Source organism: Dromiciops gliroides, chromosome 6 (assembly GCF_019393635.1).
Source record: "Dromiciops gliroides isolate mDroGli1 chromosome 6, mDroGli1.pri, whole genome shotgun sequence".
NCBI lineage: Eukaryota > Metazoa > Chordata > Mammalia > Microbiotheria > Microbiotheriidae > Dromiciops > Dromiciops gliroides.
This window is the reverse complement of record NC_057866.1, coordinates 94,915,869-94,981,232: the sequence shown is the minus strand read 5'-3', so window position 1 is coordinate 94,981,232 and position 65,364 is coordinate 94,915,869. Positions and strand designations below refer to the sequence as shown.

General features: G+C 41.5%; 1 protein-coding gene across 2 annotated transcripts; it reads right to left on the bottom strand.

The window, feature by feature from the left end:
• Nucleotides 1–4,917: 4,917 nt before the first annotated feature.
• Nucleotides 4,918–34,110, bottom strand: TNIP2 (TNFAIP3 interacting protein 2). Of its 2 annotated transcripts, none has more exons than XM_043971301.1 (6): nt 32,841–34,110; nt 21,107–21,409; nt 13,097–13,186; nt 8,940–9,206; nt 7,094–7,213; nt 4,918–6,058 (listed from the first exon to the last, which is right to left on the bottom strand). In XM_043971301.1, the coding sequence occupies exons 1-6, from the start codon at nt 33,264–33,266 to the stop codon at nt 5,771–5,773; spliced, it is 1,494 nt and encodes a 497-aa protein (XP_043827236.1). In that variant the 5' UTR covers nt 33,267–34,110; the 3' UTR covers nt 4,918–5,770. The 2 variants fall into 2 exon arrangements, with proteins under 2 accessions (XP_043827236.1, XP_043827237.1); XM_043971302.1 differs by having other exon boundaries at nt 13,097–13,132.
• Between the last annotated feature and the right edge of the window lie 31,254 nt (nt 34,111–65,364).

Here is a 65,364-nt window from a genome sequence, read left to right as displayed (position 1 = left end):
CTCTGGTGGCTTTCCCTGCCTCTTCTTCATCCCTTCATTCTTATTTAGTTACACTCACGTGGTTACAATTAGTATGTACTCTATTCTTCTGGTTCTGCTTTGCATTATTTCATAAAGGTTTTTCCAGATGCTTTTGCTTGCTCATATTTTCTGTTCGTAACTGCATTATAGTATTCCATTACATTCATGTTCCACAATTTATTTAACCCTTCCCTAATGTTAGACATCTAGATTGCTTCCAGTTAAATGACATAACTACCCCCCAAAAAAGTCTTTAAACAGATTTTCCTTTGTTTTCAAAAACTCTTTCAGGGTTTTATTTTAAGAACCTAAGAATTAAGAAGAGTGTATCCTTTCATGCCATACCATAATTTCTAACCCCCAAGAATCTTGGGATAATTAGGTGTAGTAGATAGAACACCAGGCCTGGAGTCAGAAAAGACTCATCTTCATGAGTTCAAATCTGACCTCAGACATTTACTAGCTGTGTGGCTCTGGGCAAGTCACTTAAGCCTATTTGCCTCAGTTTCCTCATCTGTAAAATGAGCCGGAGAAGAAAATGGCAAACTTCTCCAGTATCTTTGCCAAGAAAACCCCAAATGGGGTCACAAAAATCAGAAATGACTGAAAATGACTGAACAACAAGAAGAAGATCCTAGGACTAAAATTTACTGCGTATTTTATGTATATGTTGTCTCCCCTGATAGAATAATCTTCCAGAGAAAGGACAATTTCATTTCTTTCTTGGTATCCCCCAAATCTAGCATACATTATATATTTAATAAATGCATGTTGAGTAAAGAATTATGTGTTGAAGCTTCTGTGAATCTAATGGAAAGAGTATATGAGACTCCATCTTCTCTATCTTTAGACCCTGTTGCCATGAAATTCGGAGACTCTCTCTTCCAGTTCCTTTTAGGGATAAACTTAGCTTTCAATCCAAAGAAAAGAAGTGCCAGAGAGACCTGGCTTCTAGACCTGGCTCTGTCACCAAGAGTTATACAACTTTGAGGAAGCTACAGACTTGTTCCCAGCTTGTTTCTTTTTTTTTTTCTTTTTCTTTTTTCTTTTTTGTAAAATAAATGAGTTGGGCACACAGAAGAGCAATTTGGAACTACACATGGAGAGTTACTAAAGTGTTCAGACCTTTTGGCCAGGCACCCTACTGCTGGGTTTATATCCCAAGAAGTCAGTGACAAATGGGAAAAAATCCTCTACCAAAATGTTCATAGCAGCATTATTTATAATAATAAAACCCCCCATAAAAAAAAACAAAAAACCCTAGAAACAAATCATGTGCCAATCAACAAACATTTATAAATTGCCTCCTTAGCACTGGGTACTGGGACAGTTGCTGGGGATACAAAAACAAAATCACAGTAATCCCTGTTGTCAGAGGAGACAACATAAGGGAGTATATTAGTAGTTGTTGGGTAGGGTAGCCATCAGCAAAGACTTCATATAGGAGATAGTAAGTACTCAGTGATTGGAGGATAGATGAACCCATCGTGGTCTATATATGTAAAATGGATATATGATATTCATTATGATACATTGTTATATGTTTTGCTACCCATATAAATATTACCTATTGTATCCTAATGTCACATAGTATTAATTTATTATTAAATTATATGTTACATATGTTGTAATGAATTAATGGAATGGAATGGAATTGGAAACTATATCACTATTATAGAATAGAATAGAATAGAATTTTATTGTTATAAGCTACAATACATATGAAGAATCCAGGGAAACAGCGGAAAACCTGTATGAATAGATGCAAAATGGAGATAGCAGAACCAAAAGACTACATCAGAATTCAGGTCACCTATGATAGATGATGATGATTGAAACATACATCCTTTCTGTTAACAAACAGCAAACTATAAACCTGGAAAGTTATGTATGGCCAGTAACAATCACTATGTTCTAGATGGTTTCTCTTTACCTTTTTTTTTTTTTAAATAGAACATCTCTATGGGGGGGGCAGTGAATGTTTCATTCATTCTTAAGTACTGAGGTTATAGTCAGGTCAACAAGCATTGATTAAGCACCTGCTTTGTTCCAGGTACCCTGTTAAGTGCTGATCACAGAGCATCATCAAGTAAGCAACATGAGGTTGATCAAGACTGCTTGCCTGATACTTTCTATCTGCTCATTTTATTATTATTATTATTATTATTATTATTATTATTAGACACTTGACACTTACTAGCTGTATGACCCTGGGCAAGTCACTTAACCCTCATTGCCCCCCCCCCAAAAAAAAGGATTCCCCCACCAAGGGGAATAATAATAAAAGTAATAAAAGCTAAGATTTATATAGTGCTTATGTGCTGGACATTGTAGTAAGTTCTTTATAATTATCTCATTTGATCCTCAAAGAAGAAATGGCAGTAAAAAGAGGTTAAGTGACTTGCCCAAGGTCACACAGCTAGTAAATATCTGAGGCTGGATTTGAACTCACTCAGGTATTCCTGACTCCAGGCCCAGAGCTCTTATCCACTATGCCACCCAATCTTCAGACTAGGAAGAAAAGAACTGTGTAATTTAAGATTCTAAATGTGGATTCTAATGTGTTCCCCCAGTTTGGGGGAAACTGACTAAAAATCACTGATAAAACGAGTTTAGGTTTTTAAGGGTTTATTGGAAAATACAAAGAAAAAGATTGAGAACAGAATTCTAACAGCCTGGCATTCCTATCTTTCCTCAAATTTCCTGTGAAGTCCCCTGCCGCCACCACCATCAAGTCCGGAAGCCAAAAAGGCCAGCGCTCTCTGCGCAGGCTCCCTTTCCTCCTTCCTGTCTCCTCCCAGACCATAGGAGGCTCCTCCAGTTGATTGGCTGGTAGACTTGATAGACAGCACCCATGAGCAAACGTCATTTCCTGACGCCAAGGAAAAGCCACAATGCCTCTGAGGCATTTTCCTCATGGTGGAGCTCTCCACAGCAAGTCTCCAGTAGGTGGCGTCATTCCAATCATTACAGAACATACGTGGATTAAGAGTCAAAAACCCAAGACAAGCAAGGAAGTAATGAGAGTATGAACTAACTACCTTCAGTGTGTTCTGAGCCTAGATGGGACCACATCCTAAGGTACTTAAATAACTGGTAGATGGAATCACTAAGCTACTGCCACTGATCCCTGGCAAATCCTGACAGATAAAAAGTGCCACAGAACTAAGATGGGCAAACATTCCCAATATGTTTTTAAAAGGAGACATGGGACGGAAGACAGCAGAGTCTGCAAACCATATAGACCAGTAAGCTTGACTTCATTTCTAGAACATACTTTGAAAGGAATGTGTAACGATTGGAATGACGCCACCTGCTGGAGACTTACTGTAGAAGAGTTCTGCCCATGAAGCGAAGGTCTTTGAGGGCAAGACCGGGCGTCAGGAAGTGACGCGGGCTAGTGGGAGGAGGAAGGAAGAGACTGGCGCTCTTTCCTCTGGACTCTGGTGGAGAGTGGAGCTAGAAATGTGCTCTCCCTTTAATAGATAGGAATCTAGGCCTTTTTCTCTCTCTTTACCAAATTCTTATTCTCCTTAATAAATGCTTAAAAGTCTAACTCTTGCTAAAGCTTATAATTTATTGGCGACCACTCATTAGATATTTTAGACAGTTTAGCTAGAATTTTAGCCCTTAACAAATGGTTAGTGAGGATTTAGAGCAGAAAACATTGATCACTAAGAGCCAGCATGGGTTCACCAAAAACAAGTCCAAACCAGAATAACTCTATTTCATTTTTGAAAGGGCCATCAAACTAGTATACTGACTGATGAAATAAAGCAGAATAGTTGGTCAAAAATTCTGTAAAGCTAGAATCACTGGATTTGGTTGTCATTTCAATAAGCATGTACTGCTATGTGCAACCTAATGTAGTAAGCAGAAGGAATACAAACTTAGGAAAACAGCATAGCATTGAAAAGAATGTCTTATAATGCCTTTGTAGATAAGATGGCAAAAGCAACCAAATCAACCACCATTTACTGAGGCCTTACTACATGCTAAGTACAGGGATATGATATATGTGATTCGAGATGAAACATCAGCTAGATGATAATTAGGTAGATTCAGAATGTATTGAATGACTGAGGTCAAAGAGCGGTGATAAACAGATTCATATCATTCTAGAGGAAGGTCTCTGATAGAACACCCTAGGAATCTGTCCTTGGCCTTGTAGGGGAAAAATAGGAACCACAATTATTCTGCAACAACTTGATGAACTAATCTCCTAACAGTAGAAAATCTCCAGTTGCTATTGAAGAGGAAATGAAATCTAAAAAACTATGCAAGGTCAAGGTAGAGGATGGTCTCATCCACTGGTGCAAAAACTCCTTGCTGACCTTAGATAAGAGACCTTTCCATTTTGTCTAAAAGCACTTCTTTCACAATTAGAAAAATATTTGCTTATTTCCTACCCTGGAACAGGGAATGTTTTCTTATAAGAAATCCTGCCATTTATATTCCAAACACTCCCCCTTTCTCCCTTGACTGATCCCCCTTTTTCTCTCCAATTAAATCTTTGACTTTCCAATTCTAAGTTGCTATATAGAATGCTGCTGGTTAGCTGTACACTCCAATTGGGCCTGGAAGCTTATAAAAGCCAAATCTGTACCCTAGGCAGTTGAAGCTGCTATTCAGCAAGTGTAGTATTCCTTAACATGATGATACATTTCTTTCCTTTCAGTTTGGCCTCCTAGCTTTGACTCACAGTCATTGGACTTGTCAATAATAGGTACACTTTGTCCAAGAAGGTCTTGTTACTCTTGGTCACAACAATTCCCCAAGAGCCTTTTGTTATTCGATCTTTTTAAAATCAGTTTTAGATGAAGAAACACATGAAAACATCAATAGTCACATCAATATATTTTATTATAAAAATAAGTGAATATAAAATACGTTTTTCATATAAATTTCTGAATCCCTAAGGGAAAAATTGCAACTTGCCAATACAAGGTACATCAGTGCAAAAACAGAAAGGGATTGCTGCTTCCAGAAACCTACTCCCTGCCCATCACATAAGAAAGATAGGGCCATGATATTCAGAGCCCACTTCTTGAGCCAAATTTGGGTCTTCTGACACACTGTAGCATGTGAAGACTCTGGCATAGCATCAGTGAGGGTCTTGTCATATATCTGATAGACCAGGACCCATGTGCTCCCCTCTGAGACCATTGGGAAGAACACCCAGGAATGCTTGTTCCTCCCAAAGATGGGCAAGTTTGACTCAAACTGTCCCACACCAGTCATCTCTACACCTCAGTTGTCCAAGCCGAATAAGAGTTTGGACCATCTTTAACTGAACTGAAAGCAGGTGTAAATGACTCAGTCAGAATTCTGACTATTAGAAATTAGTGCTTTCTTCAACAGAAAGATAACTTTGTGGTTTATTCTTCCCAACGCATCCTTGAAGGGATGGAACCTTACGCAGTTGGTTACCAGGCACCTGGTCACCTGCATACTGCCATCCCACCCTTTCTGGTGAGACCTGACAGCTGATTCCTCTTCTCCACTCCAGTCTGCTAGGCAGTAGGCTTTGAGTTGGAATGTGACAGAACTCAAATGAGATCCAAAGGAGATCCACCCTCTGGATGACCGACTGTCCACTGGCAGATCAGTTCTCCCATTTTTGTTCCCACATCTTTAGTGAATCATACTCCTTTAGGGACCAGACTGCCCAGTTGAGTGACTGGAGAGTTTCTGCAGCTGGTTCATCCTGGTACTGGTGCCTTTTGCCCCACTTCTTCAGGTGATTTGGTCACTGACAGCATTCAGACACGTGCCTAAGAAATTCCTCACCCTCCTCATCATGAAAGAACCTCATGCAGTGAGGGCAGTGAAGCTCCCCTTGACCTTGACCTCTCAGGTCAGGGCTAGAGATTCCTCTGTCTGCTTGAAGCTCAAGCTGTTCAGCCTGTGGGGTAGACCTCCTTGTGCTTGGTGGCTCTGTCCTGAGGAAGGCCTCTGCAGCGTCTGTCTCTAGGCGTTGGGTGTGGTTTTTGTGACCCGTGTAAATCCTACAGTGGCCTGTTGTCTCTCTCAACTCCTGTGGGGAAATACAGAGTTAAAGAGTTTGACCCTTCCCTGACATGAGTTTCTTATATTTTCCCATTTTAAAGCATTTTCACATGGAAGCCAGATATACATTTTTTTTAAATGGGGCAATGGGGGTTAAGTGACTTGCCTAGGGTCACACAGCTAGTAAGTGTCAAGTGTCTGAGGCTGGATTTGAACCCAGGTACTCCTGAATCCAGGGCCAGTGCTTTAACCACTGCGCCACCTAGCTGCCCTCATCAGATATACATTCTTATATTCAATTCATCTCACCTCAGGTAAACAAATATTTATTAAGCACCTTTAGCATAAATGATACTATGCTTGGTGCAGGAAAAAAGATGAAAAAAGACAAGCCCTACTCTCAGAAGGGAGACCACACATATATAAATAGGTATATACAAGGGAGAATGTGATAATAATATTATTATATTATATATTATATTATATAGGTATCACTTACGTCGTGTTTTAAGATTTATAAAGCCCTTTAAATAATTTATTCCATTTAATCCTCCCAACCATCCTGGGAGATAGGTGCTATAATTACCACCATTTTACAGTTGAGGAAACTGAGGGCAGACAGAGATGAAGTGACTTGCCCAGGGTCACCCCACTAAGTGTCTCAGGTCACATTTGAACTCGTGTCTTCCTGACTCCTGGGACAGTGCCAGGCTTGGAGTCAGGAGGACCCCTCTTCCTACTTAGAGGCAGTGCCTGGCACATAGTAGGTGCTTAAAAAGTTTTTGTTTGTTGATTAACCTTTAAAAAGAAATTCACAAGGGGCAGCTAGGTGGCACAGTGGATAAAGCACCACCAGCCCTGGATTCAGGAAGACCTGAGTTCAAATCCGACCTCAGACACTTAACACTCACTAGCTGTGTGACCTCAGGCAAGTCACTTAACCCCCATTGCCCCACAAAAAAGAAAGAAAGAAAGAAAGAAAGAAAGAAAGAAAGAAAGAAAGAAAGAAAGAAAGACAGAAATTCACAATAAAAATCTTTCTGATTTTATTTCAGTGCTTTACCTGTCTCCTGGATATCTGGTGCTGCAGGGTGGCAACTTTTTCCTTAAGTTCTTGTATCTTGCTTTGTGCCCGCTCCCGATCAGCTCTTTCTGATGTAAAATCATCCTTGTAAACGAGCACCTGAAAAGAGAGAAAACGTAAGTGCTTCCCATCATAGGCATGAAAAGCACTTTACCAATGACAGTAAAGCACAAACGTAAAACGAAAGGTCACTGGCCTAAACACTTGTTTAAAGGAAAACCCAACAGACCTGGAATCCCAGGGAGAGAATTCAAATACCAGCCAGCCCTAATCCATACTAACTGTTTGACCTTATGCAAATCACCCTCCCTTCCCACCATTCCATCCCTGCAGCTTCTCCTGACAGGATCCCAAGCACACAACTTCAAGGTGGTTAATTTGGAATCAAAATAAAGTCAGAGGAGCGAGTGACTGAAGCGGCTCGTGCAGACTGACCCTGCGATCTCTACCTCTTCTCTGGAGATCGAGCAAGTTAGCCACAAACGAATGTGACCCAGTCACCTCCAGGGTCAAGATCATCCCTTCTGAGGCTCAGGTTCCTCGGCCACAAGATGAGGAAGCAAAATCTCTCCTCCCCTTCTAAATTCTAGAGAGCTCTCTGCACTGAGTCCCTCCACGTCCCCTCTTCACACTCTCTTCTTAAACCCTCTGCCTTCTGACCTCAGCACTCAACTGACACTCTTCTCTCCAGGGTGAGAACAGCTGTTCAATGCCAAACCCCTATCCTTCTCTCACTCTCTGCAGCATCTCTCACGGTTGGATTGCTCTCTCCTCCTGTACGCTCTCCCCTCTCTAGATTTTTGTGACGCTCTACTCTTGCTTCTCCTCTTGGCTGAGGGTTCCTTCTCTGTTCACTTTGCTGGATTTTCATCCATGTCAGGCTCCTTCACTGTGGGTATGCCCAAGGCTCTGCCCTATTGTTTTTTCTCTACACTCTCATTTGGGGAGCTAACCCATCAGCTTCCATGGATTTAATTATAATCTCTATGCAGATTATATACACACATATACATACATACATACATGCATACATACACAGAGATATATGCATTTTAGTCTTTCTTCTGAATTGCCTCTTGGACATTTAGAACAAGATGTTCCAAAGGCACCTCAAATTTAACATGTCCAAAATAGACTTCATTTCCTTTTCTCCCCCAATCGTCTTTCTTCAGAACTTTCCTACTGTTGTTGAGGGCACCCCCATCCTTCTAAGAATCCAGGTTCACAACTCCAGTAGCAATTTTCAACGCCTCACTGGTACCCACTTCACCTATTCAATTAGTTGTCAAATCTATCATTTTTCTATTGCCATGATCTGTTCTGTATATACCTATATATATGCATATTGTCTCCCCTTGTAGAATGTAAGCTCCTTGAGGGGAAGAACTATTTCATCTCTGTCTTTGTATCTGCAGGGCCTACAATAATACCTGGTGCATAGCAGGCTTAATAAATGTTTGTCCACTGATCTCTAAGGTTCCATCCGGCACTAAATCTTATGGCTCTAAGAAAATCCAATGCTTCCCGCTCTAGAAACAGGTTCCCAGCTAAAAGTTTGTGCCACTTAAAAAAAAAAAACTCTTTCCCTATCATTTGATGCTTAAATTAAGTTTAGTGTTACCATGAAAATTTTTTTAGTGACATAGTCACTTCAAAATCAAACTGGATTGATCATAATAAAATCACAGTATGAATCTGTTTTGTTGAAGCAAAGAGGGTACCCGTTGATCAGGGGCTAGCAGAACAAGCTGTGGCTTATCAGTGAAAAGGATTTCTCATGCTGCATCAGATTTCTATGAACCCAAGTGACTATGCCATCACTGACCTGCTGCTCCAACATCTGTATCCGCTCACTGTCTCCATCTTTTGTCTTCTTCATATCTTCCAGCTCCCGTTTTACTTTCAGGCAGTCGGCCATTTTTTCTTCCAAAAGTTTGTTTAGCCGGAAAATCTCCTTCTGCATGAGCTCTGGGCTCATGGGCAAACCCTGCTCAGGGAGGACTTTCAGTTCCTTCAGCTGCAGATGGAGACCCTTCACATACTCATCCCTACTAGCGTCATACTTCTGCCACTTAGCATTCAGATCTTCTACCTGAGAAAGAAGAGTCAGAAGTCGGCTTGGTGAAGACAGGACAAGTATTTTCTTTCCCCAAAAGACCTCAGGGTCTAACTAACCCCCACCACCACCACTATAAATAAGACTCACTATAACCACCACCAAGATTCACCCTTCTGCTTCTGTGCCATATGAAAGAGCTAGAGATTCAACTCGTCTACTTTTTTTTTAAACAACAAATGGACTTTCTCAGTTGTGTTAGGGAGGTGCTTTTTTTTTTTATTTGGTAAATGGAAGGAAGTATAGATGTATAAGGAAGTATAAACTATATAGTTGATGTGTAAATGTATATTATATATATATATATCTCACTTACACTAAAAGTTTTTGTACAACAAAAAGCAATATAATTAAGATAAAGTTACACTGAGGAAAAAGATACATAACAAATGAAGGATATTTTTTAAAAATCTAAAATATATAAGGAACTGTTAATAAGTCACAGCAATAATCCCCAAACCACACCAGATAAACAAAGGATATAAATAGATGATTTTGAAGAGAGAAAACATGGATTGCTAATTATCATCAGAAAAAACTCAACTACACTAATAATGAGAAAGTCAATCTACAACAACCTGGAGGGCCCACCACACTTCCATCAAATTGGCAAAACAACAAAAGCAACAAAATTCAACAAGACTGGAGTGAACAAGAAAGAAGTACACCTAAACCAAAAAACCTGTAAAACCTTTGGGGGAGCAATCTGGCAGTATGCAATACAAGTTTTAAAAGAAATCATGCCCTTTGTACTGATAATTCTATAGTTGAGAATATATATGTGTATATTATATATTTTAAGTGTTATCAAAAAATGCAAAAATCTATTTAAAGATTTTTCATGGCAGCATTAAATGTAATTAAAGCATCAAATTATAAGGAAAGAGTTTTTTGTTGTTTTTTAAAGGGAGGTATTTGAAAGTAATGGAGACAGAGGGCCAGGGTTCAATCTGCAACTTACTGTGCCACCTTGGGAAAGTCATACCCTTTCTCTGGACCTCAGTTTCCTCCTCTGTAAAATGAGGGTGTTGGACTTGATCATTTCTCTCTGGATTTCCTTATGGCTCTAAATTCCATGTTAGTTTTACTTGCTTTTTACAGTCCCTGATACGACAGGGTCATACATGCGCAAATGAGGAAGACATTGCACTGAGAACCACACTGTCCACCCAGGGTTTTAAGGCCAGCTTTGAACCCTGGTCCTCTGACTCCATCACTCTCATGGTATCTCATTCCCCCCCCCTCCACCATCCCATCATTCAATACTTAAGTTATTTACAGGGTCTTCTTTTTAACCAATTACATCTAGTGCTAGTTAACTGGTTCTTTTAACCAGTGACTTCATGAAGTAGAATCTACTATGTTAAGTGTCTGTTGCATACATATGGTACCATTTCCAGAACTATCTGTCCTCCTGCAACTTAAGCCTAGACAAAAACAAAAAACAAAAATAAAAAAAACGCTAGGGTAGGAATCCAGACACATCAACCTGAATTCCAGTTATGAATTGCCACTAACTTGTAATGTGATCTTGGGCAAATCCCTGCTCTCTGGGCAATTCATTTCTATAAGCATTTTTCAAACTACTACTATGTGCAGGGGGAAGTATGGTTGGCCTGGGGACACAAAGATAAATGGAGGGAAAGGACAAGCTTAAGGACAAGATAATTGTGCTATAAGGGACAACGAGAGAAGGTCCAAGTAAAGTGCTCCAGGAATGTGAGGAGGAAAGGTCACTTTCCCATGGGGAGGAGGAGGGGGATGGGGAGAGAGGGAAGAAGCCAAGGAAAACTTCATGGAAAAGGTGGCATCTGAATTGAGCCTTGAAAGAAGAAGGCTTGGACAGATGGAAATGGGGGAAAGGGGCAGCCATTGCTAGAATAGGGGAGAGCAAAAGCAAAACATGGAATTGGGAGAGAACAGAATGAGGCTGAATAAATGAAGAAGGTCATGAGTGTAGACTTTATTTGGAAGGCAATGGGATCTCAGTTCCTCCTCTGTAAAAGGAGGGGTTTGGCCTAGAACAGCATTTCGTTGCCTTCTAATTCTAAAATATCCACTTGGTGATTGGAAGGATGACCACAATGCAATCGGCAACCTTCTGAAAACCACAAAGGAGGCTTTGAGAAATTCCAGCATGGCGTGTTTTCTTCCCCAGTGTCTTAAATTTAATTTAAAACACACACACACACACACACACACACACACACACACACACAAACTATATTACTTCCTTATAGTGACCATTAAACTTCCCCAATTTTTTTCTTTCTTCCTCCTTTCCCCTCCTTCCCCCGAAATGAAGCAAGGCCATGAGTGTTCTATCCCTTCTTGTAGCCAAGAAGATCAGGGCTTTAGGCTACTGAAAATAATTCCTGTGGAATTGCTGGAGATAGCCTGGTGTACCAGAAAGAGCCTTGGACTTTTAATTAGATTCGCATCCCAACTCCAACACTTTCATTTAATAAGCAAGTGCAGAGGCAGCTAGGAGGTGCAGTGGATAAAGCACCAGCCCTGGATTCAGGAGGACCTGAGTTAAAATCTGACCTCAGACACTTGACACTTACTAGCTGTGTGACCCTGGGCAAGTCACTTAACCCTCATTACCCCACAAAAAACCAAAAACAATAAGCAAGTGCCCACTATGTGCCAGACCCTGGCAATACAAAGTAAACATAAAAGAAAATAGTCCCTACTTATTGTAATATAGTAACTTTTGTTGTAATAGTATTTCTATTCTAATGGAAGCTAGGTGGAAAGGTAGTGCTGTAAAGTCAGGAAGTCCTCAGTTCAAATCTGACCTCAGACACTTACTAGCTGTGTGACCCTGGACAAGTCATTTAACCTGTGCCTGCCTCACCTTTAAAACAAGGATAGTAACATCAATCTGCCAGGGCTGTTGTGAGGATAAAATGAGATAATATTTCTGAAATGCTTTCTAAACTTTAAAGTGCTACACAGATGCTAACTATGATGATGATGATCATATACACATAAGGCAATACAAAATATATACAAGTAAATACAAAGTAATCTCAGTTGTCCTGATGTATATCTTGCCATTGGACCCAGATGGCTCTGGAGGAGTGAGGTTGGTGACCTTACGCAGCCCTCCCTCAGTTAAATCCAATCCAGTGCAAGTCATGACATCACCTCTCAATGTCATGGTCCTCTTTGAGAATGAAGGACAAACAACAACAACAATTTCTGGTAGAGCTGTGAAGGGCACTAGCCAATGAAGGTAAAATCAGGATAAGGACTTTTAGATAGGGTGGCACAAAAGCTGGGGACTTAATTGGAAGTGAGCAACAGACGTGTAGCAAAGAACAAAAAGTAACCCGGTTTGAGTGTAACATTGAGAAAATGAGGTGAAGGAATGTGACATCAGAATGGAAAGGTGAGCTGGATCCACTAGCTGTTCTATCTCAGTTTCCTCACCTGTTAAATGGGAATCAGATCTGTCCCAGCTACCTCACAGGATTCTCGTTAAGACTGTGCTTTGTAAAATATTAAATGCCACTAAAACAGTCATTATTAATCTGGTGTTCAAGGGGCAGATACCCATAGTAGCCCTAATGATATCAGCTATTCTTGGTAGCTGGGAGTGATGAGCCAAAAATAAAACTGCCATCTCTTTAAGGTTTGGGAAGCATTTTTCTTAACAATTTTATTGAGAAAGTAATGGAAATATTCTAATCCCTACTTTCTAAATGAGGAAACAGGCTCAGAGAGTTGAAGTTTTCTGAGTCACGGAGCAGTGAGGTGTCAGACCGAGGATTTCCACCCAGGCTTCTGGACTCCAAGGACAAGGTTCTTTCTGCCACCCCCTCCTCCCACAAATGTGAAATAGGGAGAGACATACTCACATGAACCACTTTTTGTTTCAGGAGCCTATTTTCTTCCTGTAATTTACAAATAATGGTGTGAACTGAGATGTCACCTTCAGGAAATTGTAGCTATGGAGGAAGAAAAAAAACACTTTATTATGACACTCTTCCCCCTGCCATGAGACACAGATTCAACAGCCACTAAGTAATGGCCATTTCCCAGCATTGTTTGAAAGCAATTTTTCATGTGCATATAGTTACTTCAAAATCAAAATGGATCGATCATATTAAAGAAACAGTATCAAAACGAATCTCCTTCGTGGTAGCAAAGAGGGTGCCCATTGACTGGGGACTAGCAGAACAAACTATGGCTCATCAATGAAATGGACAACCATTCTGCTATAAGAAATGACAATAAGAAGAATTTAGAGACACTTGGAGAGATTTGCCTGAACTTTTGGAGAGTAACATAAAAGCAAGAGAGCAAACACAACTCCCAAAATGATGTAAAGTCTATCAGCAAACACTTCCTAAGCACCTGCTGTGTGTGGGGGTCCTGCACTGAGGGCTGGGCTACAAAGAAAGTCCTGGCTCTGGAGGATCTTCAGTCTAAAGGGAGAGGCAGCAAGTGAACAATTGTCTCCACACAAGCTATAGACAGGATAAATATGGGATACCCTCAGAGGGAAGACACTATGATGAAACAAAGGCAAACAAAAATTTAAAAACATTAAAACTCAGATCAATGCATGAGCAATCTCGACTGATAATGACATAGACCTCAACTCTCTTCAGCAGAAAGGTGGTGGACCACAGGCCTCGAATGAGCCATACATAGACTGTCATTAGCCATGATCAGTGACTAGGTCTGTTTTGCTTGCTTGTACTTTTTTGTCTCGAGACATTTGAGAGAAGAGGAAGAGGTAACTAGGAAATAACTTTGATGTTGTGAGGTCAAGGTGAGCCCCAGGTGTCAATGTGATAACTAGGTACTTCATGACATCAACATTCTGTGAGGACATTCCCTTTGCAAACTCTACCCCCTACAGCATTGGGCAGTGGAATAATTAGTCCTAAAAGTTAGATACCATTTTGTGGATTAGAGCTTAAGAAAAAGAGTTCAAAGAATAATCAATAATCCATTCAAATTTCCATAGGCTTTAACACTGACATAGCACGTTCCCAGTGGTTGAGAGATAGATGGTGCAAATGTGATTATTCACATTTTACAAAAGAGGAAACTGAGGCTCTGAGAGAGGAAGTGACTTGCCCAGGAACACACACCTAGTAAGTGTCAGAATTAGAATTGGATGCAAGGTATTCTAACTCCTTGGCAGCTAGGTGGCTCAGGTGAGAGAGAGCTAGGCCTGGAGTCAGAAAAACACAAGTTCAAATCCAGCCTCAGACACTTGCTAGCTGTGTAACCCTGGGCAAATCATTTAACCTTTATATTGCTTTAATCCACTGGAGAAGGAAATGGCAAACCACTCCAGAATCTTTACCAAGAAAACCCATATAGGGTCAATATGAGTCAGACATGACTGAATAGCAACAACAACATTCTAATTCTAAGACCGATGTTCTTCTAAATCACAGCTGCCTCAGAGTGGTATCAGCACGGGGTTGGCACCTGTCCCCCTTGTCTTAAAAGTTGAAACTTTTCTTAGAACATTTGCATCTAAACATTCTAAAAACAATCTTACCAGAGGTCTTTCTAAAGACTCTTTTTGGAAAGGCAACCTCGTACCTAGGGGCAGTCAATAGAACATTGGGCCTCGAATAAAGAAGACTGGAGTTCAAATTCAGCCTCAAATACTTACTGAGCTGTATGACCCTGAACAAATCACTCAAACACCATTTGCCTCATCTGTGAAATCAGAATACTAGCATCTACCTCCCAGGATTTTTGTGAAGATCAAATGAGATATGTTTGTAAAGTGCTTAGTAGAGTGCTTGGCACATAGTAGGTGCTATATAAAATGTTATTATTATTATTATTATTATTACTATATAGTGTAAGGATCACTGGCAAAAAAGTCAGGATACCTAATTTCTAATAAGCAGGTGTTGTAACCTCCAGCAAGTTACATAACAGCTTGGGAGCAGCTAGGTGTTGCGGTGGATAAAGCACCAGCCCTAGATTCAGGAGGACCTGAGTTCAAATTTGGCCTCAGACACTTGACACTTACTAGCTGTGTGACCCTGGGCAAGTCACTTAACCCTCATTGCCCCACCTACCCCCCCCCAAAAAAAGTTACATACCAGCTTGGCTGAAGATGGACTATGTGAAAGGGAATAGTATGAGATGGGGCTGGGCAGGTCAGTTCAAGTTAGATTCTACAGGGGCTTTAATGAATGAAAAGAGTCAGGAGTTCATACTTTATTTGCAAGAATGGGACCTTAGTTTTCCCCTCTACAAATGAACAGGTTAGTTACTAGATAATCTTTAAAATCCCTTCAATTTCCAAGACTGTAACATGACCTAGAACAAACCCCTTCTTTTCAGATCTGTTTCCCATCTGTAGAATGAGGGAGTTGAACTCCATGATAGCTAAAGTCCCTTCCAACAGTAACATCCTATGATCCAACACTATAAGGAATATCAAAAGATCTTGTTACACAAATGTATATATTATGTAGCTTATGAAAACCAATAAATCCATACCCCTGTGGCAGGATTAGGAGATTAATTCTTGTATGCATATCCTAAACAAAGCTTGAAATACAGCTACTAGAAATGTTTACACGCTAATTAAAAATTAGGAAACTAGTCATTTAGACTAGGGAATTTAACAACAACAGTCATAACAATGGACATTTCTATAGCACTCCACACTTTTACAAAGCACTTTAAACACATTCTCTTGTCCGATTCTCACTCGGGTGGTACAAGTATATTATGATTTCCATTTTAGAGATTTGGGAGCTGAGTCCCAAAGATGTGAACTGTCTTGCCTTTGGTGACGCAGCTAGGAAGGCACTTAGGACTTACTTCTAAATGTACTTTTTGACTGCAAATTCAGTGTTCTGTTATGCCAGTCTCAAAAAAATTCTCAACTCTGTTCAGAAGATGGAGTACAGAGGACTCGGGTGAGGTACAATTCTGATTGCTTGGCTTGGAAGGGCAAGATTAGGTAGATATCTTCTACTTGACCTTAGGTGGCAGAATTGAAAGCCAGAAGGGGAGGATACAGATTGGCAGATTTCTGTTTGAGGTAAAGAAAAACTCCTCAACAAGCCGAGCCACTCAAAGTTGGGATGAAAAAGGGTTCTCTATCACTGCACGTCTTCCAGAGGAGGCTAACTTACCACCTATCGGAGAGGCAGTGGGGGACAGTGCAAAGAATACTGGATTTGGGCTTGTGAGACCAAGATCCGACTCATGGCTCCACCACTTACTACACTTAGGATCTTGGGCAACAAACTTAACCTCTCTGGGCTTCAGCTTTTTTCTTCCATTAAGTGAGGGAGAGGAGCCAGATGAACTCTAAGGAGCCTTCCAACAGCCTTACACTGCATAGTGTAATCCTATTAAGGAACTGGTGGAATCAAATGCCTTCAAGGTCTCTTCTGGCTGTGAAATTATGTGATTCATTTTCTCTATCAATCTACACTTATCCCGAATTCCCCTCAAACAACACAGGAATCACATCTCACTACCGGTCTCCCATGGGGAGTCCCCAAAGCAACCTAATTACATGACTAGAAACTTGGCCCAGACTTAGATTCAGTAATGTAAAGCTTTGCTGTCCCCGACTGCCAGACAAACACCCTGAATATCCCAACTCTCCCACATGAAAATCCACTTTCTACCTCAGGTCAGTCAAGACATGCTTGGGACTTTTAAAAAAAGGGGGTGGGGGATTCTGCAATGCTTCCCCAAAAAGTCAAGGGCAGGGGGAGGGAAGCCCCACCATCACCAAACCAGTAGCTTCTTTCTTAGTTTCAGAAATGGGCTCTAAAAGACACACGCTGTTCCTCCTGGAGACTCCCCTTGGCTAGGTCTGGTACCAGACAAAGACCCAGAGAACTTCCTCTACACACTATCCCTGGGGTGAGCACCAGGAAAATTCCTGTAACATCAAGCTGTTTTCTCAGAAAGACTCCCCTCTCCCCCAAGCCCTCAGCCCCATGTAAACCACTCATCCCAGAATCACATTTAAGCTAGAAGGGATCTCAGAGATCATCTCTTCTACAAGCCTCACTTTATAGGTGGAGAAACTGAGGCCCCAAGTCGGGGAGGGATTTGCCAAGGTCACCCAGCTGGTTGAAATCAGAACTGGGACGAGAGTCCATATTGCTTGACTCCTCAGTCCACTGCTCTGCCCACTACCCAAAGGGAGAAAATGGGGACAGCTAGATGGTGCAGTGGATAAAGCACCGGCCCTGGAGTCAGGAGGACCTGAGTTCAAATCTAGCCTCAGACACTTAACACTTACTAGCTGTGTGATCCTGGGCAAGTCACTTAATCCCAGTTGCCTCATCCAAAAAAAAAAAGATTAATAATATATTGGGGGCAGCTAGATGGTGCAGTGGATAGAGCACCGGCCCTGGATTCAAGAGGACCTGAGTTCAAATCTGGCCTCAGACACTTGACATTTACTAGCTATGTGACCCTGGGCAAGTCACTTAACCCCCATTGCTCCGCAAAAGAGCAAAAAACAAAACAAAACAAAGGGAGAAAATGTTGCAAAATTCTCTGCCTCCAGCTCCCCAAATACCATCATCCTTCTTGAATTTCCTGTTCTATTCAAGCACACCCATCAATGTCACCCAGGCTGAATGAGGGCCCTGTGCCAGGGCAGAAAGTACACTGGTTTTCTCTGGAGTCAGAGGAGCTCGGCCTTGAACCCTGGCTTCTTCCTCATTACTCAACTAACCTTGGGTAACATTTAACCTGTCTCTTCCTCCTCTGTCAAGTAGGGGAGCCAGATTAGATGATGTCCAGGGACCTCTTGGTGTTAAGTAGCCTGCCCAGGGCTACGGAGTTAGTATAAGCGGTAAAGCTAATAAGTAGGTTTCTAAATCATGTCCTGCAAATCTAAAGATAGCCATTTGCCTGCTGCCCCATGCTGTCTCTCCTTCCAACTCTAATTCCTTTGGTCACATGTCTGGTGGTATCCTTGATGCCTGTTGCTTCTATCTGTCTCTTCACAATTCCCAGATAAATCCTCATTCCCTGGGCTATTTACGGGGACTATTTACCTGGGCTAAGTCACTCCTGTCCCTGTAGATCTCTGTCCTTGCCTCTCATTTCTTTCCCTTCTAATCCACCCTATATAAGGTACCACATCATTCTGGCTCCGGTTATAATCACATTACTCCACTACTCACAAAACTTTAGGGGCTCTGCATTGATCAACAAATAAAGGAAATGTCTTAGTTTAGCACTCAAAGCCCTCTAGTCAGGCTCCAATCTGGCTTCCCACTTTTTTTCACAATTTTTTCCTCCATCATGTACACTATAGTCTAGTCAAACTAGACAATCTTCCATGCTTTGGATGAGTTCCACGCTTTCAGGCTATTTTCATACTGTTCCTTATGCCAAGAATGGCCTTTACCTCTTATTTCTGCCTGTGAACTTTCTGCCTATACTTCAAGGCCTCACTCAAAAGTCACCTCTTCCATGAAGTCTTCCCTGATCCCTGAAGCCTGAAGTGATTTCTTCCTCATTTGATCTCATGGCATTTGCATACTCTAGGCACTTCTCATACTCTAATTTGTCATGCACATACCTTATCACCTTCTATAAAGCATGGACTATCCACACGGGAAGAACCAAGTGGATAAAGAACATCTCATCCCTTTTGGGACATACAGTTGTATAGACAACTGATAGAACTTACCGAATGGCATATACATATAGAGGTATATATATATATATATATATATATATATGGGTGTGTGTGGGTGTACATATAAATTTATATGGGGGCAGCTAGGTAGCGTAGTGGATAAAGCACCGGCCCTGGATTCAGGAGTACCTGAGTTCAAATCCAGCCTCAGACACTTGACACTTACTAGCTGTGTGACCCTGGGCAAGTCACTTAACCCCAATTGCCTTACAAAACAAACAAAAAAACTCATTGTCTAATTGCAGTGTGTATACATGTATTGTTCAGTCATTCAGTTGTATCCAACTCTTCATAGCCCCATGTACCTTAGCACACCAATATTGTCCATGGGGTTTTCTTGGCAAAAATACTGAAGTGGTTTGTCATTTCCTTCTCCAGTGGATTAAGGCAAACATAGGTTAAATGGCTTGCCCAGGGTCACACAGCTAGAGAGTGGCGGAGGATGGATTTGAACTCAGGGCTTTCTGACTCCAGCACTCTATCCACTGAGCCATCTAGCTGCCCCCATATAGATGTACATGTGCACAAGTATGTGTACATGTGCAGATATACACACACATTTGTGTGTATATATGTATATATACACATGTATATTTGTATGTATATGTACAATAATATACAGAGCACGTGTGTATATGCATAAACACACATGAGCACACACACTGCAATTAGACAATGAATTGTTACCAGAATAGAACAGGAGGATAAGCTATATTGTCTTTGGGAAACTGTTAAGTTCTTTTAATGACCTTAGGATTCTCCCAGAAACAACAACTTAACATTTTGTTAATAATGACATTCTCCTGGTGATAGCCTGTGGCTTTGGGTCATAGAACATAACAGTCTTTGAAGAACTGAAACTTAAAAAAAAATCTTAGAAGTTTGAATTCAGTAGGTGCTTTGTCCCTCTCTGTGCTTATAGATGGTATATCCTCTCCCACAGTCTATGGGTGAGGTGATATATAATGAAGAGAGTGTTGGACTTGGACTCAGGGAGACTTGGGTTCAAATCCTGCTTTGGACAGTTTACTAGCTATGTGACCCTGGACAAGTCATTTAACCTCATGTGTTTCCCTAGATGTGATAGTCTCTGATTCTACAATCCTATGAGTTCTTCCTATTATTTCCTAAACTGTGGTCTAAAACAAGTGATTATCTTAAAGTACCATTCCCCAAAAGGCTTCCTACACAACGTAGAAATCGAGTGTCCAAACCTTTGGTCTCTGTGGGATCTGAGTTTCACCAGTTCCTAGAAGAACTGGCTGGTCTGGGTTTACCTCTAATTTCTGTTTTGAATCTTTAGTCATTCTAGAAAGGATAAATAGGATCTCTCACTCTTGGAGCCCTGCCCACCCCCCCAAAAAAGTTTTTTTTTTTTATTAAGGAGGAAGGATAGGAAGGGAAACTTCTCATGTGAATGTGCCTTCAGTAATTACTCTGAAGGCCCAAGGGCTTTTATGAAGTTACAGATTTGTCCCCCTCCATACTGGGAAGCAGTAGGGTAAAGGGGATAAGAGAGCTGGATTCACAGTCAGGAAGCCCTGTGTTCAAATACAACCTCAGAGGCTAACTAGCTGTGTGACCCTGGGCAAGTCTTTTCCTCACATGTAAGATGAAATTTACCTCATAAGGGTGGTGCAGAGATCAAAGGAGATGATAAAACAGTTTGCAAATCTAAAAGTACTATGTAAACATCAGCTATTATTAGTCATGGTATTATCATCTCCCCCAAACACTTTTCTACAATTGCCCAGCTACTGGGATATATGGTAAGGTCTGAACTTTAGTTCCAAATTGATCCCCTTCTTCCTCTCAAAAAAACAAAACCAAAACCCCAAACTCCAAACTTCAGTGAATTGGCCAAGTCAGCATCTAAACCAGATGAACCAATACAGGACTCCCAAGTGAGTGTGTGTGTGTGTGTGTGTGTGTGTGTGTGTGTGTGGAGGGGTGGGGGTGGGGGGTGGAGGAGAAAAGGGTGAGAGACCTTAGAATACTATAAATAATAACAGAAATGTTCTGATTCCTCTAGTGTTTCAAGGTTAACAGAATGATGTACTCAGAATAACAGGTGAGATGGTCTGTGCACCAGGATTATTCCCATTTTACAGATGAGGAGAGTGAGGTAGATACATCATTGCATCTAACCCCTTCGTTTTACAGATAAACTGAGTGTCAGAAGTGTACTATGTACCTTATTTGATCTTTCCAAGGTGGGTTTCTCCTCCCTGTGCCCTCCAGATCTCTGCTTCTCGTCCAGACATTTGACGAGGTGCTGACACATCTCGGCGGTGGCGGCCAGAGTCCTCCGCAGCTGATGGGTCTCGTCGGTCAAGGACCGGCAGAGCACCTCGCTGGTAGCCTGAGCCTTCTCCTTCTCCGCCAAGCTCCTCTGCAGCAGCAGGATTTCGCGCTCGCGTTCATGCTGGGGCTCCCTCAGCAGCCGCTGCAGTTCCCTCTCTTTCTCTTCCAGCTGCTGATTCAGTTTCTGAACTTCCTAATTGAGAGTTAACAGAGTGCGTTTGATTAAAGGGCACGACAAAGAAACAGCCAACTGGAAGTCCCCTAGAGTTCGAGAATGTCACCAATCCAGCTGTAGGAATGCGCCATCATTAGGGGACAAACGCGCTCCTAGCCAAGCTCCGGTTTGTTGTTGTTGTTTTTCAACTAAGCATTAACCAGGGAGTTTTTTGGCCTGCAACTTTTAAAATTCTGAAATCCCATTTTACATTTTGTTTTCATGAGATAGGGCATAATTGTGCATTTCGTGTCACCAAAGAATTTTGCATAATAGTCACACTACTTGACAAATGACTAAGTGCTGGGATGTGAACGTGTTGTGATGGGGGAGTAGGGGAAGAAATTCTCCACCCTCCCCCTCAATCATTCTTAAAAGACAAAAAAAAATGTGAAGAGATGAAACTTTATCAATCCATAAATTGGACTGCAGCCCTCCCAACTCCCTCAGCCCATGCTTGCCAGTGTTACGGCCCTGCATTTCCACCTCTTCCTATTACTTACAGCAAGGAGAAACAGCAGAGATAGAAAATCTGAACCTCTTGATCACAGTGGAAGCGATTGGAATGTTTACTAAGGAAGGGGAGTATTTGTTTTAAACTGTCACCCAAATACCTTATTTCACTTGTTACCCCAAGACACTAGACCGGGATTCCAGTCGTGGCCCTTCCACCAATTCACTGTCTGACCTTAGTTAAATTACTTTCCCCTCTCTGAGGCTCAGTTTCCTCATCCATGTGTTGACCAGGTTGAGCAAGATTATTTCTAAGGTTCCTTCCTATTCTAAAAATTTCAATTTTGTGATAAGCACTGCTAAGGAGAAAAGAGAATGGACTAGATGATAACAGGAACAAAAGATCCCTTTTCTATAGTCCTTTAAGAGTTACAAACCACTTTCCTCACAGTCAGGTAGGTAATCGTTTCTTAAATTGAATTGAAATGAATTCCAGCCAAATTGGCCCATTTGCCAAATGATTTTGAGTCTCCAACCTCCATACTTTTGCCCAGGCTCACAGCATGTGCCCCATCACTGGATTGCTCTCTGGCCTCACCCCTGCTTCTGAAATACATGGTTCCTTCAGGAACCAACTTAGGCACTACCTCTTTCACAAGGCCTTTACTTTTTCTTTTCTTTTCTTTTTCTTCTTCCTTCCTTCTCTCTCCTCTCTCTCTTTTTCTCACAACCAGGGTTAAGTGATTTGCCCAGAGCCACAGAGCTACTAAATGTCTGAGGCTCAATTACAACTCAAGTCTCCTGACTCCAGGGCCAGTACTCTATCCATGTCACCACCTAACTGCCCCAAGGCCTTTACTTATAATCTCAGTTATCAGTCCTCTCCCCCTCCCACTCTTTGAAATTACTTTGTATACATTTTTAATTTGCTTTACTCCTCCTCCAGTAGAATGGAAGCTCTTTGAGGGGTAGACACTATCTTCAATTTTATTCTTATGTCCCCAGCATATAGCACCTTGTAGGTACTCAATAAATGCATTGCAAAGGAACCTTAGAATTCCCTCTTATAGAATCATGGGCTCAGAGATGACAGGGACCTTGGAGAGCATGGAGCCCAATACTCCATCCATTGCAGAAATCCTCATTAGAATATCCCCAACAGACTGTTTCCTGAATGTTTCCAGGAACAGGGAGCTTGTTTTCTTTGGCTGCTGCCTCATTTTCAGAAAGCTCTTTGTTATATTAAGCTGAAATCTGCCCCAGGAAAAGTCTACTTTTCATTCTTTAGTGCATGGCACACAAGAGATAATTAATTAATGCTTGTTGACCGACAAGACGGCCTTCAGTATTTGAAGGCAGTTCTCAGCTTGGCATTATAGAAAGAGCACTAGATTAGGAGTAGGGGTGGGGAAGCCATGTCAGAGGACCTACACTCCTTGAATCCTATTCTCTCTCTCTCTCTCCAACGTCACTCCCCAGGCTTTCATTTGTTACTTATCAGTGACAGGGTTGGACTAGAAGAGCATGAAGATGCTATTCCTGCATTGGCCTTCAATGAGCTTCTGATCATATTTCCTTCCTCTCTCAAGTCTTCTCTTCTCCAGTGTCAAAATTCCCAGTTCTAGCCACCATTGCTCATGTGGCAGAGTGTGCACAACATGGTCTTCTCGCCTTCCTGGCTGCCTTCCTCAGAACATCCTAGTTTATCAATGTCCTTCCTAAAAGCCATCCATCTCTTATGTGAATAAGACAAAGGACAGCTGAACAGACACATACAAGCACATTATGTATGTACATAGAGTTTGATGTAAAAAAAATACATTCAGTTCAACAGGGAGCTAGTCAGAGGTAGAGAAGGGGGAGTAGTAAGAGAGAGTTCCTTAATGACTTCACTAAAATGGCCAAGCTTCTCTGGGCCTCAGTTTTCTCATCTGTTTGGCAAGATAACTTCTAAGTCCCTATCAGTTCTAAATCTGCAGAACTTGCATTACCTACGTACCATGCAGTACCTAGTGAGGGAAGTGCTTTTTAAGCCTTAAGATGCTAGAGAAAGCTGGGCTACACTGCCTTTTGAAACAGCCACCTTGGATTTTTGCCTGGATGGGGGAGGGAGGGAGAGCCTCAGTTCTTCTGCATCTGGGCCATTTCCTCCATTCTTTGCTTCTTTCTGGTTGGGGAAACTTTGATGTGACTGATGGTGTAACCCAGGACTTTGTGTATTGAAAAGGGGAAAAAAAAATCACTTTGAAAATTGGTTTGTCAGCATCACGAGTTCCTCATTAGCAACTTTTAAACACTAATAGGCTTGAATAAGCATGACTGGAAAGGGTGAGGTTTGGGATGGGTCTTTCAGTTCTTCAGAAGAGAAGAGGGGAAGTCCTTCTTTTAGATGAGGTTCGATATGATCTGTTCAGTTATGATTGCCACACAGGTAACCAACCTGTGTGTGCCTATGTACCCCACCCTGTTCAGGTGCCAAAAAGCTGCCCCATTATGGTCACTGTTGCTTCAATACATCTAGTTTCTTCTTCTTCTTCTTCTTCTTCTTCGGCAATGGGGGTTAAGTGACTTGCCCAGGGTCACATAGCTAGTAAATGTCAAGTGTCTGAGGCCAGATTTGAACTCAGGTCCTCCTGAATCCAGGGCCAGTGCTCTATCCACTGCACCACCTAGCTGCCCTGATCTAGTTACTTCTTTTGGATAATGCTGTGCCTGAAGCCTGTTTAGGACTACACATGGGCTTACCCACTGGGAGGAAAAAATACCAAACCGAAGAAAGATGACAGGATTATATGGAACATATAATATTTATTCCAGGGATGGGAAAGGATCAAATGATACTTGACAAGTCAAGGTCTCACTGGAATGACTATCACTGTGCCCCAAATGTGGGAAGATGAAGACAGATGACAAAACAGAAAGAGAGGTATCATCACCTAGAGCTGAGAAGTCAGAGGGCCTAGGTCTCAACCTCAGCTCTGCTCTGTGCTCCCTGCATGGTCATGAACCACATCCTCACTTTGAAATGATTTTTTTTCTCTATAAAATTAAGGGATTGGGATGTGGTTGGGACTGTGTCAAACCAGATCATCTTGAAAATCTCTGGTTTGGGATCCTAAAGCAGGGCTTTTAACTTGATATCTGTGATCTTGTTTATATATAAACATAGATGTGTGTACATGCACATACAGTTGGGCAATCACTTTTCTGTATAATTGTTTTTCTTTGTCATCTTATGCATTTTATTTTATGCATTTAAAAACATGATTCTGAGAAGAGGCCCATAGGCTTCAACAGACGGCCAACAGAGTCCAAGACATGTAAAGAGGTTAAAAAACCCAGGCCTAGGAGATAAGGTAATATAGGTTAAGTGAAAAAGAAGGGTGGTCAAAAGAAAAAAATTGGAAGGCCCCTGAGGACACTGACCTTCTCTGTCTTTACATCCTGCCCCAACACTGAACTGGGTGCATTGTATACAGAAGGTGCTCAATACATGTCTTGTTGGATGAATTTTGTTAAATGAAAGAATGGTAACTTGGCACTTGGCAGATCCAGATTTTAATCCCAGTTCTACTGCATACAAATCATGTGACAGTGGAAAGCCACTAATCCAATTTGAGTCTCAGTTTACTCATCTGCAAAATACAGATAACTTTTGTACTACCATCCTCACAGAGCTGTGGCAAAAAGCCCCTGGGTAAGTGTCTTACCCAAGGTCACACAGCTAGTAAGGGTCAGAGGGGAAATCTGAACCCAAGTCTTGGCTGGCAAAAAAAAAGTTTGCTATTTTTCCCAAGACTCCCCAAAGCATAAATGGCTATGGAACTGTGAGCTACCATGGTGATCAGTTCTCCACTAAAGTCCCCATCATGGCACAGAAGTGTCCCTGGGTTCATGAAGGGCTATGCCAGCAGTGGGTAAGATCTAAAAGGTACTACTAGACTGTAAAGACTTCACAATCAACCAATAAACAATGATTAAGTGCCTACTATGTGCCAGACACTGCGCTAAGCACAGGGGATACAAAAAGAGGCAAAAGGCAGCTCCTGCCTTCAAGAAGCTTACAATCTAATGAGGGAAACAACATGCAAATATACAAAACAAGCTATATACACAAAGGAGAAACAGGAACACACTAGAATGATGAGGTTAGGGAAGGCTTCCAATAGAAGAAAAGCTCTTTGCAGCCCTCAAAAGCACTCCATTATCAGTGTGAGCCATTTATCACTGCCAGAAGGCTGGCCTGTGAGGGATATAATTGTCCCACCAGGTCTGCCCTGAAAACTATTGATTAAATCATGATGGGGTTGCAATCTGCATTAAGGGAATAAATATCTGCTCAGATGACATCATGTGGGCAGTTTAGGCTATGGAGGACAGATGTTTGGAAATCCATTTCTTCACCATAATCAATTACAGCTTAACCTTTCTCACTAAAACCATAGTTTTCAATTTCTCTGCAGGTTTGCTGACAGAGGGGGTGTTCCCCTTTTTAAAGAGAATCAGTTTTGTTCCAAGCAGGATATAAGGCGAGATGACTTTTTTGTTGACGATAGCCCTAAATAGCATTCTATTCACATTCCATTAGCATTCTATTATTCTATTCTATTCTATTCTGTTCTATGCTATGCTGTGCTATTCTATTATTAACATAGAGTCTGTGAACTTGTATTTTTAAAAATATATTTTTATAATTGCATTTCAATATAATTGGTTCCCTTTGGAATTATCCATGTTTTACTTTCTGTATTGAAAGATACAATTTTGAGAAGAGGGCCACAGGCTTCATCAGACTGCCAGCTAGGTTTGTAACACAAGAAGGGTGAAGAATGTGTGGACAAAACCAATATAACTATAGGAGCAAATAAGCAGGAAAATAGAAGTGGAAAGGCACAAGACACAGACATGTTTTAAGAACTAATTAGCCTTTTCCCATTCTGAAATTTTCAAGATTTCAGCTTCAAATATTGTGGCCTTGCCCGTGATGTAGAGTAGAACATTGTAGAGGGGAATGAGCCTGAATGTGGAGTTGGAAGATGTTGTGTCGAGTGTCAATTTTGCCCCTCACAAGTCAAGCTAGAAAGGCTTGAACTACAAGCCTGAAGTAAGACTTCGAGTCCACCGTCCTAGGACATCTGACCCTACTGAAGAGAGCTTTGTAGGGCTCTTCCCCTTTTTAAAAATAAGAGCCAGATGAGAAAATTGGGGATCAAAGGGGTCATTTGAGACTCACTGAAGATCATGTAGCTGGGACTAGAATTCCTATTTCCTGATGTGGTCCAATGGTCTTTCCTACTCTACTTTAAATCTTAGCAAGTTGTTTCCCTCCCCAAATTTCGTCTGTTAAAATGAGAGTTTGACTTATTAAATGCTTCCTCTAAGATCCCATGATTTGATATGCCAGTTTTCATTTGGTATTTAGGTTTTGGGGCTCCCTAACTAGTAAACCGGTGTGATGCTGAGAAAGTTCCACTTCTCTGATCTGCAGTTTCCTTCTCTAGAAAATGGGGCTAATCATACTTACACTCCTATCTAATATGACTGTTGTGAGGAAAACATTGTTCTATTTATTTAGAGCAATATGAATTATTTATATACATGCACACAGAGGTAAGTGTCCACAGAATTGCTAGACAACGTTTTTCTCCTGGTTCAGGCCCCTGACAATGAAAGACGTGAAGTGACCTAGAGAAAAGGAACAAAGTTCTCTGTACCACCTTACTTATGACAGAAGGCAGGAATAGAGGAAACAGCCCATTTGACAAGATTTGGGGAGAGGGGGGATATTGCAGCTCCCATTTATATAAACACTTTTCTAAAGTAAGTGTGATTTCACACTAGGGATAAATCCTATGAGTGCAATGACTGGAGAAAGACCTTCACCCAGAAAGGTCTTTCATTACATGTTAAAAGAAAACATGCTAGAGAGAAGTCTTAGGAATGTAATGAATGTGGGAAGGCATTCCTAGAAATCACAGAATTAACTTACAGAATTTGTGATGGGGAGAAACCTCATTATTAAAATCTTAGAAACCATTAAAAATAAAATAAAATAAATAAAGTGTGATTTTCCCCATTTAAGAGATGAGGAAACTGAGACTCAGAGATAAAGTAATTTGCCCAGGATCACACAGGTAGTGTGATAGCTGGGTTATGAGCTAGAGCAAAGGACCAGTGAGTCCCATGCCATATCTCTAGCTTCTCAATCCAAGACTCAGGCTGGCAGTTCTTGGCATATCAATTGCATTTGATCAATGCTTGGTGATTGATGGACTCCTAATGACTCTGCAAAAACTGGAGGGAAAAAACTAAAGCACATGGAGGGAGTTGGATATGTGTATTAACTTCATGAATAGCGCAATGTGTGCACACCAAAGACTATCCATCTTCCTGGGTACCATGCCACAGTGGCTTTCAGCGTATGATCTGGGGGTTCCCAGGTTATCACATTTCACAGACCCACAGAATCTTAGAGCTACAATCTTAGATTTCAAAGACCATTTGGTGTAACTCCCTCCCTTTAGCAGAAGGCTGACTTCCGGTAGTATTTGTGGTGACAGTGAGGTGTTGTGGAAAGTGTACAGGAGGAAAGATTGACAGAACACCTACCAGAGAGGCAAGAGAGGGGATTCCGCCTGCGTGGGTTCAGAGGCTGGTCTATATGGTACAGAGCAGTGGTTCTTAATGCGGAGTATGGGAGGCTTTTAAAAAAATATACATATACATATATTTTGATGTTATTTCAGTATGATTGGTTTCCTTTGTAATCCTACGTATTTTATTTTATTCATTTAAAAACATGATTCTAAGAAGGGGGTCCGTAGGCTTCATCAGACTGCTGGCGGGAACTATGACACAGAAGAGGTTAAGAACTCCTGATGTAGAAGTTCGCCTAACAATTCAAAGATTTCCCTGAACTAGCAGCATCATTCATTTGCCATTTGATTGTGGGAAAATCATTCAACCTTATCTGGACTCAGTATCTTCATATAATAAAATGGAAGACCTATCCCACAGGACTGTTTTGAGGGCCAAATGAGATTAACACATATAGAAGCACACTGTATTAAGTGTTATGCAAAAAAAATCAAAGTATTATCATTTTTATTAAAGCCTTGTCATGTTGAGGAGCTCACTTTAAGGAGCTCGATTCTGGCAGGTCCCAACAAAGGAGGGAAAAGCTGCAGGATCTGCCTGGTGACTACCTGATGTCTATTATATAAGGACCAGCCTTACTCATCAACAGATTGGCTGCTGTCAGGGAGGGGATATGGAGGGAAGGAGGATGAATTTGTTCAGTCAGGGTAGCTTTCTAGGACCTGGGTAGGGATCAGTCAATCAATAAGTACATGTTGTTCATTTGTTTCAATCATGTCCAACACTTCATGACCCCATTTGGGGTTTTCTTAACAAAGATTTCTTTTCCAGCTTATTTTACAAATGAGGAAACTGAGGCAAACAAGGTTAGACAGCTAGTAACACATTTTAAGCACATGCTCTGTTATCAGGCACTTAGGAACACAAGTACAAGGAATGAAAATCTCTCCTTGCAAGATGTTGTAATGGGGGAGGCAGCTAGGTAGCACAGTGAATAGAGCATTGGCCCTGAAGTTTCGAGGACCTGAGTTCAAATCTCACCTCAGACACTTACTAGCTATGTGACCCTAGGCAAGTCATTTAGCCCCAATTGCCTTAAACATCTGGGGCCATCTCCAGTTGTCCTGATCTATATCTTGCCACAGGACTTGGATGGTTCTAGAAGATAAGAGTGAGACTGGTGACCTTTCAAAGCCCTCCCTCACTTAAATCCAATTCATTGCCAGTTATGATATGGTCCTCTTTGAGAATGAACGACAAACAACAACAACAACCAGTACATATATACAACATTTATAAAGCCAATAGGTAGCTCAGTGGACAGAATGCTGACTGGGCCTGGAGTTAGGAAGATTCCTCTTCCTGAGTTCAAATTCAGCCTCAGACACTTCTTATCTGTGTGACCCTGAGCAAGTCACTTAACCCTGTTTGCCTCAGTTTCTTGTCTTTGCTAAGAAAAACCTAAAAGGTGTCATAAAGAGTTGGCCATGACTGAAAAATGACTAAACAAAAATAAAGCTAATAAATACAAATTCATAGATATCATTAAGTACAAGAAAGCTTGGCAGGAACGGTGCTAGTAGTTTGGAGAATCAGGAAGGGCTTAATGGGAAAAGATAATGCCTGCGTTACATCCAAAAGGACCCTGTGAGGCAGAGGGAAGGAGGTTGTGTCTTCCAGACATGGGAGACAGCCGGGGCAAAAATACAGAAGTGAGAGATGCAGCAGCATCTGGTGTCCAGAGCAGAGGTCAGTTTAGCTGGATTGCAGACCGCAAGACAAAGAGTAATGTCCAATTCAAGATAGGTTGAGACCTGGTTGCATAAGACTTTAAATACTAAATAGAGGAGTTAGTTTTTGTCCTAGAGTCGATGGAGTGGGCTGAGTAGGGGAGTCATATGATCAGATATGCCCTTAGGGAAAATTTCCAGGCAGCCAAGAGAAGAATGGACCAGAGCAGTGAGAAACCTGAAGAAGGGAGACCAATTAAGAGGCTGTTGCAATAATCTAAGTGGCAGGTGATGAGGGCCTCAACTCAAGGGGTTGGATGAGTGGAGAGAAGAATCACATGCCAGGGATGTTGTGAAGAGCAAGATTTGGCAACTGACTATATTTTACAGAGTGAGGGAGAGTGAGGAGTCCAGAAAAATGGAGAGGGAGCATCCACGCTGACAAAATTACCCATCCTTGGAGGGCTGAAGAAGGATGGGAATTTTTCTTCATTGTTTCAAGCTTGAGCATCTGCTTGACACTTCAATGAAAACTAGAAATCATGGGATTCAATCCTCTCAAAAGTGTCAAACTTTGCCCCATTCATTGGAGAATCAAAGAAAATCTCAGGATACAAGAGCTAGAAAGCATGTGAGAAGAGGAAAATGAGGGCCAGACAGTGGACATGACTTGCCCAAGGTCATCCAGCTGTTAGGGGCACATACAGACTAGAGCCCCGGGTGCCATAAGAACTTGGATCTTAGACAATGGCCAGTCTTTACCCCAGGGGACTAATGCTAAAAACCTATCTCCTTCCTATTGGTAGTGAAGGGCTGAACTACACGTGCAGGATAAACCACTGGCTCTGAGACAGGGTCCATGTGTCAGTCTCTTTTCCTCCACTATACTAATGTGTTACAAAAATAAGTTTTATGGGAGTAGGGAAAATTGGGAAGTGAATGATTTTTTTTTTTAAAGCAGCAAGAAAGCTTAAAAAAAAACACCCAACAACCTTGGTCTTTTAACATCCCAGTTCAGGACTCTTGTTTTGAAAAGTTTATCTTTTTAAAACTTTTGGTGCCAAATTTGAGACCTTCTTCACTATGTTACTCCAGGCTTAAATCAAATCTCCCTCAGTAACTCAAGTTTTCTTTTTTTTTTGGGGGGGGGGAAGGGGAAGGGGTACAAAACAATGGAAAAGACCTGCCTTTAGTGCAATTTCAGTCTACAGGGGACTTCACAGTTTCCTAGAAAACAAATAAGTGACAGAATCAGCATCAAGATTCTGTAAATTTCATTGTGCCCCCTTGTACTTTGGGGGGAAAGTGAAGATAAATGATAAGAACTTTCCAACAGGCAGCTGAGCATCCTAGAATCTACATCTCTAGTGAACACAATTGAGAGTCAGCTCTATGTGCCTCTTGGGTTTCCCCATCTGCTAAATGAGGGGGTTGGGCCAGAATAGATAATCTCCAAGGTACCTCCCAGTTAAAACATTCAGTGGCCCCAAGTCCCTTCTAGAGCAGGGAGAAACCTTGGAGATTATCTAGTCTGGTCCTACACCCTCACTTAACAGATGGGGAAACCCAAGAGAAGCAGCAGGGCCACTAACTTGCAACTGAATTTACTAGAGAAGGGGCTTCCAACAATATGTGTGCCAAGCTCTTTCTAGTACTGATAATCCAAGGGATACACACTCCAGATTCCAATGTTAAGCTTTCATTGTTTCAATGCAATCAGGATTTCCCCCCCCCCCCCTATCCCCCCCCCCCCCGAAAAGACTAGAGAAAAACACCTAGACATAGGAATATATGTTTCTTGCTGGAAGACATCTTAAAGGTCAACAAGTCTAAAGTATTCATTTTACAAATGAATACTAAGGCACAGAAAAGTGAAGTGACTTGGCCAGGGTCACACAACTAGTAGTTCAACCTTTTTTTATTTTTATTTTTAAACAATGGTAAAAGTAGGGCCCGTGTTGATAGCAAAGTGTGCAAAGTGATTTGGGAATCTGCCACTAAACTTATTAAGAGATGGCATCAATTAATTTCTCTGGCCTTACTTAGCACAAAATCCATTTTTAATAAATGCTCATTGATTGAGGGGGGGGGCTTAGTTTTCTTCCCTATAAAATGAAGGCGTCGGACCAGATTACCTACCTACTAAATCCCTGTCAGCTCTGACAGACTCAGCAATCTAGATCTTGAAGGTCCCAAAGACGGTCCAACGAAAACCTGAACAGGAATCCCCTCCACAAAGTCCTCTGCTTCAGTAGAACATCTCTAGCGGTGGGGAGCTCTCTACTTGTCCAACTTTAGTGGTTCCTTCCAACTTGGGACTACTTAACTGCCCCTATGAAACCCCAGAATCTCGGAGGGTACCTAGTCCAATCCATATCTTAGCAGGAACGCCATCTATGGCGTTCCTGCCTCTTCACACCTCCTGTGATGGAGACCTTACTACCTTAGGAAGCGGCGCACTCAATCAACAGGCACTGCACTTTGCACAAGCTCTAATTGTTCCCCATCAATGAGCTGTGGCTCTCAGGCGCCCCGGGAAAGTCAGACAGAGTGGGGGAGGGGGGCACGGAGGGGGAGTAGCGGGAGGGTCGAGGGGGGGGAGGGGAACTTACGGGAAGGAGTCTCCTTACCTGTCCCAGTCCGTCCTCCCGGGCGCGAGCGCTGCTCTCCTGCTCACGGAGCTGCTCCTTGAGGCGGCCCACCTGCTCCACCAGCCCGTCCACGAGGGACGGCGCGGGCCCGGGGCCGGGCCCCAGGCCGGGCCCGGAGCTCTCGTAAGCGGCCAGACTGGCCCGCAGGCGCGCCACCAGGGCGTCTCGGGAGGCCAGCTGGCCCCGCAGGAAGCTCAGCTGCTGCACGGCCTCGTGGTAGAGGCCGCAGAGCGCGGCTGCACGCGGAGCCTGCTCCCGGAGCCTCCGGTTCTCGCGCTGCAGCCGCTCCACCGCCTCCTCCAGCTGCTCGGCCGGGGGCGCCTCCCCGCCGCCTGGCCCGGCCCGGGAGCCCTCCGTGCCGGCCCCGGGCCTGGCCCCGGCATCTTCCGTGCGGAGGGAAGACATGGCGGCAGGGAGCCGGCCTGAGCTCGGAGCTCAGGAGAGGCCCGGGCCCCGGAGTCCCCTGGAGGCCAAGAGACCGCTCCGGGCTGACAGTCCCTGCAGGGGGGCGGGCTCAGCCTCAGCGGGAGGCCGGGAAGAAGCTCTGGGCCCGGAATCCCGGCAAGAGGCCAAGCGGAGGCTCCGGGAGGAGGAGAGTCCTGGCAGGGAGCCGGACCAAGCAGGGGCGCGGGGCTCCGCGCTCAGGGTCCGTCCCGGGAGCCGGCCTCAGGGTCCGCGGGGGGCCAGGCAGAGGCTCTGGGAGGAAGGTCTTTGCAGGAAGCCCGGCTCAGGTCCCCCCGAGGCTCCGGTAGGAGAAGTCCTTGCAGGGAGGCGGGCTCAGGGTCCGCGGGAGGCCTTCGGGGGGCTCCGGGCTGGCAGCTGGGTCAGTGTCCGCTGGAGGGTCGGGGGTCCCAGGCCTAAAGGCTGAATGAGGATGCCAAGGAGCGGGGTTGCGGGGCAGACTGGAGCCCCGCTGGCCTTGAGCTGCGGCCGGAGGAGGGAGCTCCTGGGGGGCTCAGAGGAGGGGCGGGGGCCCGGGAGTTCAAGATGCTTTTAAGCAGAGTGTAGGAAGTTGGGGCCAGGACTAGGCAAAGCCGAAGGGAGGAGGCTGGGGAGGGCCAGGCAGCGCTGGGCGGGGCGGGCCCCGGCTCAAGAGCATACGCCAACGGGAATTTCCTGCTGGGGCTCTCCCCGACCATTCCCTGGGACTTTTCCTCCTGCGCGGGAGCCTGGCCTACCCTTCGCCGTTTTTCCGGGGCAGGGACCAGCGGGGTAGGGTGGCTGCCTAGGCCAGTGCAGTATATGGCCCTGCGCGGGCACGAAAGGAAGGCGAGCGAGGCGCGGGCTGCTGTCCCCGGTAGCTGCGCTTGCTCAGGGTCTGACTACACTTCCCACCAGCCTGGGAGCTCTTGAGGGCTAGGGCCGGGCTATTCCCTTGGGTTCCCCGACTCTGCCTCCTGGCATTTAGAACTGGAAGGCCCTTGGAGATCAGCTAGGCCATTTTGGAGAAGAAACTGAAACTCTAAAGTAGGGGAAGTGACTTGCCCAAAGTCATACCAGTAAGTAGATTACTGAAATTCAGACTACGATCCTCGTGCTCTTTTCATCGAACCAAAGTATCCCTTGCCATATAGTCCAGCCCCTCCGTTGGAAAGACGGATCTGTTAGTACTGGAATGAGCCAGAGTAATATCTGGTTTCGAGTTCCAGGTAACTTCCCATCTCTAAAAAAGTCTATGATCCTATGAGATGATGGACTCAGAGTGCAGATGGAGACTTTTTTTTTGGACAGGGCCAATATGGAAATTTGTTTTGCTTGACTATACAAGCTTGAAACGGGGGATTTTGCCTTTCCTGCCTGGAGGGGTGGGGGGGTGGAATGTGGGTAAGAGAAAAGCTGGATCGTTGAAAAGAAAATAACTAAAAAATAAAAGGTCTATGGCTATATAAAGCAAAATCAATCATACTGGATTTGGATCAAAACCTAGGACTTGGGATCAAAGGACCTGAGTTCTCATACCACTTTTGACCTCCATCAAGAGACTTTCCATTTCTGGGTCTCAGTTCCCTCATCTGTAAAATGAAAGGGTTGGACTAGGAAGTGACAATTACACTGTGCTTCTGCCTTGATTAGACCACACCTAGAATAATGCTGTTCAGTTCTAGGCGTCACTTTTTTTTTTTTTTAGTGAGGCAATTGGGGTCAAGTGACTTGCCCAGGGTCACACAGCTAGCAAGTGTTATGTGTCTGAGGCCGGATTTGAACTCAGGTACTCCCGACTCCAAGGCCGGTGCTCTATCCACTGTGCCACCTAGCTGCCCCTAGGCGTCACTTTTGAGGAAGGATATTGATAATCCAGAGAGGTCCAGAAGTAAACACCCAGGATGGTGAAGAGCTTCAAACCCATATCTTAATTAGATTCATTGAAACTGGGAACATTTAGTCTAAAAGTGAAGAAATTCAGAGAAGCCATGATTACTGTCTTCAAGTATTTGAAGACCTATTGTTTTGAAGAGAGATTATACTTTCCTGATGGTTTCAAATCACGTGTTTATTAAGCACCTCCTAAATTACAGGCAGGGCAGCTAGGTAGCACAGTGGATAGAGTGCCAGGCCTGGAGTCAGGAAGACTCATCTTCAAATCTGGCCTCAGACATTTGCTGTGGGATCCTGGGGAAAGTCATTTAACCCTGTTTGCCTCAGTTTCCTCATCTGTAAAATGATGAAGAAAACAGCAAACCATTCAACAACAAATTCCAGGCACTGTGCTAAGCACTGAAGATACAAAGTAAAAGATAGCCCCTGCCCTCAAAAAGCTCACAGCCTAATGACACAACAGGCAAATAACTATGTACACAAGCACGTGCGCATGCATGCACATACACACACACACACACAGACTGTATATGAGAAATTAGAGTTACTTAACAGAGGGCACTAGCATTAAGGAGGATTGGGAAAGGCTTCTTATAGAAGGTGAGATTTTAGTTAAGACTTAAAACAACCAGAGAAGGTAAAATGTGTTCCAGGCCTGGAGGAGAGCCAGTAAAAATGAAGAAGTTGGGAGATGAAGATTCATGAATCCTCTTTGTGTATCTATGTATCTATGTATACACATAGAAATGCCTTTGAGGGATAGGGTGTTCATGATTTTTAAAAAAATTATTTTAAAAAAGAGGGATTAGCCTTGTTCTGCTTGGCTCTAGAGGGTGGAACTTGGAGCAATGGGTGAAAGTTGAAGAGAAGCCAATTTAGGCTGGGTGGGAAGAGAAACTTCCTAACAATTACAGTAATGGAAAAGTGGGATGGGCAGCCTCAGGAGGAAGTGTGCCTCCTTTCACTGAAGCACATTAATTAAAGAAGGGACACCTATTCAGGTAATGGTTAGATTAGATGACATGTGAGATTCCTTCCAGCTCTCAGTCAGGGATTGTGTGACAAGGTGTTCTATGATTCCTTCAAGATCTAAATGTCATTATTCAATGGATATATGATAGTAAAAAATATGTATTAGTATATGCTAGTTGGCAAATGAATGATACAAGATAAAACTATAAGAGCTCAGAGGAGAGACTTCCTTTCCCACTTTCCACACTTCCTTCCTCCATAGGTCTCAGTGCCTTCTATAGTCTTGCATCAATTTGGGGAGTTTTTGTGTTATTGTTGAATTTGTGAGAGTTCTTGTTCAAGTTCCCATGAAAAAGCCAGGGAGTCATAGACTAGATGGGACCTTAGGGATTATCTGGGTCCAACCCCTCGTTTTACAGGGAAACACCCAAACAAGGGAAACATCCAAGGTTACAAAGCAAATGAGCCAGGGACAGTTTTGGTATCCTAATTCCCAGGCCAATGTCCATTTAAAATCATTAAAAAGAGACCTTCCCTCTTGTTCTCTCTGTTTCAGTTTTTCAGGTATATGTCTTATCTCCCCCAAGTAGATACTTCTAAGCTCTTAGAAGGCAGGACTGTATCTTAATATATTACTTCAATGGACAATGTAGGGCTAAGCACCTAGTAATTTTTCTGCAAATACGTGTTAGATTTATCCTTATATGAAAATAAACAGTTATCAGAATGGATAGGGATCTGAAATTAAATGGTCACATTGTAAAAAATTAGAAGAGATCAGGTACTTATCCAGGGGGGATATTCTTAACCAAACAAGGAATAGGGGTCATCACAAAAGATAAAATAGACAATTTTGATTACATGATTACAATTATGATAAAACCAGAATAATTTAATTAGGAAAAATATTTGCATAAGATATCACTGATACTTAAGATATATAGTAAATTAACACAAATAAGACTGAGTCATTCCCAAGTGGGTAAATGGCTAACAATTCTCCAAAGAATTGAATACTATAGTATGAAAGATTACTCCTGAACACCAAGAAGGAAAACACAACTCTGAAGTGTTGCCATACATCCAATAAAGATGAGAAAACATGGTGTAACACCTGTTCTACTAGGATCTCCCACAAAGGCTACAGATAACTGACACTGTATCTTTAAGGGCCAAATGAACTGGCAGGTGGAGAGGGAGCAGTTGGAGTTGGCAATTTAGAGTTACAGTTGCAACTGTCATTCTTTTTTACAGTGAATATGGGGGTTGAGCACCCTCATTTACAGGTCACCCCTCAGCCTGCTACCTGACATTCTCATTCTTTTAATCTTATCTTGAGCTCTAATTCAGAATTATTTGTATGTTTCCTTATTAAATAATAATGAAATTACAATCTCTTGGCTAGAGTCCTCCAGTTTATGAAATATTTCTTTTTAAATAAATGTTCATTGATATTCTTTGTTTTTCACATCACCAGGATCCTTCTTCCTACCTACCATATAACAGTATTCTCATTAAATGTTATTTAACAAACTGGAGAAACCTCCTTTTCCAATAGTAATTACTCATTTCTATATTAAATCCTTTAATCTTCTAAGATTAAATATTAATACTACTGAGCATATAATTTTTATAAACAAATTAAATCCACAATAAAAGTCACAATTATTCATAATATTTTAACTGTTCGAAAGATCATAGCTAGAGCCACCTCAAACCCTTCCTATAATGACACATGAAGTTTATTTATGAAAACACAATCCCATTATTCAGTTCACTCATGATATCAGCTTATGTTTCTCAAGAATCTTCTTCATATTTTTCCTCCAGATAAGAAATTAATTCAGTCAGGAATTAAGTTAGTCCTTGTTCTTCCTCTTCTAAGGAAAGTCTCTCCAGAATGTACTATAAATTGCCAATTCCTCACAATCTCTTCATGGAATTATCTTTATAAGATTCATAAAATAAAAGTTTTGCTTTTCTCTCAATATCTTTATATCTCCAGTGCCTGGCACTGGATAAAAGCAATGTTAATTTATTGATTCTCACAAGAGAGATTTTCTGTCATCTCCATATTTTGTTTTATAGAGTCTCATAGATCAAAGGCACACAGACGCACTCTCTCTCACACTCATACTTCATAGACAAGAGGGCCTCAAAGAATGACAGTTGCAGTTGTAAAACCAAATGACCATTCCCTTCCCCTCCCACCCTTCCCTCACCCAACAATCCATCTGGGTTTAAAACATGCAGTGACAATTTATATAGTCTCTTCAGGAGATTGGAAACAGGTGTTACAATGGAAATAGCCAATGTTGGAAGGCCCATGGAAATATGGGCACAGATGCCCCTGTTCTGGAAAGAAATTTAGAATTGTGCTGAAAAAGTGGCAATCATGTTCATACTCTTTGCCCCAAAGATCTCACTGTTAAGCATATACCCGCAGGAATTCAAAGAAGGAATGATAAAATAGAATGGTATGATGTACTCCCAAATATTCATAGCAACAGTGTGTGGGGGGGGGGGACGACACAAAAAAAAAGGACTAGGAACAAAGTCGATATCCATCTTTTGGGGAGTGATTAAACATACTGTGGCTCATGAATGTAATGGAATATTAAAACACTCTAAGGAATTATACATATGAAGCATAAGAAGACAGTGGCCAATGATGGTGATGCAAAAACAAAAGATCAATAAAAACATTTTAAAACAGCTATGATGACTAGGTAACAGGATAAGAAGTACTTAGTACTTACTGGCTGTCTTAAAGGTTTATTTGAGCTTCTTTTAGTTCCCCCTTTGCCCTACTTCCTATTTTAAATTCTTTCGTGGCATTCAGCCCTGTGCTGGCTTTTGCTCCTAGTACATGTTGAGCTGCAGAGCTTTGGGACCTTTATATGCCTGAGTTCAGGGAACCTTCTCCTTGAAGATTTCTAATGCATGGAAGTGCTTACAGAGAACCTTGCAGGGCTTTCCCCTTAGGATGCCAGGGCCTGTCCACTGAATCATCCTTTTATGAGGTGGCCCCTAACTCTGCTTGTGCCAGCTTTCCCCTCTAATTTCCCCCTCGTTCAGTCCCTAAAGTTCTCCCACAAAGATCGCAGCCGTGGGAAGACAAGGGACTCTTCTCGGCCACAGGAAATGGTGCGTTGTAAGGAGTTTGAAAATTCTAAATCATAGGAAGAGGGGCTAAGGTGTTTTCCCTAGCTGTCTCACAAAGATATGAGGAAAAGGCTTTATGAACAGGTGATGAGAGCGTTAGCATTTGCTCTGTCCCTTTTCCTGGGGTAATTCCTTAGACTTTAACATTTATGGAGAAGATTCTGGGTGTTCTTCCTAAACAATAGGAAGACTCAGAAGAAGGTGCTGACCATATTGAGATCCCATTTCCTATGTAAGGGAAGAGGTGAATAAAATAAGCTATCCTCAGTCAGCCAACAAACATTTATTAAGCACTTATTATTTGCCAGGCACTGTGCTAAGCCTTAGGGATACACAGACAAACAGATAGAAAGGAGGGGAGGGGAGAGGGAGAGCTATAGGAGAGAGAGATCGTAACTGAAGGGATTAATGATAGATGTTTATGTTAGAATAATGTAATATTACTGCTCTATCCTTTTGTAGAGGTGGAGGACTATGGGTGTAGAATACTGTGTGTAGTGTCAGACCTTTTCAATGTGTTGCTTGGTTTTGCTGAATTTTTCTCATCAGTCTTTGTTACAAAGGATTGCTCTCTGGGAGGAGCAGGAGTACATTGGAAAATGTAGATGGTATAAAAACAAAAGATCAATGAAGTGTCTCATTTACTGGATCTTTGTCCAGGACACTCCTACTAACCCAGGGGGACTCCCAGGGTTCTGTCCTGGACCCTCTTCCCTTCTCCTTTCATACTGTTTTCCCTGCCAATTTCATGACCTCCCAGGGATTCAATGCTGACGATTCTCAAATCTACATATCCAGCCCTAACTGCTCTTCTGAGCTACAATCCCCTACCTCCAGCTGCCTATTGGACATCTAGAACTGGACATATTGTAGGCACCTTAAACTCAACATATGTAAAACTGAACTTGGGGCAGCTAGGTGGTGCAGTGGATAGAGCACCAGCCCTGGAGTCAGGAGTACCTGAGTTCAAATCCGGCCTCAGACACTTGACACTTACTAGCTCTGTGACCCTGGGGAGGTCACTTAACCCCAATTGCCTCACCAAAAAACAAACAAACAAACCAAAAAACTGAACTCATCGTTCCCCCCAAACCCTTCCTTCTAACAAACTTCTCAGTGACAGTTGAGGGTATTCTCCCAGTCACCTAGGCTTTCAACTCAGGTGTCATCATGGACTTCTCCCTCCCTCAACCCCCATATCCAATTTGTTAACAAGTCCTGTCAATTTTACCTTTGTACCATCTCTCATATATGACCCCTCTTCTCCCCTGATATTGCCACCATTCTGGTGTTATTACCCCACACCTTGACTGTTACAATAGCCTGCCTGTGGGTCTGACTGCCACATGCCTCTTCGGACTCCCTATACTCAGTGGTCAAACTGATCTTACCGAGCAGGTAACTGACTCTCCTATTCGATTAACCCCAGTGGCTCCCTATCACCTAAAGGATCAGATATAAACTCCTCTGTTTGGCCTTTAAAAACCTGGCCCCTTCCTACCTTTCTAATCTTTTTACTCCTCATTCTCCCCTCTATCTCTCCCATTCAGTGACACTGGCCTCCTCGACATTTTCTGAACAAGACATTCCATCTCAGCTCCAGGCATTTTCCCTGGCTGTCCCTCATGTCTGGAGCTTGCTCCCTCCTCATCTCTACCTCTAGGCTTCCTTGACTTCATTTATTTTTGTTTTGGTGGGGCAATGAGGGTTAAGTGACTTGCCCAGGGTCACACAGCTAGTAAGTGTCAAGTGTCAGAGGCTGGATTTGAATTCGGGTTCTCCTGAATCCAGGGCCAGTGTTTTATCCACTGCACCATCTAGCTGCCCCCCCCCCAACTTTATTTAAATCCCAACTAAAGTCCTATCTTTTACAAGAAGCCTTTCCTAACCCCTCCCCCCATCCTGAGCCCTCCCTCTGGTGATGATCATCTCTAATATTATATAGCTTGTTTGTACACAGCTTTTTTGCATGTTGTTTCCCCACTGTGGGCTCCTTGAAGGCAGGGACTGTGATTTCCTTTCTTTATATAGCTCCGGTGCTTAGCAAAATGCCTAGCACTGTTGTTGTTTTTAGTCATTTCAGTCACGTTCAAATATTTGTGACCCCATGTGGGGTTTTCTTGGCAAAGATACTGGGGTGGTTTGCTATTTCCTTCTCCAGCTCATTTGACAGATGAAGTGACTTGCCCAGGGTCACACAGCTAGTGAGAGTCTGAGGCCAGGTTTAAGCTCAGGAAGATTCATCTTCCTGGCTCCAGGTCCAGCGCTCTATCTACTGCATCACAGGAAATCTCAGAACCACAGGGAATCTCAGAGTGGCACATAGCAAGGGTTTAATAAAAGATTTAGTGACTTAGTGACATACAAAAAGACATCAATAATTTAAAATAATAGACCTTTGTAGAATGCTTTAAAGTTTGGAATGCACCTTATTTCCATAACCTCATTTGAATAGCCAGCACAACCATACAAGGTAGATACCACAGGTATTAACACCATTTTGCAAATAAGGAAACTGAAGTTCAGAGAAGTGACTTGCCCACCTCCATACATCTGGTTAGTGTCAGAATCAGACTGGGATCTAAATCTGGCTTGTTTGGACCCCAAGTCCATCTCTTGATCCTCTATCCTTGACCACCCTCTTCTTAAACTTTCTCTGTACTCAGCTTTGAAACATCACCCTCATATTTCTCCAGCTACTTCAGACACTTTCTTTGCTTTCAGTACCCCACCCCCAACTGGCCTCTGCCCATTAACCATGGTTCTCCCCCAAGACATTTTTTCCAATGCACTCATACAGCACATGCCATCACATGAATGCAGCTGACACCCAGATGTCAGTCTCTAGTTTTGACCTTTAACCCTCCACAAGCCAGAGTCACCTCCCACAAACAAGCACCCTTTGCAGACATCTTCTCTCCCAATTTTTTCCCATCAAACCTTTCCCCTCCCATTACTATCTGAAGCACTGAGGTTCTTCATGATCCCAGACTCAAATCCTTGATGTCATTATCTGCTCCTTTTTCTACCTCTTCAACCACAACAATCTCCTTTTCTCTAGAATTTTAGAGTTTATGAAACTCTTTACTCCCAACTACCCCAAGTAGGAGATATGATTATTATGCCCATGTTACAATTGAGACAATTGAAACTTAGAGAGATTGAGCAATTTGCTCACAGACACAAAGCTAGGTTAGAGTTGGGACTTAAGTCTAGGTCTTTTGACTCCTGGGACAGAATTCTATTTTTTAACAAGTTTTATTGATTTCTCTTTTTTTCCTTACATAGAGATAACTTTTTATTTTAAGATTTTTAAAAATAATAATAAACATTTTTATTTAAAGTTTTGAGTTCCAAATTCTATCCCTCCTTCCCTTCCCTCCCTGCCTCCCTAAGGCGGTAAGCAATCAGATATAGGTATTGCGTGTGCTTATTGATTTCTTTAAAGTTTAAAAAAAAGTTTTATTGATGCTCATTTTAAAAAATTATTTTATTATTTTCCAGTTATATATAAGGATAGTTTTCAACATTTGTTTTCACAGGATTTTTAGTTCCGAATTTTTTTTTCCTCCCACCCTCCCTTCCCTCCCTCCTCCCCAAGATAGAAAGCAGTCTGATATGGGTTGTATATGTACAATCACATTAAACATATTTCTACATTAGTCATCTTGTGAAAGAATCAGAACACAAGGGGAAAACCTCAAAAAAGAAGGGGAAAGGGGCAACTAGGTGGCACAGTGGATAGAGCACCAGTCCTAGAGTCAGGAAGACCTAAGTTCAAATCCGGCCTCACATGCTTGACACTTACTAACTGTGTGACCCTGGGCAAGTCACTTAACCCCAATGGCCTCACCAAAAAAAAAGGGGGGGACCCCCCCAAAGTAGAAATAGTGTGATTCAATCTGCATTCATAATTCACAGTTCTTTTTTCTGGATGTTGAGAACATTTTCTATCATGAGTTCTTTGAAACTGTTTTGGATTATTGCATTGCTGAGAAGAGCCGAGTCCATCACCATTGTTCATCACACAATGTTGCTGTTATTGTGTAGAATGTTCTCCTGGTTCTGCTCCTCTCAGTCAGCATATTGATGCTTTTTAAAAATGCTTCAGTGTTACAATTCACTAGGTTTTCACACCAAAAAAAAAAAAAAAAAGGGAAAGGAAAAGGAAGGAAGGAAGGAATCCACCCTTTTAAGAAATAAATATAATTAGATAAAAAATCAACTGGCATGAGTAAGTGGAACAGTGGCTGGAGCAATTACCTTGGAGTCAGGAAGATTTGAGTTAAAATCTGGCCTCAGACACTTACTAGTTGTGTGATCCTGAGTAAGTTACTTAACCCTGTTTGCCTCAGTTTCCTCATATGTAAAATGAGCTGGAGAAAGAAATGGCAAACCACTCTAGTATCTTTACCAAGAAACCCCCAAAGGGGGTCATGAAGAGTCAGAAATTACTGCAATGACTGAATGGAAAAAAAAAAAGTAACCAAATCAACACATTGACCAAGTCTAAGAATAAATATATCCCCCGTACCTCTACTTTACCACCCTTCTGTGAAGAGTCAGGAGGCATGCTTCATCATCATTCCTCTGAAGTTGCAACTATATTGGCTGCAGTTCTGAAGTCCTTCCTGGTTGATTTCTTTTACACCACTGTGGTCATCATATAACCTCCCCAGCCCCCATTTTATGTATTTCATTCTGCCTCAGTTAATATTATTCCCAGGTTTCTCTGAATTTTTCATAGTTATATTTTCTTACATGTAGTAATTCATTGCATTCATATACCATAGATTTAGTCCAGCATCCCTCCAAAGCTCTTTCAAATATGCCTTGCTACTACCACCATGCATACTTCATCTGACTCAATTTCCCCTCTCCCAAATGAAAGGGTTTTTACTTTCCTAGAGTACTTTGTTTGGATTTTTCCTTCATCACTTTCACTTTATTTATATTAGATGTTCTACTATTGCTGAGACTGCTTGGGGATAGTGGCTGTGTCTCATTTTCTTTTATTCTTCTCTTTCTCCTCCCCCCACCCCAAGTGCCTAATATAGTGCTGGGCACTTAGTAGATATTCTATAATATTGATTGATTGGTTCCTTTGTGACATCTCTTATAGTAAACCTCTTGAAAATAGAGAATTTGTCTTTATCTCTCTTATTTCCTATAGCACCTAGTGAGGGGCAGAGTAATACATCTCAGCTACTATCCATTGGAAAGGATGGGCTAGACCAATTTAGATTTAAATTCATAAGCTCTAGTCTGAGACTGGCTTTAGATATTCAGTTCAGTTTTACTTTAAGTCATACAAATCAGCCATGACAGGTAGATAAATAGACCCAAATCAGCAGGGACTTCTTTTTGCACCTCTCATAAATGAAAGACTTTCTAGTCTTCCTTTTCAAATTTGACTTTCCTTTTCCAGCGTTCTCCCATGCTGCTCTTTTCATTCACTCACTCCTCATTCATTCAACAGGGATAAAATGGAAAGAGGTCTAAGAAGTCAAAGTGTCTGGGTTCTATTATAAGATCACTCGGGGTGGGGGGGGGCAGCTAGGTGGCACAGTGGATAAAGCACCAGCCCTGGATTCAGGAGGACCTGAGTTTAAATCTGACCTCAGACACTTGACACTTACTAGCTGTGTCACTCTGGCCAAGTCACTTAACCCTCATTGCCCCACCAAAAAAAAAAAAGATAAAATCACTCGTATGTCCTACGTGGCTTAACCTAAATAGATTTGTTTCTGCATCTGTAGAATGAAGCTTAAATATGTCCAACGACATGCTCAAGGTCATATGGGTGACCTTATACCAGAATGAGAGGGTTAAATGATCACTAGGCTCCTTTGAAGACTTTAAAGGATGGGAACAAATTCGATAAGATGGCATTCCTTCCCATGGTAATCCTCCTATAGAATACTCCATCTCTGTCTTTAGATAGAACACGCTTCATACCTGAAATGCTCCCCTTCCTTCTCTTTCCTTCACAGTCATTTCTTCCTTCAAGATGCAGCTCAAACACCATCTTCTGTATGAAGCCTTTCCTGATCTTCACAATGGTTAGTCCCCTCCCAACCTTGTATTGAACTACTCCATGCGTATTTATGTTTTTAACTTTGTATTTATGCTGTATATGTGTGTATGTATAGGTACTTGTGTCCCCCATTAAAAAGCACAGTCTCTGCAAAGTAGGATTTGTTTCATTCTTTGCACCTGTACCCTTCACCCACCCTGTAAGTGCTTGGCACATAGCAGGCACTTGCTAACTACTTGTTGATGAATTGATTGATCCCAGACATAGGGAATAGGGATTGAGGCTATGAATGAGGTTAGAGAGAGCACTGCCTCTTTGGGAGACTTCAAATTGATCACTTTTCCCAGAGCACAGAGTGTAATTCCAGTTTGGGGCATGACATTTTAGTAAGGACACCAATCAATGGACCACAACTGATTTAGAGGAGAGTAATGGTCAAAGGACTAGAGACCATGCAATATTCCATTCATCTCAACATTGATTAAATGCCTACTGTATACCAGACACTGGGCTGGACAATGGGCATAGAAAGACCCAAATGAAACGGTCCTTGCTATCAAGGAGTTTATATTAAACCAGGAGGTGGGATGTGTGAAATACAACAGTATACAAATATACAAGGTCACTGAAAACCAGAGAAGAGAGTGAGCAATTGCAGAAGCTGCCCTTGCTCATAAGTCTTGATGTACTTTTCTTCAGAGACTGAGAGGCAGTGGAGTGGCTGCAGAAGTACTGAGGTCTAAGGACTGGCCCCAAAAGAGCAGGCTCCATGAATAGACTCATGGTGGTTTCCCACCCCCTCTGCACCCTATCTGCACAGCCAGGGAGTTCTAACAGCACGTCTGGAAGCCCAGAGAACAGCTGCAGTCATAGAAAGTGTTTGGGGATAAGAGTCAGGAGGTCTGGTCTTTATCCTGCTATGAACTAGCTGTGTGACTCCAAGCAAGTCATTTCCTGTCCTGGGGCCTCAGTTCCTCATCTGCAAAATGAAGGGGTTGGACCAGAAGATCTTCAAGGTTTCTCCCAACTCTAAGATTCTCTGATTCTATACGAAGAAGCAAAGTCCAGAGTGTGTGTGTGTGTGTGTGTGTGTGTGTGTGTGTGTGTGTGTGAAATCTCCAATGGAGCCAAGAGAAGAGCAATGAGATTCTGTTTCTTTCCTTTCTTTCTTTCTTTGCAGGGCAAATGAGGGTTAAGTGACTTGCCCAGGGTCACACAGCTAGTGTCAAGTGTCTGAGGCCAAATTTGAACTCAGGTTCTTCTGAATCCAGGGCCAGTTCTTTATCCACTGCACCACCTAGCTGCCCCCCTGATTCTGTTTCATTTTGAAGTGTTTCTCCTCTTTCCTTAAATCCCATGTGTTGCTGCTTTGCACTGACTTTTTCCCCGTACAGTGTGTGAAATACAATTACCTCTTCCATATCACAAGAGATAGGGGCATGACACCCCTACAATCTGGAAAATCTGATTAAAAATTTTTGGCTCTCTCTTCATACCAGAGAAGAAGTCTGAATTTTAAAATTTTTCTTTCATGGGGTGTTTACAGTAGTACCTTATTGCAAAATTTGGGTTGATATTATCCAATGCTATAATATATTTTATGCATTTCTGAGTTTCTGAACTCCCAAAGAATTCCCATTTAATTTCTTATGCCGACTTTCAATATATTGCACCACAATGGGGAAAGTCAAGATGTGGAAGAGAAAAGTGTATACTTTACCCCTTTCCCCATTTCAATGCCTTCCAATTCCACAAATTGAAATATCACCAAAATTCTGAAATTCTCCCACCTGGAAGCAATTCAACTTCAAGTGAACAAATAGTTATTAACAACAAACATCTGTATTAACAACAAACATCTGATCATCGGCTGAAGGAACTCAGGAGAAGAGAAGACTCAATGGAGAGTTAAGAGCTGCCTTCAAGTATTTTGGGATGACTGTGATGAAGCTGAGGGTTCTGATCTGTTCTCCTTGTCCCCAGAGGATTGAACTAGGAGTAATAAACTCAGGTCGAAGGAATATAGATTTTTGGCTAGAGGGTTGGGAAAATTTCCTAGCAGCCATGTCCCGAAGTAGAACAGTTTATTCAGGAGTTCCTCAAGGACTGAAGTCTGTAAGCAAAGGTTAATTGTTTTAGAGGGGATACTGATTTAGGTTAAGGTTGGATGGAAAGCTTCCAAAGTCCTTCCCAACTCTGATTCCACATGATAAGAAATAGTATGAAATAAGGCTAGAAAGAGAAGGGCCTTTTGTAAAGAGAAAGGCCAATTTTGGAGGGCCTTGAAATGCCAAGCAAAGCAACTTGAACTTTACTTGGTAGGGAACAGAGATGAGGCCAACAAAGCAAAGATTTTAAGGTAAGTAATCGCATAAGAAAGATGGTTCTAGCAGCAATATGAAAGAGAGTTGGAGATAAATAAGACTACTTAATGTCACTGGAGAAAGGTGGTGGTTCTTAGGTATGCCTCAATAAAGAATTACACTCTCACACACAGGCCAATTAGAATTCAAATAGTTTTATTTATTTGGCACTAGGGAAAGTGACTGAATGGGAAGTCAAAGACTTCACCCCTCAGGGAGGAGGGCTTGGAAACATTCTCCTCAAACCAAAGGAAGGCAAAAGCTTTTATAGAGGATAGATGGGGTGTCCACTTGTAAACTGGAAAGTTAAAAAAAAGGAAAACTGGAAAGTTCCCTTTTGGGGTGGGGTGGGGTGGGGAAAGCTTGGATGCAGTCATATTCCTAAGAGTTAAGGGAGATTTTTTTGAAATGATGGTCCTGACCTTTGGGGTTATTTTCTGTTTCCTAGCTCACGTCAGGTAGTAGCCACGCCTAATTGACTTTCCTGCTATAGAATTTTATCTCCCCTTACTTCTTAGGTACTTCTGTCTTGATATCTAGTTGGTCAATCTAAACTTTAATAGTCCCTCAATTCCTCTATATGTCTGTACTGTTATCTGGTCATCTTTGGTTTTGCTTCTCACAAGAGAAACTTCTGATTCATTCCAAGTCCATGTCATTACTATCTGAAAATATATTCTATGCTTTGCAGGGTCTACACTAATTCCTATTGTTCTCTATGTCCAGTTGTGTCTGACTCTTTGTGACCCCATTTAGTGTTTTCTTGACAAAGATACTAGAATGGAGAACTGAGCAAAGAGTAATTAAATGACTTGCCCAGGGTCACAGATAGGAAATATCTGAAGCTGATTTTGAATTCATGAGGATGTCTTCCTGATTCCAAGCCTATCTGTTGAGGCTCCTAGTTGATCTGTTGTGTTACTTTTCTTTAATGTACTGATCGCATGATAGCTGTATTATGGTTATTTGGTTATGTGACTTTGCTACTTAATCCAACAGGCATTAAACACCTTGAAGGCTATCCTTGGTTAAGTACTTACTTAACACATTGGTTGGTTGATTGATTGAACTGCAAATTGGAGTGCCTAGCAAAGTGATCTACAACACAGTAAGCATTTATTCAATGTGAATTGGATGAATGAATGAGTTTGCTGGTTGTCCATCCTTAGACACACTGAGCGTGTAATGAATCTCAGTTTCCAAGTCTATAAAATGGGAACAATAATGCTTGCATTACTGGCTGTCCTGTGACCCCAGTGAGATAATATAAAGCACCATGAAAAAGGTGAGCAGCTCTTATTAAGGGATTTAAACTAGATGTTTTTAAACTGGTTTTAGGAGAAATCATCTCTTGTAGGAAGTCCTTTCTGATTAGTGGTTTAATTTTTTTTTTTTTTTTTTTTTTTTTTTTTTAGGCAATAGGGGTTAAGTGACTTGCCCATGGTCACACAGCTAGTAAGTGTCAAGTGTCTGAGGCCGGATTTGAACTCAGGTACTCCTGAATCCAGGGCCGGTGCTTTAACCACTGCGCCATCTAGCTGCCCCCTTAGTGGTTTAATTTTAAGAAGCAGTCCTTTCTTCAGGTCCCCCAACCTTTCCCCCCCTTCCCAGTCCTGTACAAGCAGCTGTCAACTGGACCAGAACCAGCCTCTAACCTACTGATGGTCAGAGCTACACATAATAGGTCAGAGATAGGCAAGTCTGGAATCGAACAACTATTTAATTTCTGAGTGAGGAAAAATAGCTTGCAAACAAAGTCCACCTTCCTGAGAAGGAGGGCTTGCTCACCCATGGCAGGGATTTTGTTTTTTGTTTTTTGTTTTGCTCAGGATCTTGTTTTATTATGTGCAAAGGAGAGTACATCAGTTACTCAATTTTGTTGTCTTCGTTGTTATTTTCCTCATCCATGGTAACAAAATGAGTGTCCCAGTTGGCTCCAAATATTTTTTTTCAAAAATTTAAGACACATTAACTGTACCTCATTAATTCAATCAAAAGCAAAATATATATACACCACTCAGTATACAAAAAGTTACACATTAAAAGTGCATATTTGGGGCAGCTAGGTGGCGCAGCGGATAAAGCGCCGGCCCTGGATTCAGGAGTACCTGAGTTCAAATCTAGCCTCAGACACTTAACACTTACTAGCTGTGTGACCCTGGGCAAGTCACTTAACCTTCATTGCCCTAAAAAAAAAAAAAAAGTACATATTCGTCATTCTTAATTTGGCCCATTAATTTAATTTACGTTTGGTCATTATATATATACTTTCTGCATGTCCAGGAATCTTCATATAAATGTGTGGGTCAAAATAAATGTAAAATTTCTAAAGCAAATATTCTTTTTGACATCTTAACCTTAATTTTCAAACATTAACTAGGGCATGAAGAAACACAGGCAAAAGTTTATTATGTGTTTCTCAAAGTTTGTTGCACAGTTAACATACAGACATGTAATACAAACTGTACTGAAAATACATTTCTTCAGGGGCAGCTAGGTGGTGCAGTGAATAAAGCACTGGCCCTGGATTCAGGAGTTCAAATCTGTTCAAATCTGGCCTCAGACACTTGACATTTACTAGCTGTGTGATCCTGGACAAGTCACTTAACCCCCATTGCCCTGCAAAAAAGAAAAAAAGAAAGAAAGAAAGAGAGAGAGAAAGAAAAAAGAAAATACAATTCTTTCAGGTCAAACCATTGCATATTTGCCCCTACAATGAAAAATAAATTAGAATCAAAGTAGTGTGTTGTCATAACTTACCGTGAAGGTAAGCAAGTTCTCCTGTATTCACAAGACTTGGACTGGAGCATATCCATGGTCATCTTCAATTCAAGTGATTTTGAGGAGAGCCTAGTTCAGCCTTTGAGATAGCACTGGACCAAAACTGTAAAATTCATTTTGTTTTTCAAAATAATTGAAGATCCTTTTGAAACCTAATATCTTCAGTTAGGGATTGGGTTTTTAAGCCTGAAAACCGCACTCTGGAATTTCCTGGGTGCTGGGTTGGCAATCTCCAGGTGCATTGATCACACCACAGGGTTGATGAATATTTTGTGATCAGTCTCTGGGTTGCTGAGGTCATTCAGCTTGCAGTTGTCCAGTACAGAACAGAATCAGGATGGCATAGTAAGTGGGAACAGGGACAAGGTTATTGGCTCTATTCATGTGGCGGTTACAGAGCAGGGAGTGCAAGCATGTCAGAAAAGCTGATTGATTGTTTCAAGCTATGGGACAGAGCCTGGGAACTAATTGTTAATAACAGCTTTGGAGTCAGAGTCTCCTGGAAAATATGGCATCTCCAGCAAATCCCAGTGACTAATAAAATCATTACACATATCATATCGACTAACATGAACAATATAAATTTCACTCTCACATGGGCAATACAGGACATCTTGTAACTCCTGTCCTCAAATAGCTTATAGTTTAGTTGCTGAGATCATTCAACATTTGGCCAACCAGCACTTAATAAGCATGAACTATGTGCTAAGTACTGGGCAAGATCTCTGGGGCTGCCAAGATGGAGAATGAAATAGTTCCTGTTCTCAAAGACATGCATTTTCTTTGGGAAGACAACACATGCATTTAAAATTAAATACAATTAAATTGCATTTATATAAAGTTAATAAATACAATTAAAGAAAAATTAAATACAAAATTTATTCAAAGTAGAGAAAATCATTTCTAAGGAGAAGGTACTTAGCAACTGGGGGTGGGGTATCCAAATAGGTTTCCTATAGAAGGTGATACTTTTAAGGAAGTCAGGGATTGAATGAGGTGGAAGTGATGCAGCATGGGGCACAGTCTGTGCAAAAAAAAAGTGAGACAGGAGATAGAATGCCCTGAATGGGTTACAGCAAGTGCTCTAGTTTCCCTGCAGAATAGAGTGCATGAAGAAGATAAGCCTGGAAAGGTGGGCTAGAGCCAGAAGGTGAAGGTCTTTGAGAGCCACACAGGCTATCCTAGAGGCAAAGGTATCCACTGAAGCATCTTCATGAGAAAAGTGACATGATCAGACATGTGCTTGAAAAACATCATGTTGGCAGCTGAATGGAGGATGCATTGGAGAGGGGAAAGACTTGAGGAAGAGGGAGCAGTCAGGAAACTCTTGAAAGAACCCAAGTAAGGGGCAGCTAGGTGGTGCAGTGGATAGAGCACTGGCCCTGGATTCAGGAGAACCCGAGTTCAAATCCAGCCTCAGACACTTGACACTTACTAGCTGTGTGACCCTGGGCAAGTCACTTAACCCCAATTGCCTAACCAAAAAAAAGAAAGAAAGACAGACAGACAGAAAGAGCCCAAGTGAGAAGGGATGAGGAATAATGAATGGACTTCTTCAGGAGCTAATGGCTTCCCTTTCAATGGAAGGCTTTGGCCAGAGGCTGATAACTACTTGTTGAATGTAGATCACAGAGGTGTTTTCCAACTCTGAGCTCCATTAGAGAGGTGGAAACAATATTAATATCGCCATTTTGGAAATGGAAAACAGATGCAGAGAGGATAATTGACTGCCTAAGATCACACAGCTTGATAGGAGCAGAGGCAAATTCAAACCCCAATTTTTTTTTTTTCTCCAAGGTCAATATTCTTTCTACTTCCTTTATGAAGCTTAGAGGGAGACTTTAATTGGATGACTTTGACAGGCTTGAGATACTCTCAGCTGGAAAAAAAAACACAAGCGAGAGATTCTCTCAGCTGGGATGGGGCAGAAAATAAGGAGGGAATACTATGAACAGCAGTTTTGGAAGACAGAGTAGGCAGGGTCTGTGGGAGGAGGGAGCAGAGAAAGATCTGCCTGACCAGAGCATAGGATTTACTCGGTTGATACCTCCCTCCCCAACCCTCCTCTCACCTCTTCCTCTTCTCCAAGTCCCTAAAAAGTAAAAACTTCCTTTTTCTTCAAACGTTCTGTTTTTCAGAACAACTTCCTCTCTTTCATTGACTCCACATCAGTACCGCATTCTAAATCCATCAAAGCCCTTCCATTTCTATTAATAAGAGCTCACATTTAAAAACTTTCATAAAACTTTCATAAAAACAACCCAGTGAGAGGTGGTGTGACTATTATTCACTTCATTTTAGCCAATCTCTCTGAGATTGTTATTTGCCTATAGTGGCAAAATCAGGACTTGTGCCCAGGGCTAACTCCAAGTTTACTGCTTAAAACTTTTTTTTCTAACCACACCACGCTGCTATAATAACCCTTTGAGAGGGAGGAATATTGTTATTCTCCTTTTACTGATGAAAAAATATTCCCAGAGAGGAGAAACAATTGACCTGGGCTAATAAGAGGTGGTGGTTATTATTGGGTGGTTTCATTCATGTCCAACTCATTGTGACCCCATTTAGAATTTTCTTGACAAATATACTGGAGTGGTTTGTTATTCCCTTCTCCAGATCTTCTTACAGATGAGGAAAATGAGGCAAACAGAGTTAAATGACTTGCATGGGGTTACCCAGCTAGTGTCCGAGACTGGATTCGAACTCAGGAAAATGAATCTTCCTGATTCTAGGACCAGCACTGAGCCACCTAGCTGCCCGAATGAACAGTGGAGCAGTAACTAAAATTCAAGCATTTAGTGGCCAGGCCAGGGCTCTTTCTAAGTTGTATTGTTCTCAATGATTCAATTCAATAAACATTTATTAAGCACCTACTAAGTGCAGGGCCAAGTCTGGGGATACAAGGATGAAAAACAACACAGTCTCTACCCTAAAGGGAAAGGAGAATATAAGAATATTCTCTGAATAGAACATAAGGACAAATGAACAAAGTACAAAGTAGAATGTGATGGGGCAAAGGAGAGAGGCAAGCCAAGTGCTCTAGAAAAAATCAGGAGAGAAAGTTGGGCAAAGGCAGGGATCAGGGCAGGGAAGTTTTGTGGCAGAGGTAGCTTTTATGCTAAACCAATAAGGAAGGGAGAAATTGATGGGGGTGAGGAAGGACTGTATTCCAGACATCAGGTAAAAGCCTGCAGAGATGCAGAGGGACTGGGGGAGCCAGGAAAAGTAAACAATTCCATTTGGCTGGAGTGCAAAGGATCTGGGTTGGGGTGGGGGAGAGAAGGGCTGAGTGAGATCGGGCTGGAAAAGTAGGTTAATGCCTGCTTTTTAGAGAATGCCTGTCTAAGCAATCTGTATTTTCTCTCAGAGGCAGAGGAAAGCCATCAAAGGTTTGTGAGCAGAGGAGTAAAATGTTCAATGTGTGTGTGTGCCTCAGGAAAAGGATTGAGATGTGTGCAACAGGGTACAAATGGACAGAGAGCTCATTTGGGAATCTGGAAGACCTGGGATGAGTTGCACCCTTGAAATATATTGTGTGACCTTGGGCAAATCACTTAATCTCTCCATGCCCCAGGTAACTCTCCTGGACTGCAGAGTGCAGAAAAGGTATTAGGATTATCTGCATTAGTAAGGTCTCCTTATTAGGAATTTTGTACACCAGTAATGCTGTGGGACTGGACAAAATAAAAATAAAGATAATATTTATGTATTCACATGTATAAAATACTTACATATACCAGAACCATGAATATGTATGCATGAAATATATATGGGTATATGTGTGTGCACACACATATATACATATACATCTATGTGTATGTGTGTGTCCAGATATAGATATAGCTATATGTTGTAATCTATATGTATTCTGTAACCCATGACTCAGAACTGACTGTGAGCTTACACATACTGGGTTTAATTGTGAGAGCGTCTCACAATAATCTTTCATTTTGGCTCATGTTCCTATTCTGGGTTTCCTCTTTCTTGGAACCTCAGAATTTGACTCATGTCTAGGTGTGTAAAAAAAAGAGAAAGAAAGAAAAAGAAAAGTATTCTCTCTGGTCCTCTGTTTTCTCATCTGTAAACTGAACAGTTGTCCTAGAGGGTCTCCGATATCCCTTAGCCCCTAAAGCTGTATTTCTACGGTTCCTCAGCTTCCAAGAAAACACATTGAGTGTAGGACCAATGTGATTTAACCCTACGGAAAATGGAAAACATTTTCACCAGACACTTAAGTCATCTGAACAAATTTTCTTACCTCTGTAATGGACCTCTGGCTTCCTGAGGAACCTATATAATCTTACAGACTTAACAATGTTGCCCATGGTGACTCCACACCAACCCCTACACGCACACACACACATACACAAATGGAAAGAACTTGGGGTTGCTAGACAGAAACACCACCTTTGGTGGGAAAACAACTTGGCTTCCTGAAGTAAGACTCCAGACTTACCGTATTACCCTGACTAGGGAAAGAAGTCAGAGTCAATTGAGGGTTAGCTTTTTTCCTCTGTACCTGCAGAGTTTGCATGACTAACAATACCAGGAAAGGCCAGGGTTTGTTCCTCCTTGTCAGGGAGGCTTCATTTCTCCTCTCTCAACTTCCAGCTTGACTGAAATCCTTGACTTTGTCCAGAAACACTTCTGCTTCACCCACAAATTCCTCCTCAGTCCAGAATCTCTTTCTCCCTTGCAGCCAGGTGGTGCAGTGGATGGAGCTCTAGACATGGAGTCAGGAATACCTGAGTTCAAATTTGACCTTAGGTACTAGCTGTGTGACCCTAGGCAAGTTGTATAACCCCTGTCTGCCTCATTTTCCTCATCTGTAAAGTGAAAATAATAATAATGCTTACCTCCCAGGGTAATTGCTAGGATTAAATAAGGCAATAGTGGTGACCATATAAATTGTTGTTTCTACTTCTTACTTCCATAGTCACAAGCAGGTTTACACAGTTCCTTGGAAATAGATTAATAAGTAACACAACCAATCTGGATTAAATCTGTTTGTAGTCACTTTCCTCTTTGTCTATTTTTCCATCCTTTAGAGTCTATGTATAGGGGCAGCTAGGTGGCGCAGTGGATAGAGCACCGGCCCTGGAGTCAGGAGTACCTGAGTTCAAATCCGGCCTCAGACACTTAACACTTACTAGTTGTGTGACCCTGGGCAAGTCACTTAACCCCAATTGCCTCACTAAAATAAATAAATAAATTAATTAATTAAAAAAAAAATTTAAAATAGAGTCTATGTATAGATCCCTTTTAAGGTTCAAGCCCAAGGTATGGCTTAGGTAAATGAGCTCATGAATTTCATCATCAATATGGTGTCAAAGATGCAAAAAAGACTCACAAAAAGATAAATCCACACCAAATGCCAGGGGTGGGGAAAGGATGGGCTTCCTGGATAACTGGCACCAGGTGATTCTTTTTCATGGCTTGTTAAAAAATTAATCTTGTCCATGGAATTTCATCCTTCTTCAGGAGACAGTACAGAGAAGAGGGGCATGTTCAGGCATACCAGCTACAATAATAAATTTTGTTATAATTTCCAGCTACAAGTGCAAATCAAATATACCATTAAGAACAAAAGAACAGAGGCAGCTAGGTGGCACAGCGGATAAAACACCAGCCCTGGATTCAGCAGGACCTGAGTTCAAATCCAGCCTCAGACACTTGACACTTACTAGCTGTGTGACCCTGGGCAAGTCACTTAACCCTCATTGCCCCTGCAAAAAACAAACAAAACAAACAAAAGAACAAAAGGACATTTTTAAAAAGAACAAAAGAACAGAAAACAATAAAAATTATAGAAACAAAAAGTACTCGTAAATGATTGCACATAGAACTAACACATTAACAGTTTGCTTAGGAGAAAAAAACACCACCTAAACTAAACCCCCAACCCCACTCCCAAATGTGTGTATTAATTTTGACAAAATCATTTTGTTTGTTTCAGTGGCCCTTTCTGAATTTCCTTTCTGTGTATTTTTCAGAGCTGTGTTGCTATTATTGTTATCTCTATTTACATAGTTGTAAACAATCAGGTTGGACTGAATGTGGTTCTTATAGTTCTGTTTTCTTCAATTTTTAAAATTACTTCTTATAAGTCTTCCCATACTTCTTTTTCATACCAGTCATTTCTTTCTTAGCAAGTATCTAATATTTTTCATATATATATATATATATATATATATATATATATGTATATATGTTTGTTGGTTTGGTTTTTTGTGGGACAATGAGGGTTAAGTGACTTGCCCAGGGTCACATAGCTAGTATCAAGTGTCTGAGGCTGGATTTGAACTCAGGTCCTCCTGAATCCAGGACTGGTATTTTATCCACTGTGCCACCTACCTGTCTCCCATTTCTGCTATATTTTAAAACCATAGTTTATTCAGGTATTCCTCAATTTTTGGACACAGGGTTTGTCTCCAGGTTTTTGCTATCACAACTTTTTTGCTAGGAATGGGTCTGTGTATTTAGAGGTCATTTCTTACCATCAGTAGCTTCCTTTTGGTATAGTCCCCATGGTGGAACTACAAAGGTCAAAGGATATGAATAAGTTTTTGTAGCTCTTATGGCATCATTCCATATTGCTTCCTCAAAATGTTAAACTACTTCATTACTTCATCACTAGTGTAAAAACACACCTGTAGGGGGCAGCTAGGTGATGCAGTAGATGGAACACCGACCCTGAATTCAGGAGGACCTGAGTTCAAATTTAGTCTCAGACACTTGACACTTACTAGCTGTGTGACCCTGAACAAGTCACTTAACAACCCTCATTGCCCTGTAAACAAACAAAAAACCAAAACACACCTGTATTCCCATAGTCTTACCACCCCATAATTTTCTCATTTTTTTAATATTTTTGCCTAATGGATGAGTATGAGGAAGTGTCTTAGAAACTGGTTGTTGCATTTCTCTGATTATTAAAGTTTGAACACTTTCAAATTGTTGATTAATTGTTGATAATTATTGTAATAGTTGATGGTAATTTGTTCTTTCAAGTACTGCTTAGTAATACTCTTTTGGTTACTTTATCTAGTGATTGAGAGAAAGAATCTGGCTCTTGGCTTTGTGTTAATTCTTCATAGATCTTTTTTTTTTTTTTTTAGTGAGGCAATTGGGGTTAAGTGACTTGCCCAGGGTCACAGAGCTAGTAAGTGTGTGTTAAGTGTCTGAGGCTGGATTTGAACTCAGGTACTCCTGAATCCAGGGCCGGTGCTCCATCCACTGCGCCACCTAGCTGCCCCCCCCCCCATAGATTTTTGATGTCAGATTTTTATCAGAGATGTTTATTGCAAAGATTTTTTTCTTGATATATTTCTTTCTTATTCTGTGTACTTTGCTTTTATTTGTGGAAAAAGCTTTTAAAAAAATTTATAGAATTAAATTAACCATGCTTCTTTGGGAGTTCTACAAGGAGATGCATTGTATACAGTGTGCCAAGCTGTACATGGAAAGATTTTTTTAACCTGAGAGATTTTGTTTGAAATCTTTAGAACATATTTGATCATTTTCCTGTCTTGGGAAGTAGGGGATTCAGCAATGTGCAGGACAGCTAGGTGGCATATTGGATAAACCCTCATTGCCCTGCCAAAACAAAATTAATTATGCAGAATTTCAGGAAGGGACTGAATGCCAAATCTCACTGTCTGGACTGTGTGTATATATAGCAAAAACAGCCCTAGATTGGGAGCCAGGAGACCTGAGCACTAGTCCCATCTCTGACATTGGTTAGTTGTGTGACCCAAAAGAAATCCCTTTCCCTCTTTGAATTTCATTTTCTTTAGCTATTAAATCAAGCCACTCATTGAACACTCTTATTTTATGGTAGGAGAAAGTAAGGCCTATAAAGGAGAATGAATCATTTGTCCTTGGTCAACCAGCTGGTTAGTAGCAGAGCTGGGACTCCAACTCAGGTCTCCTAATTTAATTTCTGCTGCCAATACTTAGCTGTGTGACCTTGAGTAAGTCTTTGTCACCTCTCAGTAATACTCTTGCTATGTATATGTGAAGAAAGGGCTTTGTACAATACTTTTTTGTGTGTGGGAGCAAATTGCTGAAAGAAGAGTAGGTATGCATCTAGCATCTATTGGTGAATGACTGAGTAAACTGCAGGATATGAATATAATGGAATATTGTTGTTGCACCAAAAGAAATGACAAGTAGGAGGAATTCAGAGAAACATGGAAAAATTTACATGAACTGATACAAAGAGAGAAGTGTAACAAGTATCATTACATGATGATTATAGCAATGGGAAAGAAAAGATCGCTAAGAGGAAAGCAAATTTAGAATGACTGGAAAAAATAGAATGATCCTGGAGAAAAGATAATGAAATACACATCTCACCTCTGGGCATAAACATGGAGAACTAGGAAGACAGAATGTTCCCTATGTGGGTAAACAATCTTTTATTTACTTAATTCTTTTTCTTTTGAAATAGTTGGCATCATGTGTTGATAAATGTTGAACAACTGGCTTTCCAGGAAAAAAAAAATAGAGGTTATGCACTTTTAAGTTTAATCTGCATTGTTAGCATTTTTTGGATGCCTTTTTTACTTCTGTTTTGCTTGTGTGAAATCCAGACTGGATGTGTGTCAACCCTTTCCAGTGCCTCAATTTATACTGAAAGAGGGATAATATCTCTCATCTCCTTAAAGGGATCAAAGCCTCTCCCCAAATCGCTGTCCTCACCAGAATTAATCACACAAACAAGAATACAAGTCACTCACTGATCTTTTTGTAAAAAATCAGATACACAGGGGGCAGTTGGGTGGTGCAGTGGATAGAGCACCAACCCTGGAGTCAGGAGGACCTGAGTTCAAATCTAGCCTCAGACACTTAACACTCGCTAGCTGTGTGACCCTAGGCAAGTTACTTAATCCCAATTGCCTCACCAAAAAAATAAAAAGAAAGAAAGAAAGAATGGAGTAGAATAGGATTTTAGATATATAAAGGAACTTAAGACATAATAGATTGTTAAAGCATAAAGAGCCCATAGAATATAAAACTTTATGTCAGAGTCAGAAGGGATCTTAGTGATCATCTAATTCAATTCCCTAGGGCAGCTAGATGATGCAATGCCTAAAGCACTGGGCCCAGAGTCAGGAACACTCATCTTCTTGAGTTTAATTCTGACCTCAGACACTTACTAGCTGTGTGACCCTGGGCAAGTCACTTAACCCTGTTTGCCTCAGTTTTCTTGTCTGTCAAATGAGCTGGAGAAGGAAATGGCAAACCCCTCCATCCAGAGTCTTTGCTAAGTAAACCCCAAATGGGGGCAGCTAGGTGGTGCAGTGGATAAAGCACCGGCCTTGGATTCAGGAGTACCCGAGTTCAAATCCGACCTCAGACACTTAACACTTACTAGTTGTGTGACTCTGGGCAGGTCACTTAACCCCAATTGCCTCACTAAAAAAAAAAACCCCAAATGGGGTAATGAAAAGTCAGACATGACTGAACAACAACAAAAAAAATTCAATTCCCTCATTTTACAAATCTGAGGAACTAAGACCTAGAGAGTTGAAGGAACTCTCTTTGGCAAGTTATAATAAATAAATGATAGAACTAGAACTAGGACTTGGGTCATTTAGCGCTAAATGGATAAAATGGAGAAATTATATTTCATCTGGAAATTCTGCAAGGCTCTAATCTCTGTCTTGCCCCTTGATTCTGGAAGGTTATGACTCTTGTACTCCTATTCTGGAAGTCTTAATCCTTATACCTTAAAGGTGGCCTCCTGTTTACCGTGTATATATCTTGTATGTACATGTATTTTTATTTATTTTTTCATTAAATTTTTTTTGGATATATGTACATGTATGTATGAAACCAATTGTTTACATATTATCTCTCAACTTAGAAAACAAGCTCCTGGAAGGCAAGGACTCTTTATAGCCTTTTTTCCTATTCCCAGTACTTAGTACAGTGCCTAGCACACATCAAGTACTTAATAAATGCTTATTGATTGATTGAAAGTACAGAGATGGGGGGGGGCGGCAGAAAGGTGGCGAAGTGGATAAAGCACCAGCCCTGGATTCAGGAGGACCTGAGTTCAAATTTGGCCTCAGACACTTGACACTTACTAGCTGTGTGACCCTGGGCAAGTCACTTAACCCTCATTGCCCTGCAAAAAAATTTTAAAATAAAAATACAGACACTTTCCCCTTCTGACAGTGAGAACCCTTCTCCCCCTCCACACGGCCCCCCACCCCACCCCCAGCCAAACTTCAACCTTCCCAGATCTCTGCTTCATCCTGGAACTGACGGTTTTCAGTTAAGGACATTTTCAATATCAAAACCCCTTCTCCTTATAGTCGAGGGCAATGATCCTCTAGGAGTTTTTTGAATGATGTAGAAGTGTATGGCCAGGAGGCCACCTGGATCTGCACCACCCCCAGTTTCCCAGAATCTGTAGCAGGAGGACAGGGAATTTCCAGGGCCATGTAATTCCAGTTAGCCCCCAGTCCCTGTATCATATAGAGGCTAACCTGCCACTTGGAGAGCAGGCAGTGTGAATTGCTATCTCTGGACAATTACAAAGCTGTTTGACCTTTTCATTTCTTGAGCTATTTTTTTTTATATCTAGAACTCCAAAGTCATCAATAAGGGACTGGCATGGTCTGGAGGAAAGAACATTGTCCAGGAAATTTAAGAACTGGATTCTAATACTGGTTTTTGCCACTTAGAGGGTTGTGTTACCTAGAGCAAGTCATATTTCTGAGTATCAGTTTTCTCCTCTGTAAAATGAGGAAAATGGACACCAATATGCATATACATAGGCATATGCATACGGATACACATACACATACACATACACATAGACAGGGGTTCTTAACCTTTTATTGTGCCATGGATGCCTTTGGCTGTCTGGCAAAGCCTATGGACCCCTTCTCAGAATAATTTTTAAATGCATAAAATAGAAAATGTAGGATTGTAGAAGAAACCATTTCTATTGAAATAAAGATGTCATTTTTTCCCCATTCAAGTCCATGGACCACCCTGGAATCTATCCATAGATCCAGTGGGGGGGGGGTCTATGGACCCTGTGTTAACATATAATCCTGATGATGAGTGAGATGAGTAGAACCAGGAGAACATTGTACACAGTATCATCAACATTATGTGTTGATCAGCTGTGATAGACTAGATTCTTCTCACCAATCCAACGGTACAAGAAAGTTCCAAAGGACTCATGATGGAAAAGGCTTTCCAAACCCAGGGAAAAAAAAAAAGGAACTGTGGAATATGGACTCTGATTGGACCATACTATTTCTTTTGTGTTGGGTGCTGTTGTTTTTCTTTTTTGAGGTTTTTCCTTTTTGCTCTGATTCTTCTCATATAACATGACTAATGCAGAAATACGTTTAATGTTACTATATATATATATGTATATGTGTGTGTATATATATATATCAGATTACCTGCTGTCTAGGGGAGGGAGGGGAGGGAGGGAGAAAAATTTGAAACTGGAAATCTTATCTAAACAAATGTTGAAAACTAAAATAAATAAATAAAAATTAAAAAAAAACCCATATAATCCCCACTGGATTAAATGGTCTCTAAGGTTCTTTCCAGATTTAATAGTGTTCTAAGAAGGGGCAGCTAGGTGGTGCAGTGGATAGAGCACCGGCCCTGGATTCAGGACAACCCGAGTTCAAATCAGACCTCAGACACTTGACACTTACTAGCTGTGTGACCCTGGGCAAGTCACATAACCCCAATTGCCTCACACACAAAAAAATAATAATGTTCTAAGAAAATGAAACTGAATACAATACAATTATGATGACCAAACTTGGTCCTACAAGAACTCTTTTCAAGTTGTTTGTCTTGACGGTATTGCTGTTACAGTATAAAGTGTTCTTATGATTCTGCTTACTTCATCAGTTCACACAAGTCTTCGCAGGTTTCTCCAAAATCATCCCCTTCATTTTTTATGGCACAATAGTATTTCATCACATTCAAATACTGTAGTTTGTTCATCCATTTCCCCCAAATAATGGACACACCATCTGTTTCCAATTCTTTGCCATCATAATTAGAGCTATTATAAATATTTTTGTACCTTTGTACATTTTTGTTCTTTTGTTCTTTGCCTGTTCTGTTTGGAGTATAGATTTAGCAGTGCTATTACTGGATCAAAGGGGATGCTCTATGTAATAGCTTGTGTGTGTGTGTGTTTGTGTGTGTGTGAGAGAGAGACAGAGAGACAGAGAGACAGAGAGAGAGACAGAGAGACATAGTTCCAAATTGCTTTCCAGAATGAGTGGACCAATTCATGGCTCCATGAACAATGCATTAAAGTTCCTGCTTTGCCACAGTCACTCTAACATTTGCCATTTTTTCCTTTTGGATTTGTTGAGTCATCTGGTTCATGTCTGAATCTTCATGACTCTATTTCGGGTTTTCTTGGCAATGATACTGGAATGGTTTGCCATGCCCTTCTCCAGCTCATTTGACAGATGAGGAAACTGAGGCAAACAGGGTTAAATGCCTTGCACAGGCTCATACAGTTAGTGTCTGAGGCTGAATTTGAACTTAAGTGTTCCTGACTACAGGCCTGATACTCTCTCTCAGCTGCTCCTCAATCAGTACTTTTCAAAAGACCTAAGGAGCTGATCAGACTAAGGAAGAATCTGTATTAGTGCTGGGTCACTACTGTTTGTTGCAGTTTTATCAGGATTTACGAAGGATATTCCAGGTCATTGGCTAAGGTGGCTGCCTTCCTTCAACAATTGCCCCTCCACCTTCCTGCCTTTGGGAGGCAATTGAAGGAGCACTGGATTGGGAGTTAGGAGAACCAAATTCAACCCATTCTGGAGGATAATTTGGAATTATGTCCAAAGGGCTATAAAATGGTGCATACCCTTTGATCCAGCATCACCACTGCCAACGTTTAAATCCCAAAGACATTAAAAAAAAGAGAGAGAAAAGGACTTATTTGTACAAAAATATTTATAGCAGCTCTTTTTGTAGTGGCCAAGAATTGGAAATCAAAGGAATGTCCATCAATTGGGGAATGGCTGAACACACTGTGGTATATGATGGTGATGGAATATTTTTGTACTATAAGAAATGACAAATAGCATGATTTTGGAAAGGCCTGGAAAGATTTACATGAACTGAAGTATAGTGAAGTGAGCAAAACCACAAGAATGCTGTGCATAGTAACAACAATATTGTTTGAAGAACTGTGGATAATTTGGCTGTTATCAGCAATACAATGATCCAAGACAATCCCAAAAGACTCATGATGAAGCATACCATCTGTCTCTAGAGAAAACTGATATTGATTGAACAGTGTGAAGCATGCTGTTTTTCCACTTTCTTTCATTTTTTCCTTTCATTTGAGTTTTCTTATACAAAATGACTAATAGAGCAATGTTTTACATAATTGCACATGTACAATGTCTATCTGATTGCTTACTGCCTCAGGGAATGGGGAGGGGAGGGAGGAAAGGAGGGATAGAATTTGAAACTCCAAACTTCAAATCCAAATGTTTATTACAAAATTTATTAGGGTTTTTTCTGTTAAAGGTTGAATAAATGTTTGGCACATGCTCATAAAGCATATAGGTAGTGAAATCATCCCATAGGACCAGTCGATAGGCACAGTCAGTTTCTATAGGGTGTAAATTCAAGGGTTCCTTTTTTGAAGGTCTTTTCCACTTCCCCAAAATATCTTCCCCATCTGGCATCCCCTGCCCAAGGACAGAGACTTTCATTCTTAGACTCAGAACCATGGAATACATGAGCCTGAAGAACAGACTCTTAGAAACATAGAACTTAAAACGTCAAAGCGAGAAGGAAGCCTGATTCACAGAATAGTAGAATATGGGATGAATGTCAGCGATGGAGGATATCTAGAACATAGTATGTTAAGTCATAGACATTAGGTTTGGTTTTGTTTTTTAGCACATGAGGGGATTTTAGAACAAAAGACCCAGGATATCAGGGCTGGAAGAAACCTCAAAGACCATGTAATCCAACTCTGTCATTTTACAATGGAAACTGGCCCAAGATGAAGAATGCAGATTCCTGAAGAGAAGGAACTTGGAAACTGATTGTCGCTGAATAGGAAGGGATTGAAAAGCAGAACCCTTATACTGAGGACAGATTTGAGAGGGTAGGGAGGGAAAAGATATTTCGGGAGTATGATGAAGTGAGCCAGGGCTAGTGTACTGGAATGAAGGGAAATGACTTACCCAAAGTCACACATCTTTTAAATGATAAAATCAGGGTTCAAACCCAAGCCGCTTAACTTTAAACCTGAGCCTACTTCTATTATACCAGATTGCCTCCTCTGACTATGGTAAGGTTGGTGCATCTCCAACCTAGGCTTTTAGTGGGTAGGAGAAGCCTCAGGATAGATAATTTGGGGGAGGAGGGAAGGTTAATATATTACTCCCAGGAAAGAGATGAGGCTTTGATTTGGGAAGACAGGAGAGCAGCATGCACACCATTCTGGAAGGATATTCCAGGTCATCGGCTAAGGTGGCTGCCTTCCTTCAACAATTGCCCCTCCACCTTCCTGCCTTTGGGTGGCAATTGAAGGAGCACTGGATTGGGAGTTAGGAGAACCAAATTCAAGTCTTGGCTCTGACATTAATTAGCTAGAGAACTAGCAGGGACCTCAGAGGTCACCTTGTCTAAATCTCTCACTTTACAGGTCTAGAGAGCTACCAAAGTCATACAGGTGGGAAGGGACAGATAAGAGATTAGAACCCAAGTCCTTTGACTTCAAATCCTGTCTCATGTAGTTTCCATTGAGCCTCACTTATCTTCATCGAGTCCTTTTACCACCCTAAGTTTTTGTTTCTTTATCTGTAAAATCAGGGGTATAAATTAGATGATCTCT

Bases quoted from the DNA above. Each gene is read 5' to 3' on its own strand.
- TNIP2 (XM_043971301.1), bottom strand. From the start codon at position 33,266: ATGTCTTCCCTCCGCACGGAAGATGCCGGGGCCAGGCCCGGGGCCGGC. The intron at 9,207-13,096 runs GTGAGTATGTCT...CTTCTTTCTCAG, and splicing joins TGAAACAAAAAGTGGTTCAT to GTAGAAGATCTGAATGCTAA. The intron at 7,214-8,939 runs GTCAGTGATGGC...CTCTCTTTTCAG, and splicing joins TACAGATGTTGGAGCAGCAG to GTGCTCGTTTACAAGGATGA.